The 72,089-nt window shown below is 39.5% G+C and overlaps 4 protein-coding genes and 2 non-coding genes across 6 annotated transcripts in view; 5 read left to right on the forward strand and 1 right to left on the reverse strand.

Annotated features, from left to right (window-relative positions):
• Positions 1–18,271: 18,271 nt before the first annotated feature.
• On the reverse strand, positions 18,272–37,369 carry vkorc1l1 (vitamin K epoxide reductase complex, subunit 1-like 1). Its single transcript, XM_052100995.1, has 3 exons — positions 37,131–37,369; positions 27,512–27,621; positions 18,272–19,218 (listed from the first exon to the last, which is right to left on the reverse strand). Exons 1-3 carry the CDS (start codon positions 37,319–37,321, stop codon positions 18,992–18,994), a joined length of 528 nt encoding a protein of 175 aa, XP_051956955.1. The 5' UTR covers positions 37,322–37,369; the 3' UTR covers positions 18,272–18,991.
• A 5,349-nt stretch (positions 37,370–42,718) lies between these two features.
• Positions 42,719–49,416, forward strand: LOC127625548 (60S acidic ribosomal protein P0-like). Its single transcript, XM_052100867.1, has 8 exons — positions 42,719–42,753; positions 44,469–44,580; positions 44,823–44,998; positions 46,467–46,554; positions 46,649–46,795; positions 46,884–47,069; positions 48,805–48,945; positions 49,211–49,416. Exons 2-8 carry the CDS (start codon positions 44,527–44,529, stop codon positions 49,367–49,369), a joined length of 951 nt encoding a protein of 316 aa, XP_051956827.1. The 5' UTR covers positions 42,719–42,753; positions 44,469–44,526; the 3' UTR covers positions 49,370–49,416.
• Positions 46,260–46,386, forward strand: LOC127633981 (small nucleolar RNA SNORA63). Its single transcript, XR_007969291.1, has one exon. It is a non-coding gene; the product is annotated as a small nucleolar RNA SNORA63 (small nucleolar RNA).
• Positions 48,584–48,710, forward strand: LOC127633985 (small nucleolar RNA SNORA63). The gene has a single exon (XR_007969293.1). It is a non-coding gene; the product is annotated as a small nucleolar RNA SNORA63 (small nucleolar RNA).
• A 5,603-nt stretch (positions 49,417–55,019) lies between the features above and the next one.
• Positions 55,020–58,136, forward strand: LOC127625131 (ras-related protein Rab-35-like). The gene is made up of 4 exons (XM_052100222.1): positions 55,020–55,146; positions 56,592–56,717; positions 57,257–57,381; positions 57,936–58,136. Exons 1-4 carry the CDS (start codon positions 55,020–55,022, stop codon positions 57,948–57,950), a joined length of 393 nt encoding a protein of 130 aa, XP_051956182.1. The 3' UTR covers positions 57,951–58,136.
• Positions 58,137–66,809: 8,673 nt separating this feature from the next.
• LOC127625141 (colorectal mutant cancer protein-like) overlaps positions 66,810–72,089 on the forward strand; it is a 132,386-nt gene continuing 127,106 nt past the window's right edge. The window contains exons 1-3 of the mRNA XM_052100233.1: positions 66,810–66,925; positions 67,869–68,113; positions 72,048–72,089. The exon at positions 72,048–72,089 is cut by the window's right edge and continues 176 nt beyond it. Of these exons, the coding sequence (XP_051956193.1) occupies positions 66,810–66,925; positions 67,869–68,113; positions 72,048–72,089 (403 nt within the window). The remainder of the gene's footprint in view (positions 66,926–67,868; positions 68,114–72,047) is intronic.

Consider the following 72,089-nt stretch of genomic DNA (forward strand, 5'->3'; position numbering starts at 1 on the left):
GCATTCACAATCATCCGTCGACAAAGGCGCCGTGTTTGGTGTATGCTAATTAAGCGGTGTGTTCTCCCTTGAGTGTGATGTACCTCTCGACGCAGGACTGCAGTGGAGAATGACAGACTGGAAGGAGTTAAGACACGCACCACTGCATCTGTGAACCACTAATGGAGAAGAGAGACACCTCTCAGAAGTTGTAGAATCCAGTTGACACTCTAGATGACGGAATTTTCATTTTTAGTTCCGTTCCTTTAAAAAGGTTCTCCAATGAGCCCTTTTTGGTTCCAACTGGAACCTTTATTCAAAACTGTGAGTTCTGTAAGATGTTTAAAAGGTTCCACCAGCGTTTCACCCTGTTTCACAGCACAACGTGTCTCTTGCAAAATGCTGTGAGAATTTCTTCACTGGTGATGTGAATCAACAGTTCCCAATTACTAACGCTCGTACTGGGAATACGATTATTCCACCCAATAACTTTCTGCCCACATCATGAAAACTCAGTTAATGAAACGTTTCAATCATTCAGTCTTACTAGATTCACAACATAAACATGGATCATGATGTTAGGACATGAAGTAGAGTGGAAATATCTCTTTCTCTCTTTCAGCTCATTTGTGTGTCATCATGAACGCCGTGGCGGAGCGAATACACCCAAATTGATAACAAGGGGCGTTCACAACGCCAGCGACAAAGCGAACCGATCTCATGCATTTTCAATGCAACGTGAGTGACCGTGCAGGACTAAATGTGAGTCCAGAGACAAGTTGAGAAAGGTTTAACTTTATGCAAATGAGTTGCAACGTGATGCGGAAAGCAAGATGGTAAACACTATACTGCAAAAACAGTTTATGTTTAAAATATTAAAGTCCCCATATACATAAGTCAGGCATGTGAGGAGTCATTTGAAAGCATAAAATCTGAACTATTCAGAGATAACATCACTTCGGCATTTATGTTACTTAAAATAACAAAATAAGGGCTCAAATCATTCGCGTCGCAAATTAGCGCCCCCTAGAGGTAATGGGGTAGAAATATTAATATAAAGTAAAAGTCCCATAAATGGGCAAGTTATATATCAAATGAAAGCTCTCATTCTCAGAAATGTAACTGTACAGATTATTTTATTGTCTGAATACGACAGTTCGAAAGACTTTCAAAAGAATCATAAAGTGAAATATGATATTTGTAAGACATCAGATACAAACGTTTCATTCATGCTCCGATAACTGCAGCTGTAAGCACCATATAGCTAAAAACTTTATATCTGCTTTTACCATAGGAAGTTTTCTAAAAAATAAGCCATTTTTACTTGTTTGTGAGCTTGCTTAGCTGAATAATCCAATGTTATATCTTTAGATATCAGAACAAAATAACCCATCCAGCAGGAAAAGCATGCTAAACAACTTATCATAAATATATGGTTGATGACTGATTATGAAATATTACATATCAGCGCAAACGGAAGGATCTCAGCTTTCCAATGACACCACAATTGAGCTTGTAGTCCACTCAGAGGCCGAGATATTCAATGAAATAACGAGGGTGGTGCTTGAACTGAACATTAGACTGAATGTCTATGGACGAGCACATCTGAGAGGGCTGAAATGCGTTAGAGCGCCCCTACTATGGTTCCTTGTCAAAACTGAATATTTGTAACCAGATATCCAAAAGTTATGGTCCACCAGTAAGGTTAACTTTGACCCGTACAGCAACCTTGCGATAACCTCACTGTCGGTGAGCGTGGTTTGTTTGTTGTCTGTATAAGCTGCACATTGCCTATACAGTGAGTTTTGCCTACTGCCCCCTGGAGAGCACAGGTGGTACTGCATGCTTGAATTGCTCATATAGAAGAAATATTCCTTATTAATATTGCATACATTTTGTTTACCGTGTCATTTTATATATAGTAACTTGCACTGAATTAACGTGTTAAATTCCGACAGTCCGACTTAGTTTTTCACGAATTAATAAAATATTTTCTTAAAAAACGCAGACAATGCCAATTCTCCGTTTTAGGATTTCAAACTGAACGGCTGTCATGTGTGTTTCATATGTATCACAGTTTTATCGGTTTATCAATAGGAAAGGGAACCGAAATGCGGTCAACAAGGGCAGCGGTTGGGGGGGGGGGGGGGGGTGTTTATTTTTCAAGTTAAGGGCCCCTGGGCACTAGCCCCATTGGCCCGGTCGGTCCATCCCTGTATATATTAGAGGTAGACAATATATAACTTTTACAGATTAATCGGTGCCGATAGTTGCTTTTTGTTCAGTTATTGGCAAAAATCTGCCAATAGTTTCATTCTGTGTCATTTGAGTCATCATTGAGTCAGTGTCGTGTATTTGGCGCCATCTCCTGGTGGCCATATGTAACATTGTGCTTCATGTGGATTATCTAATGATCTGATTATCTTGATTGATGCAGCTCATAAGTGGTTTTTCTGAGCCACCTTATTTACACGCAGAGATATATAATAAAATAAAAGTAAATAATTGTTCAGCAGTTTCTTAGGCTGAGAGTCTCAGAATGCATCATAATCTATATCATTAAACATGCTTTGCAATGATACAAAACACTTACTAAACACTCCTTTTCTTATTTTATTTGTATTTTTTTTGTCGAGTTATGGGCCCTTCATTTTGGGTAAGCCACACTCAGAGCTTAAAGAGTTAATTATTGATCTGTGCTGCTATACACTACACCCAAAGTGTACATTGATGACATCACAGTGGAGACATCATTCTCTGATGACAGTGGTAAGTGACCTGGTAATCTTAATGCCCTTTCACATGCATTACATTGTTGTTACACAACAGTCTGCATGAGGTCATTCCTGTGTTTGTAGGTCTGGCGGCTGTGACGAGGTCGGCTCAGGATGGCGGCTGTGTGGCCTCAGCGTACAGATCTACAGGTGTTCTCTGATGCACATATCCCAGGACACCTGTACTCACGGAGGTCAGTTACCGTTTAGTTCGTACAAGAGATGTTGCACAGTGTGTGCTGGTTTCTCATCGTGCTGGGCGATACATTGAATATTAACAATATATTTATCAAAATGTGTTTTTATTGGAACATTAAGTTCCTAAAAGCTGCACCTATAGGCTCGTTTCATAAGTATGAGACCGTTCAGACAGATGTGTTTTATTAGCGTTACTGATTTGAACTTAAGGAATGTTCCGGGTTCAATGCAAGTTAAGATCAATCAACAGCATTTAAGGCATCATGTTAATTACCATAAAAAAATGATTTAGACAATAAAACAGATCAAATTTTTTTAATTTGTCAAAATAAATCAATAATTCGACCACAATGCAAAACTCACACTCAAACACACACACACACACCACCCTCACACACACTCACCTCACACACACTCGCTCAAACACACACACACACACACACACACACACACACACACTTGCTCAAACACACACACTAACACTCACACACACTCACACTAACACACAAACATTCAAACACACTCACTCGCTTGCTCAAACACACACACTCACACACACCCAAACACACACTCACCCTCACACACATTTGCTCAAACACTAACCCTCACACACACACGTGCACGCTCAAACGCACACACTCTCTCACACTCACACTCACTCACACTAACACACACTCACACACACTAACACTCAAACACACACACTCACACAATCACCCTCACACACACTTGCTCAAACACTCACCCTCACACACACACACACACACACACACACACACACAGCTCAAACACACACACTCACACACACACACACTCGCTCAAACACACTCAAACATTCACCCTCACACACAAACACACACACACACACACACACACACACTCACCCTCACACACACTTGCTCAAACACTCACCCTAACACACACACACACACTCACACACACTTGCTCAAACACTCACCCTCACACACACACACACACACACACACACACACACACACTTGCTCAAACGCTCACCCTCACACACACACACACACACACTCAAACACACACACACGCTCGCACGCACGCTCACACTCTCTCACACACATACTCACACTAACACTCTCACACAAACACACACACACACACACTAACACTCACACACACACATTCATCTTGCTACAACAAGTAATGAATGAGTGGATCTCTGCATCCATCTACTGGTTATTTTTGTTGATGCAATTGTTGTTTATTGCACCAGATGGCAGCATCTGCCCCACATACAGTCATGTGCACATATTCTCATATTTTATTCATATTTCATCATTTTACTGTAGTGAAAGTATTTGCATACATCAAATGCCATAATGCTTCATCACTCAAAAATGTGAATTATAGTAATAGTCCATAAACATATCTCTGCCTGTCACTAATATGTTTAAGTAGACGTTATACACATAACAGACACTAGAGGGAGACAGATAGATATGAAGAGATCTTTCTTCTGCTGAACACAAGATGATCTTTAGAAGAATATTTCAGCTCTGTAGGTCCATACAATGCAAGTGAATGGTGAGAAGAACTTTGAAGCTCCAAAAAGCACATAAATATAGCATAAAAGTAATCCAGAAGACTCCAGTAGTTTAATCCATGTCTTCTGAAGTGAAAGCGAACACATCAATATTTATGTCCTTTTTTACCGTAAATCTTGACATCGGCAGTCTTCTTGGCGATCATGATTTCAAGCATGCGCATTTGACATCTAACCAGGGCTGGAGTGGGAAGAGAAATCGGCCCGGGATTTCAAAAGATCCGGCTCATAAGAGTCATTAGTTCGGGTATCAGACTACACCGTTCGCACTTTATGTTTTGCACATTAGATTCAAAAGATCCGGCTCATAAGAGTCATTAGTTCGGGAATCAGACTACACCGTTCGCACTATATGTTTTGCAAAGAAGATTTCAAAAGAACCGGTTCATAAGAGATACATATGTTGAAACATAAGGTGTGAACAGTGTAGTCTGATTCCCGAACTAATGACTCTTATGAACCGGTTCTTTTGAATCTAATGTGCAAAACATATAGATAACGTTCTTGAACAGTGCTACAGTTCTGATTCCCGAACAAATGACTCTTATGAACCGGATCTTTTGAATCTAATGTGCTAAACATATAGTGCGAACAGTGTAGTCTGATTCCCGAACAAATGACTCTTATGAACCGGTTCTTTTGAATCTAATGTGCAAAACATATAGTGCGAACAGTGTAGTCTGATTCCCGAACAAATGACTCTTATGAACTGGTTCTTTTGAATCTTCTGTGCAAAATATATAGTGTGAACAGTGTAGTCTGATTCCCGAACAAATGACTCTTATGAACCGGTTCTTTTGAATCTAATGTGCAAAACATATAGTGCGAACAGTGTAGTCTGATTCCCGAACAAATGACTCTTATGAACCGGTTCTTTTGAATCTAATGTGCAAAACATATAGTGCGAACAGTGTAGTCTGATTCCCGAACAAATGACTCTTATGAACCGGTTCTTTTGAATCTAATGTGCAAAACATATAGTGCGAACAGTGTAGTCTGATTCCCGAACAAATGACTCTTATGAACCGGTTCTTTTGAATCTAATGTGCAAAACATATAGTGCTGAACAGTGTAGTCTGATTCCCGAACAAATGACTCTTATGAACCGGTTCTTTTGAATCTAATGTGCAAAACATATAGTGCTGAACAGTGTAGTCTGATTCCCGAACAAATGACTCTTATGAACCGGTTCTTTTGAATCTTCTGTGCAAAATATATAGTGTGAACAGTGTAGTGTCACTGGAGTCATTATGGAACCTCATGAATCGCATCTCTACTAAGCAACCACCTAGTAACCATAACCAAATTTTTTTGAGTATTTGTTCACATAAGTCAATAGTTTCCTTTAAAATAAAGTCACATTGAACTTATTTTGAAACTTTGATTGTCCGAATACTTTAGTGTCTCACTTATATATACATTTAAACAAGGTTTATAAGTTCCTAGAGTCGTCTCGTTTAACTTATGCTGTATATTTGACTAAAGGCTTCGACTGGCCTCTCGTGGTGAAGGACTTTAACCTGATAAAGTGGATTGGGGTGAACTCGTTTCACACAAGTCACTATCCGTATTCTGAAGAGATACTGCCGATGGCCAATCGTCATGGCAACGTGGTTAAAGAAGAGTGTCCTGGAGTGGGTATTAAAGACATATAAGACAGTTACACACTGTCCCAACAAATACATTATTTTTGCAACTCCGTTTGGTGACGTGAGTGACGCAAAGTTGACGCACATCAGCTAAAATCATGCTTGCAAAGCTATTTGGTTTATTTTTTGCATTTCTCTGTGTGTGTTTCAGTCATTGTTTCAGGAATGTTTCTTTGGATCATCACCTGATTGTCCTGTGGTCATGTGGTCTGTGGCCAATGAACCGGCCTCCGGATTCTGTTTCAAGTGAGACAAACTAAATGTGAATAACTTGTTTTTCACCGGCGGGCCCAAAGGGGGCGCTATATTGAAACGTTAAATTCTCTGTATACATAAGTCAGGCATGTGAGGAATCATTTGAAAGCTTCAAATCTGAACTTTTCAGAGATAACATCACTTCTGCATTTATGTTACTTAAAATAACAAAATAGGGCCTCAAAACATTTGCGCCCCCTAGAGGTAATGAGGTAGAAATATATAAAAACAGAACTCTTTAAAATAGCACATAAATGGGCATGTCATATATCAAATGAAAGCTCTTATTGTCAGGAATGTGACTGTGTAGTGTATTTTGTTGCACTAATACCACAGTTCAAAAGATGTTCAAAAGAATCACAAAGTGAAATATGATTTCTGTAAGTCATCAAACACAAACATCCTGTTGAACGCTCCTATAATTGCTCCTGTAAGCTCCAAATAACTAAACACGTTATATCTGCTTTTACCTTAGCAAGCTTTCTAAAACATGAGCCATTGTTTACATATCTGTGAGCTTGCTTTTGTGAATCATCCAATGTTATATTTTAGATGTCCAGAACAAAATATGCCATCCAGAAGGAAAAGCACGCAAAACAAATCATCAGAAATAATCAAATGTTCTATACCATTACAAAGGGGAGGATCTCAGCTTTCTAATGACACCTAGATTGAGCTTGTAGTCCACTCAGAGGCCGAGATATTCAATAAAACAACGAGGGAGGTGCTTGAACTGAACATTAGACTGAATGTCTATGGACGAGCACATCTGAGAGGGGTAAAATGTGTTAGAGCGCCCCCTACAGTTCACATCTGTATATTGAGATGGAATGTAATAGAGAAAAAGTATTTTGTTCTAGTGTTTTCTGCCATCTAGTGGAATGAAATGAGACTTTTCAAAGTGAGGTAGAGTGAACAGAACCAGAATTACACGTTTGCAAAGTTACGACGAATTGCGGAAAGCAGCCCAAAAAATGCACCAGAGATTAAGGGGTTAATGGGAAGGTTCACCCAAAATGGGAAAATCTTTCATTATTTACTCACCCTCATGTTGTTCCAAACCCATATGCTTTTATTCACACACCAACAATAGATCATAGTGACCACGGCCTATCACGCACCATGGGTGTCCATTTGGCACAATTAGTCGTTATTAACTGATAATCTCCCCCTTTGTTTTAATACATGTCCTGGGTAAACTAAGGAGGACGTTTTGGGTTCGTTTAGTTACAGTACATCAAACAGACCAAGAAACTTCCTGTTATCCCTGATTTGAGCCTTTTAATGTTGTTGTTTTGGTGAGCATCTGATTTGACCTTCCTGTGTAATAATATATCAAAACCAGTGTGTGTTGAGTTGTTTATTTAGGTGTAAATAATGTGTTCAGGTAATAAGGAATTGTCTCAAAGCTTTAAACTCTTCATGCACACATGAGATGTGATATTCATTTGCAAATACATCAGTATGAATTATTTACCCTCGAATGCAGCGAATAACTGTTGCTATTTTACATACGGCAGCAACAGAAACTGTCAAGAGAACGCCTAGGTCATATTTCACCCCCAAAATACAAATAAAAAATAAAAATGCAACGATATATTTGGCTTAAATAATAGATTTTGCACAAAGAAAAGCCTATTTTTAAGACTTTTTTTTTTTTTTGCATTGTCATATTATTTGTATTAATATTAGGCACATTCAGAGCCCCTCCCCCAATGCTCATTGCTGTAAAGCAAAAAAGTAATGATCCCTTATTGATCGTAATATATATATGTATATAGGTTTTTTGTCCACTCGACGGGTTACATGCATCACAAACAGCAACTATGCCAGAGATTAAGGGGTGAGACACCTTACATATGCATCATTTTATGCATGAAATTGTACGTTACTTCTGAGTAATATATATGTTACTAAGGAACCATTTGATGACCTGGTACAATTGAACTGTGTGTGTCACCTGTTTAAGCACTGTTTATCTTATATATCTGCGGCATGCAAATACAACACAGTCACACTTTGAATTGACTTTAGATTACTTACCTAGAAAACGATCTTCATAGTGCACAGGGCTAACTGTGTTTACCATACTCCTTCTAGCACACTTCACTGTCTCTCAATAAAGTTGAAATTCTGGAAAAACTGAATATTTTGGATGTGAACTTTGGAAGTGGAATAATTTAGTCGTGAGTTTGAATCCAGGGCGTGCTGAGTGACTCCAGCCAGGCCTCCTTAGCAACCAAATTGGCCCGGTTGCTAGGGAGGGTCTGGGTATCTCAGCGAGTATTGACGCTGACTATCACACCTGGAGTCGTGAATTTGGAACCAGGGCGTGCTGAGTGACTCCAGTCAGGTCTCCTTAGCAACCAAATTGGCCCGGTTGCTAGGGAGGGTCTGAGTATCTCAGCGAGTATTGACGCTGACTATCACACCTGGAGTCGTGAATTTGGAACCAGGGCGTGCTGAGTGACTCCAGCCAGGCCTCCTTAGCAACCAAATTGGCCCGGTTGCTAGGGAGGGTCTGGGTATCTCAGCGAGTATTGACGCTGACTATCACACCTGGAGTCGTGAATTTGGAACCAGGGCGTGCTGAGTGACTCCAGTCAGGTCTCCTTAGCAACCAAATTGGCCCGGTTGCTAGGGAGGGTCTGAGTATCTCAGCGAGTATTGACGCTGACTATCACACCTGGAGTCGTGAATTTGGAACCAGGGCGTGCTGAGTGACTCCAGCCAGGACTCCTTAGTAACCAAATTGGCCCGGTTGCTAGGGAGGGTCTGGGTATCTCAGCGAGTATTGACGCTGACTATCACACCTGGAGTCGTGAATTTGGAACCAGGGCATGCTGAGTGACTCCAGTCAGGTCTCCTTAGCAACCAAATTGGCCCGGTTGCTAGGGAGGGTGGAGTCACATGGGGTAACCTCCTCGTGGTGGTGATTAGTGGTTCTCTCAATGGGGTGTGTGGTGAGTTGCGTGTGCATCGTGGAAGTCAGGAGGAGCTTGGCAGAATCCTCCGTAGAAGCTTGGCGACGAGAGAGATGTTGCAACAGCAGAAGTGTAGATCCCCGACCAGAACCACACCCAAACCACAACCAGAACAATGCGGGCAAACCAAAAGAGTGACAAGACGGGACCAGCTAGACAAGGCGAGCGAGGATAATACTCAGCATAATAATCCAGCAGAGAAACGTGAGGGCATAAGTAGGGAGTGCAATCAGGCTGGAACAGGTGTTGCTCAACAAGCAAGCAGTGGCATGATCGACGCTGCACTGAGTACAATGAAGGTTCCAATGGAAATGGCGATCATGCCAGTCGAGGACGCCTGCAAAACACGAAGGAGAGAAAATAACAAAACAAACAAAACAACCCTTTCTGTTGACGTCGTCTCTCCCTCAGGCTCCATACGTGGACGTCATCTGCGTGAACAGCTACTTCTCGTGGTATCATGACCCGGGACACGTAGAGGTCACCAGCATTCAGCTCAATAACTGATATGAGAAATATCAGAAACCCATAATACACAGTGACTATGGAGTGGACGCTGAGCCTGGACAAAGTAAGTCTGATATAGTCTGAGATGAGCAAAAGTCAATAATAACATATTGGGTAAATTAGACTCTCTTTTTTAAAAAAATTTTTTTATGTAAAGCTGGTCTAGCTTGGTTCTTTTGCTTTTTTTTAAAGGGCTAGTTCATCATTTACTCACCCTCATGTTGTTCCAAATGTGTATTTTTACACAGTTCTGTTGCAAAACAGGAAAGAAGACCTGAAATATTCCCATAATTACGTACATTTCTTAACGAAATAATTTGTATATAAATAATCACACTGAATTAATGCGTTTAAACCAACAACCCTGACAGTTAATTTGATTAAAAATACCGTGTTATAACGCAATTAATGGCAATGCCCCGGACTGTAATAAGGAAGATTCCTGAGAAATGCTTGTAGTACCACCTGTTTACTCCAGGGGGCAGTAAGTGGCACTTCAGCTGTGTGAGCAACAAACAGTTTATACAGTGAACAAACACTTCAGCAGAACAACACAAACATGCGTTACATTCTTGCGTTCAAAACACTCGAAGGAGTGCAAATCTGAACTAAGAGATCTCAAGATGTGTTTAAAGATTGAGTATTAAACTATATTTAACTCGACACAGTGACTTATAAATGTCTGTTTATGACGCAACACACCCGAGACGCTACACAAGCATGTCTGACGCAGGTGTCCTTAAACAAGCCCTCATAATAAATCTCTGATTGATAGATTCACTTGTGTAATGGATTACTGTGAACTGTGTGTCAATGATTGACTTATGATCAATAATATGGTAATAATCAATATATTGCATTCTAAAGCCGCATTTTAATTATCTGTTTTTATTTTATATATACAGTGAGGAAAATAAGTATTTGAACACCCTGCTATTTTGCAAGTTCTCCCACTTGGAAATCATGGAGGGGTCTGAAACTGTCATCGTAGGTGCATGTCCACTGTGAGAGACATAATCTAAAAAAAAAAATCCAGAAATCACAATGTATGATTTTTTAACTATTTATTTGTATGATACAGCTGCAAATAAGTATTTGAACACCTGAGAAAATCAATGTTAATATTTGGTACATTAGCCTTTGTTTGCAATTACAGAGGTCAAACGTTTCCTGTAGTTTTTCACCAGGTTTGCACACACTGCAGGAGGGATTTTGGCCCACTCCTCCACACAGATCTTCTCTAGATCAGTCAGGTTTCTGGGCTGTCGCTGAGAAACACGGAGTTTGAGCTCCCTCCAAAGATTCTCTATTGGGTTTAGGTCTGGAGACTGGCTAGGCCACGCCAGAACCTTGATATGCTTCTTACAGAGCCACTCCTTGGTTATCCTGGCTGTGTGCTTCGGTCATTGTCATGTTGGAAGGCCCAGCCTCGACCCATCTTCAATGCTCTAACTGAGGGAAGGAGGTTGTTCCCCAAAATCTCGCAATACATGGCCCCGGTCATCCTCTCCTTAATACAGTGCAGTCGCCCTGTCCCATGTGCAGAAAAACACCCCCAAAGCATGATGCTACCACCCCGATGCTTCACAGTAGGGATGGTGTTCTTGGGATGGTACTCATCATTCTTCTTCCTCCAAACACGGTTAGTGGAATTATGACCAAAAAGTTCTATTTTGGTCTCATCTGACCACATGACTTTCTCCCATGACTCCTCTGGATCATCCAAATGGTCATTGGCAAACAAGACGGGCCTTGACATGTGCTGGTTTAAGCAGGGGAACCTTCCGTGCCATGCATGATTTCAAACCATGACGTCTTAGTGTATTACCAACAGTAACCTTGGAAACGGTGGTCCCAGCTCTTTTCAGGTCATTGACCAGCTCCTCCCGTGTAGTTCTGGGCTGATTTCTCACCTTTCTTAGGATCATTGAGACCCCACGAGGTGAGATCTTGCATGGAGCCCCAGTCCGAGGGAGATTGACAGTCATGTTTAGCTTCTTCCATTTTCTAATGATTGCTTCAACAGTGGACCTTTTTTCACCAAGCTGCTTGGCAATTTCCCGTAGCCCTTTCCAGCCTTGTGGAGGTGTACAATTTTGTCTCTAGTGTCTTTGGACAGCTCTTTGGTCTTGGCCATGTTAGTAGTTGGATTCTTACTGATTGTATGGGGTGGACAGGTGTCTTTATGCACCTAATGACCTCAAATAGGTGCATCTAATTTAGGATAATAAATGGAGTGGAGGTGGACATTTTAAAGGCAGACTAACAGGTCTTTGAGGGTCAGAATTCTAGCTGATAGACAGGTGTTCAAATACTTATTTGCAGCTGTATCATACAAATAAATAGTTAAAAAATCATACATTGTGATTTCTGGATTTTTTTTTTAGATTATGTCTCTCACAGTGGACATGCACCTACGATGACAATTTCAGACCCCTCCATGATTTCCAAGTGGGAGAACTTGCAAAATAGCAGGGTGTTCAAATACTTATTTTCCTCACTGTATATATATAGCTCCTCATATAATAATAATTAAATATATAATGATACATAGTTATCTTTAAATATTTACAAATTATATATTTTTACATATATAAAATATTACATTTTTAAATATTTTACAATATATTGTAAATGTATTATATATATATATATATATATATATATATATATATATATATATATATATATATATATATATATATATATATATATATATAAATTTTTTAATATTTAAAGATAACTATGTATCATTATTTCATCATTATATATTTAATTATTGTTATATGAGGGGCTTATATTTGTATATGTGATTAATTAATCGGGACACCATGTAATTAATTCGATTAAAAACTTTTATTGATTGACAGCCCTAATATATATATATATATATATATAATACAAAAATACTATTTCAATGCTGGTAAAAAAATATTTAAAGCGTTTTGTTTTTTGGCAGGTGTGGCAGAAAGTACATTTTCTTTCTTTGTTGTTGTTGTTGTTGTTGTGTAGGATCCACTCATGATGTTCACAGAGGAATACCAAAAAAACATCCCGCAGAACTACCACAACATGTTTGATCAGATGAGGAAGCTCGTCTGGAACTTTGCTGACTTCATGACGGCTCGAAGTAAGAAATAATCACAACCCTTTCCTTTATTACGAACAGGTTTTTCTGGAACACACGCTGACTGACGGTGCACTGCTCACTTATGCAATCTTATTAAAAGAATGAAAAACAAACACTCGTTTCACTCGTCACTTAACTTTGACATATTTCTGGTCTTATTGTGAATGATGTATCAGTGCAGATCATTCTCATAATCTTGTACCACCTCTTAATTGACCTTCCTTTTTCGGCCGATGTCACCTCGGCTGATTTTGTTGACATTATTCAAAGATTATCAAGATGTATACCTTTAACTCCTCCAATGGCTTTCAAGCTACTTCCACCAAACACAACTTATTGTGAGGGAATGTGCTGGACTGTCCACGAAAGTCAAGGTTGGGGCATGTTGTCACATGTGTGGAAGGCCATTTCTGCCACATGAACAAAAAAAAAGCGCTTTGAACTCATATGAGATAAAAAGTCATAATTATTAGTTTCAAAGTCGTTGTTTTGAGAAGTCAATTACAAGAAAGTGATCATTATGAGATTAAAATGTCATAAATTTACCTTGTTACAATATTTGTTGGTTAAAACGATGTTTTGTTATTTCATGAATCGTTTTATGCCAATAATGGGCCGTTCAGTGCTGCCATTTTTGATTAAATTCTGTATAAAAATATCTTTAGGCAGTCCAATCAAATAATGAGCAAACCTAGTGTTTAAGGGGCAGTGGTGGTCAAGGCTGTGGGTTACTGACCTGACGGTCGGGGGTTCAAGCCCCAACACTGCCATGATGCCACTGTTGGGCCCTTGAGCAAGGCCCTTTACCCAGGGTGCCGTTCCATGGCTGACCCTGCGCTCTGACCCCAGATTAGTTGGGATATGCAAAAAGGGGGCAGTGGTGGTTCAGTGGTTGAGGCTCAGGGTTACTGACCAGAAGGTCGGGGGTTCAAGCCCCAGCACAACCACCATGATGCCACTGTTGGGCCCTTGAGCAAGGCCCTTGACCCTACCTGCTCCAGGGACGCCGTATCACGCTTTTTAATGTTCGCCGTGGCGTCTCGTCCGCGCTGATTCACAGATGTCAAATAATGGATTTCTTCTGTTGCTTTTCCTTCGTAACGTCTGATCCATTTCATAAAATACAGCATTTGTTTCTTCTTCACATCCAAACGCCCCCCCACACAATTACACCAGGAACGAAAAAGTGACCCAAAGCTATTTAGAAAGATTACTGTGTGCAGGAGCAATCGAACCGTTTCATGGGACAATTGGTTTTGGGTTTTTTGCTTGTTTTAATATGTGCAGACACGATGCAAATAAAAACAAGGCTGTGAGCATTAGATTAGATACAGTCCATCCAATACCATCTTAAGTCCAGTCTAATTTTCACAAACCACGTTTTTTTTTATCCATTGGGAGTTTTTCAGGCAGACATATTATTTGAATGAGCGACACCAAGAGATAAACAGTTTAGCATTGGATGGACAGTACCTTTCATTTCCATTGTCCATCCATCCATCCTCAACCGCTTATCTGAAGTCGGGTCGCAGGGTCAGCAGCTCCAGCAGGGGGCACCAAACTTCCCTATCCCGAGCCACATTAACCAGCTCTGACTGGGGGACCCAGAGGCGTTCCCAGGCCAGTGTGGAGATGTAATCTCTCCACCTAATCCTGGGTCTTCCCCGAGGCCTCCTCCCAGCTGGACGTGCCTGAAACACCTCCCTAGGGAGGCGCCCAGGGGGCAGCCTTACCAGATGCCCAAACCACATCAACTGACTCCTTTCGATGCAAAGGAGCAGCGGCTCTACTCCGAGCTCCTCACCCTCATTTCAAATAAAAAATGGCATCTACCCCCACTCCTACTTCTACGTGCCGAACAGGCACACTCACACACCGATACACATGGAGACCTTTGTAATTAGAAACAGACCTTGTACAGGTACTTGGGTTCTCATGCGTCAAATGGATAACTCTCAAACTGATGCTCTGAGCTTCCTTTCGCCCATATATGGGCTGCCCTGTGAACGAAAGAATAGGCACTTTTCCACTATCGGGCCAGTGCGAGACAGGGCTATCAACTGGCCAGCCAGGGCCAAGAGCCTCGGACCTCGACCCGCAAGACCAAACTCGATCTGCATTTCCACCATCGGGTCAATAACTCTGCAGAGTTGCTCTTAATATACCGCTGCAGTGCCAACGTCACAAGCAAGAGTATACTATATGGACAAAAGTATTGGGCGACTTAATCACTGAAATCCCCAGACCTCCTCTGGCATTCACATCAGCACAACAACTGTGCGCCGGGAGCTTCATGGCGTGGGTTTCCATTGGCGAGCACCTGTATGCAAGCCTTACATCACCAAGCACAATGCCAAGCATTGGATGGAGCGGCGTAAAGCACGGCGCCACTGGACTCTGGAGCAGCGGAAACGTGTTCTGTGGAATGACGAATCACTCTTCTGAATCTGGCAGTCTGATGGACGAGTCTGGGTTTGGCAAATGCCAGGAGAACGTTTCCTGCCTGACTGCATTGGGGTTGGCCTAGGCCCCTTAGTTCCTTCGAACTTTTTGGAAAAGTCTATGCTTCCAACTTTGTGGAAACAGTTTGGGGAAGTTCCATTTCTGTTCTAGCATGACTGTGCCCCAGTGCACAAAGCAAGGTCCATAAAGGCATGGTTGGATGAGTTTGGTGTGGAGGAACTTGACTGGCCCGCACAGAGCCCTGACCTCAACCCTATCGAACACGTTTGGGATGAACTAGAAAGGAGATTGCGAGCCAGGCCCTCTCATCCAACATCAGTGTCTGACCTCACAAATGCTCTTCTGGAAGAATGGACAAAGTCCAACAGACACTCCAAAATCTCGTAGAAAGCGTTCCCAGAAGAGTGGAAGCTGTTATAGCTGCAAATGGGGGGACCAACTTGATATTAATGCCTATGAGTTTAGAATGGGATGTCATAAGCTCTCCTGTAGGTGTAACAATACTTTAGTCCATATAGTGCATCATATATCTAGAATATCGAGTTCATACCGAATGCAAACAGCAAGATAGATTAGCATTGACAGCTCAACGACTATAACTGCAGTGGTGTCCCAAGTGGTCTCTCCACTAACAGCGGAACGATGTCCCAGCACACCATCTATGAAAGTTCACTAAACCATGGAAAGTCATTTCTTTGGGCACCACTTTGTCCATTGGGTATTTTAACGTATCTGTACTTTCCTGTATTTTTTTTCCTATCGATTAATTTCCCTGTAGCGTTGTGCGCTGGATACACAACCTGGCACGTTCTGCGAAACTCCGCCTTTGACGTTGAAGCTGCCTCAATACCCGGATGGCCTTGTTTGGCCCAAGGGTAATAGGCCATTGGCCACGAGAAAGCCCAGAGGAGGCACTATGAAGCCCTGGATGCAACAGTGGGAACGCAACTGGCCCTGGCATGCACTAGCACGGCCTCATTTGGGCCGATAGTGGAAACACGGCTGGTGATTGACAGACGAGTGCTTCAAAGTCTTCTGGTTGGCTAAACAAAGATCATTGACATCATCCTTTTCATTCAGATCGGACAGGTAATAGGGACGTTTTCTGCGTTCAATAAAAATAAATAAAAAAAAACAACGTACAGCACCTTTACCTTAACTCGTCACTTAGACGTTACAGCAGCCCTAATTATTGTTACAACTATTTCAGTGTACATGAACACACAATAGACAGCCTTTCGAAACGACAACACCAGACAATGTCCAAGTCACCGATGATGAGTAGTTAGTCTTGTGTCTTGGGGCGGCTGTGGCTCAGTTGGTAGAGCGGGTCGGCCACTAATCACAGGGTTGGTGGTTAGATCCCCAGCCCACATGACTCCACATGCCGAAGTGTCCTTGGGCAAGACACTGAACCCCAAGTTGCTCCCAATGGCAGGCTAGCACCTTACATGGCAGCTCTGTGGTCATTGGTGTGTGTGTATACAGAATTGACTTTCAATATTAAACTCAATGTCCAATAAACACCAGTTGGTGGACGATACAACAGGCCCACTTTACAAAAGACCGAACTTAAGCGGGACAAAAATGGCATACTTGGATTTTTGTTGCATCTCTTTGCGTTATTTGGTGATGTGACTGGGTATCCCAACAGCTGGAGAAGTCTATGGAGAACACTGAAAGGGAATCGTTGATAGTAACAAGTTTATATGTAGCTTATTTGATGTCACTTGTACACATCAGGGTTGCACAACACTACCACAAGACAGGGATGGGAGTGTTTTGGACTGAAAAAAACTCTAAAAAGACAAAAAGTCAGAATGACATGGGTTGAAACTTGGTAAACGGTTAATTTTCGATTTTCTCTAAATGTCTAAATTAGTAAGGAATGCTTAAAATCAGTGTACTTGATCAAAAAGTACTCGTAGCAGAGCTAATACATTTGTGAAGAGATTCATTGACCGGAGTCTACTGATGACGCACCATCTCGCCAAAAACCTTTTCGATCAAATTTTGCTGCGTTCACACCACCTAGGCATTTCCATAATTACGAGTTTACTAATCGTCATGGATAATGCATTGTCGTTTAACCTCGTGTGACCCCGCGTACACGTGTGGACATTGTATTTTGGCTTCGCTATATGCAATACATAATTCAATTTAATCGTACTGATCTCCGTTTAAGAGACTCTAGGCTGACGTTAAAGGGTTAAACTTTCGATATAATGAGTCATGTGACAAAACAACATGGCGCTGACCGCAGCGGACTTTGTCTTTGGGAGAAACGGCAACAAAACTACATGTGGTAAGAAACCTAATTACGTTTTTACACTGAAACATGTTCGAGTCAAAAGATTAGAGTCTCTAGTTTCATCCGATATGCCATTTTTTAAATTTGAGTGATTTATTGTGAAACGGCACGCTAATAAACACAATGTACACTAATGTCTACTTTCGCACATGCATTTTCACATTGAGAATCAATGGTTTTATCCAAAATACTACTAAAATTCATCATTTCTCAATCTGAACGGTTAAGAGTAGAATCGCAGATTTGTAAATCTCATAATTACAATTATTCCAACAGGACATGAATGCGGCATTATTCCGTGGTAGAGAAACCACCGTTAGACAATCAATCGCCAATAACACCCCTACAGAGAACAGTATGAATTTTCTACATTTCCAATAAAACCCACAAACGTTTTTTTAAACAATTGTTGGAAGTGACGGACATGCTGGAGATCGGGACTTTTGTTGTTTTCTGTTTTAATGTTTCAACGGTAAAACAAACAACCTAGTTTGGAATATTGCTTTTGGCAGCTATTTACAGAACTGCAAAACAAACAAATAAAAAAAGTAGTCACAGACAAATCTGATTACACACATACAAGCTCACATTCTTTTGTGTTTTATGAGTGGTCCTCTTCCAAAAACATGAATTAAAAAAAAAACAATGTAAACATAACAAATTACACATTATTTGTCGTTTTCAATGACGTGTGGAATTACCTCTGCATCCGGTACATTAACCTCATGATCATTCATGTTTACCCTTTATAAACCCTTAAATTCAGTCCCGCTGAAAGCTCAAGTTCGGCTCACAACGAGCACAGACTCTCCCAGTAGATTCAAGTAAGCAATTTCCATGTTTCCTCCATCATTTTATTCCTCAGGGAATGGACAGTCTCTTCCGTTTGTTTGTTTTTCCCCATAAGTTCACAGCCCAAACCTCGACAAAGAAAAACCAACCAGAAATAAAAACGTTTTCAAATCCTTCTTCGCAATGTAATAAACCTGTGATCTGTGGCCCCTAAAATGTTAACGTTCTTTTTTTTAACCATTTTTCTTTCATTGTTAATTTTTTTTTTTTTTTTTTTTTACACACACGACAGAATGAACATTTGTTTGGAAGCAAGGTCTCCTGGTGGCAAGTCACAAATGTCAAAGGTCACACTTTCCCCCCATTTGCCCCCCCCCATCTAGTCCCGTTTGGCCTGGAGCTGTTGCTTCCAGGCCTCGTTCAAGTAAACCAGTCGCTTGTAGTTGAGCACAAACAGGATGAAGTTCAGTGCGTATGTGGTGACACAGATGATGCAGAAGTCTTTCAGGACGAAGTACAGGATGTATGCCAGATAGAGGGAGCCCATCACAGACATGATGGACGTGGTCATCAGAATCAAGGCAGCCATTGCGCTGGCCGTCAAACCTGCGCACACGAGCAAACAGCAGTTAGCGAACTGGACACACAGCAAGACCAAAAAATAAAAGATGCATCAATTGTAAAATTGTATTTCCGTCATAAACATACATGCAATTCAAGACATAATTATGTTTTCATATTTTCAGACAATGCTAGGCTTAAAATGGCATTGTTGGTGTATTTGCATTTAAACACTTAAAATGAGATGATTTTTAGTAGTAGTTTCGGTTTGTTGTACATGAAAACACACCCAATGTCAAAAAGTGGCAGACAAGACAAAACAGTCTGAGAAAACCTCCTATTCAAACACTAACACGTTAGACGAAATGGACGCAGATAGTAAAATCTAAAAGACTCTTTTCATTTACATTTATGCATTTGGCAGACACTTTTATCCAAAGCGACTTACAGTGCACTTATTACAGGGACAATCCCCCCGGAGCAACCTGGAGTTAAGTGTCTTACTCAAGAACACAATGGTGGTGGCTGTGGGGATCGACCCAGCAACCTCCTGATTACCAGTTATGTGCTTTAGCCCACTACGCCACCACCACTCCACATTTCTGGGTTTTGGAACGCAGAAGTAAACTTCTATAAAGGTGAAACCACAGTAAATGTTATTTTCGGCATTCCTATTTGCTAAAAAAAAATTATCCACTATTATATTATGTAATTAACCATTAACTCTTTCCCCGCCAGCGTTTTAAAAAAAAAGTTGCCAGCCACCGCCAGGGTTTTTGACGATTTTCGCTAAACGTTAATGGCCCGCAGAATATTTTCTTCCATGAATATATGAAGATGCTATATATCACAATAAATATCTGAGCCTCTGCTTTTAGGCAAAAAAAACGATTTTATTTTATCTTCATTTGTTCTTTTTTATTGCCACTTGAACAGAGGTAGGTTTTGTCAAAAAACAACATTTCAGACAAAAAGCTGATAAAAAGGCATGTTTATGTCTGATATTTTGAGCTTCTCAATACTCCACTTCTTCATGTTTGAGACGATCGCAGTCTGTTTCTTTGATCAAAGAGTTGCGTACTCTTTCAAAACATGCGCAGGGGTCTTCCTTACCGTATAACACCTAAAACACGGAAACCCGGAAAATTCCGTGTTTGGCGGGGAAAGAGTTAAGGCCTTTTTCACACAGAAGATTTTGCAAGATGATAATCGATATATATCTGGATTACTTTTTCAGTATAAATTGGGCCGTTCGTTGTTTTCCAACATATTTCCCATCACACCTTTGGTAAAGCTTGAGCGGCGGTGTAAATTAAAGGGGTCGCACATCAGACTCGTCCGGTGGATGACATGTCGCATTCTAAAATTCGACTATTATTTTCAACGAAGGTACACATACACGCAGTCAAAGTTATCCAGTGCCATTGAGCGCAACTCACATAGTTTTCCATTAAATTTGACTCAAATCATTATCAAATCTTTGGTCGGGGGGGCAGCCCTGAAAAACCGACAGTTCGTTTATATTTAACGATCAACTCACTTTGACTCTTTGAATTCAAATGCACAATCCAGACATAATGATAGACACAGAATGTAGAAGGGTTGGCACCCCAAATATTTTAATTCTCTCACATTAACGAGGAAAAAACTATGCTACGTGACACTTGTGAAAGCGGCACTTACCTGAACATGAGGTAAAACCATCCAAACGCTTTGATAACCGCAAACTTTGACTTCTGAGACATTGGTATGGTATCCATTAAGACTGCACAATTGATTGAGTTAAGATTGAAATCACAATAAGGTCTTGCGCGATTACAAAAGCTTGAAAGGCTGCGTTTAAAAATAGACTTCAGTCAGCGTTGTGTAAGCAAGCGGCGCCCTCTAGTGGTCTAACCGGCATTTTCCATTATACCAGTATAGAACTTAAAAGGATGCTTTGTTCTTTGGGTAACTTTTTATTTTTAGTTGATGTGATTGACATTTCTGTGGAATTGTCCAACATAATACTGTATGTTTGCGTTATATGAATTTGTGATGTTTATTATATACACTACTAACATGTAAAATGCGAGTTCTGTAGTTTTGAACACCAAAAACAGAAGTGCAAATTTTATTTAGAAGTATAACCTTTTGCTTTACATCATGCTATAATATATTTATATATTTTTATCTTTCATTGTGGCTCTCGTTATAATTTTGGCCTGTCGTGTTCAACAGATCCGATCCATGTTCAATGGAAATTATTTATTGTTAGAACGAAAGCTTTTGTACCTATTTGTACGTTTGTAAAACATAAATCCTGAGCAAAACAGTGATCGGATGACAAAATAAGCCAAGAGTGCAAAATATCGTTATCGGCCAACAATGTAATATCCCTACTTTGAAGATAACTTCTTTTGGTAAAATGTCAAAATGTTCAATTCCAATACTCAAGAACGCAAGTACCGAGAATGCATCACATTACCCGAACGTGTTCTCGATTAGGCCGAATACCGAGGATGCATCGGATCAAGAACCGGGTACTTCGGTGGCAGATGAAGGATATTTATCAATCGGTTTTCCCTCTGTAAGCTCGCGAAAGTCTGACGGCTCGTGAGGGTCCTTAAGTTGCGCACACACTGCCAGCGACATCGCGCGTGACAGCGACTCGATCCCATTCATTTTCAATGAGAGCACAGCAACATCCGGCGACACGAGCTGTCGCGACCGTTGGCGACTAGATGTGGGCGTGTCCAGCGACGCGACAAAGTTGAGACAAGTTAAACTTTATTCAAATGAAGAGCGACTAATGGAAGCGACAGCCAATAGGAGAGAAGACGGGAGAGCTCACATGATCCTTCTCTCTCTCTCTCTCTCTCTCTCTCTCTCTCTCTCTCAGCTCCTGCAGTAACGGAAAGATGGATGAAAGGCTAATTCTTGCTGTTAGCAATTGTCTAATGCTCTATGATATGGATATGGTATATCCAGCCGCAGCTCTTGCACCAGCCGATGGTACTCGCCGTGCTGACTCCGAGATTGAATGGTTTTGTGGACCCAGACAGACCGGCGTTTGCGCCGCAGATAAACAGCCGCTATGGCAAACAGCACGCCTTGTTTCTCGCTCATCTTTGATATAAAGCATTTTATGTACTGATTCCATTTATATTCAGTCTTTTCCCTCCAAAATGTTTGTTTTTGGCGCCAAGACAAGCGATTCGCTGTCAACAGCAATGGAATGTCATTTATAAACGTTACTAGGCAACCAGTAGTGGGAACGCCCACTAGCGACTTCACCGCCAGCCACTGGCGACCTGCAGCGACAGAGTCACTGGCAGTGTGTTACGCAGATTAATACTCCAACATTTCTTGTTTTGTTGGGCTTGATTTTAATCAACAAATAAAGGAAAGTAGCATTACACCCCGTGACAAAGCCAGAGAAATATTCATTGCAAATAGGCCTGTAATAAAAATACAAAATAAAAAATACCTATAAAACACTAACAAAATGTAAATAAAAAGTCAATGTCAAAAATAATGATAAAAACAAAACGTATCATTGTAATTAACAGGGTTCGTGCATATTTTCACTACTAAATTTCCATGACTTTTCCACGAATTTCCAGAACTCTTTTGCATCGTTTCAAATGTTTTTACTAGGGCTGTCAATTTAATGTTAATTCGGTGCAATTAATGATATACAAAAATAACGCGTTAAACAAACTAACACAATTAATCATGAATAAAGACTATTTCTACCATCAGAGCAATTCAAGCTTGAATAACAATTTTCCAAAACATTCAATGCTAACTTATTTAAACTGTGTTTTCCAGTTTCAAAATTCCATGACTTTTCCAGGATTTCCATGACCGTACGAACACCGAATTAAAAATGGGACTGTTTAACTCAATGTGTGTGTGTGCGAAGTATTTCTATGATTATTAAAGCGTCACGGTGTTAGCTTAGCAACATGCTAATGTCAGACTTTGTTTAAATCAATTGTCGAGTCTAACGCACTTCCCGTGTAGAGCAGCATTTATATAGTCGTTGACAATGTGTGTTCCAAATCAGTCACTTATTTCAGTAAGAACGTTGCCTTGGTAATCAGAAGGTTGCTGATTCGATCCCCACAGCCACCACCATTGTGTCCTTGAGTAAGGCACTTAACTCCAGGTTGATCCGGGGTGATTGTCCCTGTAATAAGTGCTCTGTAAGTCGCTTTGGATAAAAGCGTCTGCCAAATGCATAAATGTAAATGCCTTAGAATACAGCTGCCTAATTAGGGAGCAGACAGCCCGACAGCTTACTAGGTTTTGGAACAGAGCCCGTATCATCAGCTGATCTTGGCAGGCTGATATCAGGAGAGTGGGCGTGGCTTGTACAGAGGTCATGGAGTATATTTGAAGCTTGACCTTTCCTCTACTCATCCCTCCGTCGACCCCTCTCTCTCCTTCAGCGTCTCTTGTACGAAAGGAACGATTCTCCAGAACAGAGGGCATTCAACACACTCTCTCTGACACAGTCTGGCTATTCATAGTCCTGAAATTTCATTAGGCCACAGCAGGACAAACGGATCACAAGGACAGAGCGAAAGAACGTCCAAACTTGCGTCTAAGACTTGAGTAATGGAGGTACGCCAAGACATCAGGAATTATAACTAGTTCAATAGAAACACAATGAGTGGTGAACCTGAGCACAGATCTGCAGGCCAAACTCACATGACGTCGAGAAATGAAGCAATGGAATGAGGAAGACATACAGTACTTGTTTATTTAGGTCTTAAGTGAACACAAACAGCGGGACAAATAAGCTTGAAGGTAAATGCAGCATAATAGACCTGCTGCTGTCTAGTATGTCCTTAATATTAATAAAACAACATTAACAAGATAACCACTAAAATTGTATTGGTTGGATTACTTTTAGTAGCTTTATTATAACAGTGAAGACCAGTAATTTAAAATGGCTTTGTTACATTTTATTACGGTTTTCAATATTTGAACATTTACTTGAATAGGGTAATACTGCCGTTAAAAACTTAAAAGCACAAGTTTGCTGTGGTTTCGTAATTGATATAGTATCATCAAAATGCTTTTATATGTAAGCAAAATGGAGAGTATATCTGAAATATACCCAAATAAATCAAATTTAAATTTAATCTGAAAATCTATATCGATACTAGGCTTGGGATCACGCGACCACGGACTCCGGACTGGTCTCCTTTCCAACGACACCCTACCTCGCCTCTCTACCCCACTGGGTTCCGGAGATATGGGCCCCGGAAAAAACGGCGCCCCAGAAGGCCTAGCGACATTTTGGCGGAATGCGGGGCTGGTCGCCGCCTTGGAAAAACGCCCGTATCTCGGGAACGCGGCCACCTAAAATTACGTGGGTGGTGTCGTTGGAAAGGTCTTCCCGAGACCGAGCGAAGGCCACCGGGAAATGCGTTCTAGCCCGCCGAAAAAAAAACGCGCCCTCCGCAGGACCTCCCTCCCGATGCGGACCGCCCACGGACTTGGGGCCAGTCTCGTTCGACGGGGCTCGCCGAGACCTTTCCAACAACACCCGCCTTGCCTCCCTAGCGCACGGCGAACCGGAGAAAGGACCCCACAAAGAAACGCCCCTTCCGCCCGACCTCCCTCCCTCCTGAACCGGACCGGTCTCATTCGATGGGGCTCGTCGAGACCTTTCCGGAGAGCCCAGAGACAAGTGCGTGAGGCTTGGGGTTCCGGAGGAATCGGCCCCGTACCGCCCAGTGGCCGGTGGACGCTGCTCCCGAACCACAGCGACCATGATGTCGGGAGCACGATGTCGAAGGAGCTCGGCCTGGCCTCCCTAGCGCACCGCCGCACAACGAGTTTCCCGATGGTTTTCGATATATATCATGATTTATTGAGCTATAAATCACATGGCGGACATGTCTGGCGGACGACATGGCGTGTTCAAAAATTCTAAATAATTATTTTCTACGAAGGTACGCACAGACCGCCAACACTCGGTGTAAAATGCTGCAGCGCCACGGAGCTCAACTTGCATATTTTTTTCCATTAAATTCGACCCAAATCGTTATCAAAAAGGACAAAGATTATTTACTCTAGTATAACTGCATGACATATTGTGTATATGTATCTTACATATAGCCTACGCAATGTATTTTCAGTAAACTGTCATTTCTTATCGTTCAGTTTGCGCAGTTACACCAACATACAAACTCATCAACGTCACTTTGTTCATGCTTGAAAGGGTACAAAAACTTTTGTAACTTTGGACTGCCATCAGCTCATCCTCCTGTGCTTAGTAACCTGCTTCAGTAAATGTTATATCACCCCCTTGTGGTCTCCCAATGCTATTACACCAGCCATTAAACAGAAGTCCAACCGAGTGAATTGGAAAGCATGCAAATTAGGCTTGTAATTTAAATATATCGATGCCTCAAATAAAGTGGCAATCAATAACCGATATATCTATTTTTTAATGACATCCCTAATCAATACGTAGCCATATTTTCATGCTAGGGATTGTTTTTATTGCGCCACGCCTGGTTGAAACACATCAGATGGATGTCTTTTGGTAGTGACCGTAACAAACCCTTAATATACCCGTCTAAAACTACCTGACAAGTACATTTTATGAAAATAAGATGTAAATTGTCTGACACACAAGAGTCATGGGGATATAGACGGTTAATGTTGTGAATGTTTGACATGCGTCTTATCTAAGAAACATGATTTTAAACATCAGCAATGATAGACAGGGACAAGTGTGGGTGATAATTCAGAGGACTGTATCAGCTTTACATAACAGACAGTAAGTCCTTACACACAAAGACACATATGTAAGTATTATGTACATATACATACAGGATGTTTTGTGCTGACCCGGTTGTTTTTGGTCACCCATTTAGTCATGCAACTTTTGCCCATCTGTAGGGTTTTGTCAAGAAGGTTCAAAGATTATTTGCCGAGTTAAAGATTTGATTATTGGCTGAGAGACTTGCTACTAAATTGGTTGTGACGTGTAATATACATTAGGGGTATATTGGGCCTAATCTGTGAATTAACAATGTGTATATAACATGAAATCAGACTAAAGAGCAACACAACCTGATGCACAAAGCGCATAAACACCTGTACGGCCCAGAAACGAGACCTGTAACTGGCGTTTCATGAGGATGATATGAAGTTGACTGTTTTGAATATTCATATTCTGTTGTTCATCTGATAATAACAGCCTAATGGTCATAGTGATCTTGCTTCATTTTATCAAACGCCATTATTACGTCTCATTCGGGCGCTTCATCTCTAAAGGCGAATTAATGAGAGAAAATGTTTGTTTTTTTACAGTGGGAATAAAATTAGCACTCTGTCCCTTTAAGAGAGCACATGCATGCATTACTGCATGTAAAAACGAATAATGTGGGGGATTTCACGCACTGTGAACACGGAATGTGCAGGGATAATTAAAATGTTGCGCAAGACGTGCAATCCCGCTACGAAATTCATTGTGTTTTTTTTTCCCTATTTCCTACACATTGGTACTAGCTGCTGCTAAGACACTTGGAAAAGAGCGAGGGGTGCGCGCTCTGTGTCTGCAAGATCTTGTGCGTGCACGCGACTGTTCAGTATATTATGCACTCGTGCATCTTTGCGAGAGATATATATATATACACACACACAAACACTCGCGCTCACTCCTCGGTTAGAAGACTTCGTTAGCTTTGTGTAATTGTTGCGCTCTCTCGCTTGTTGTTTGCATGCACTAATGTTATAAATGCCGCAACTGGCCCCGGGCCATCAGGCAGTACTTATTGTCGAGCCCTGACATGCAGAATTGAGCATTTTGTTTTTTTAAAAATAAGACTTTCAGGGGCGAGGCTAATGATGCCAAGGATCTCGCGTGATATATCGCTAACTTCTCAAAAGTGGTTCTCGTGCATTGTGAAAACGGCAGGTTCACACCATCAAACAATTCCAAACATTTGTAACCGTACAAGTTATTAACACCAAAAAAGTTTCCATCCACTTTTTGCGCTGTAATGTTATCGACAAAGTGGAAAAGAGTAAAAAAATGCTCGCGGAATTTGATGTCTCCTTCTCGTTTCCATTCAAATGGCCTTTTACCATTAAAATGGGGTGTGTGATGTCATTCTTAAAAGTTCAAAAAAAATTTGGCCTTGAGGCGCTACTATACAGAATTTAGTGTATATTGCAAATTGTTTACCATTCACGTCCCAGCATATTTGTGTAAAATGGAGAGAGGTAATGATTTAAGTTATTAAAATGGACCAGTTTACTCTCATTTTAATTTCAAATAATTGCAACAACAGAAGACGACGTTGAAATGGTTTGATGTAGTTCTTACCTAGTAATAGTTGTAAGACATAAAAGAATATTCCATAGACACTGTTTGGCTGGTTTACTGCGCTGTCATTCCCAAAAATGCTTCCCAACAGTCCGAATCCTCGACCCCATCTGGACAATAAGACAGAAAACAAAACAGAGATGAATTCAGGGAGGAAACGTAGACATCAGAAAACATGACGGATCAAAAAAATAGTCTGGGCTTTGTCCGGGAATTCAATCACATTAAAAAAAGAAGATTTGGCCTAAATCAAAATGATACAAGACAAAGATCAAAACAGTATATTAAAGAACAGTGTTTCCTATTATCAATATAAACAGCAATTTAATCCCCAAAACATTTGAAATTATATAAAAAAAATATATATATTCCTGTTCCAAAAACAAATGAGAAAGAGTGTCCATTTTTAGAGAAAAAGTTAGACAAACTGTCTATAAATGGAGATGATTTAGTACTATAGGTACTCTCACTAGAAGTGGCCGTTAGATATTCATCTGTCCACAGTTAGACAAACTGTCTATAAATGGAGATGATTTAGTACTATAGGTACTCTCTCTAGAAGTGGCCATTAGATATTCATCTGTCCACAGTTAGACAAACTGTCTATAAATGGAGATGATTTAGTACTATAGGTACTCTCTCTAGAAGTGGCCGTTAGATATTCATCTGTCCACAGTTAGACAAACTGTCTATAAATGGAGATGATTTAGTACTATAGGTACTCTCACTAGAAGTGGCCGTTAGATATTCATCTGTCCACAGTTAGACAAACTGTCTATAAATGGAGATGATTTAGTACTATAGGTACTCTCACTAGAAGTGGCCGTTAGATATTCATCTGTGCACAGTTAGACAAACTGTCTATAAATGGAGATGATTTAGTACTATAGGTACTCTCACTAGAAGTGGCCGTTAGATATTCATCTGTCCACAGTTAGACAAACTGTCTATAAATGGAGATGATTTAGTACTATAGGTACTCTCACTAGAAGTGGCCGTTAGATATTCATCTGTCCACAGTTAGACAAACTGTCTATAAATGGAGATGATTTAGTACTATAGGTACTCTCTCTAGAAGTGGCCGTTAGATATTCATCTGTCCACAGTTAGACAAACTGTCTATAAATGGAGATGATTTAGTACTATAGGTACTCTCACTAGAAGTGGCCGTTAGATATTCATCTGTCCACAGTTAGACAAACTGTCTATAAATGGAGATGATTTAGTACTATAGGTACTCTCTCTAGAAGTGGCCATTAGATATTCATCTGTCCACAGTTAGACAAACTGTCTATAAATGGAGATGATTTAGTACTATAGGTACTCTCACTAGAAGTGGCCGTTAGATATTCATCTGTCCACAGTTAGACAAACTGTCTATAAATGGAGATGATTTAGTACTATAGGTACTCTCTCTAGAAGTGGCCGTTAGATATTCATCTGTCCACAGTGAGACAAACTGTCTATAAATGGAGGTGATTTAGTACTATAGGTACTCTCTCTAGAAGTGGCCGTTAGATATTCATCTGTGCACAGTGAGACAAACTGTCTATAAATGGAGATGATTTAGTACTATAGGTACTCTCACTAGAAGTGGCCGTTAGATATTCATCTGTGCACAGTTAGACAAACTGTCTATAAATGGAGATGATTTAGTACTATAGGTACTCTCTCTAGAAGTGGCCGTTAGATATTCATCTGTGCACAGTGAGACAAACTGTCTATAAATGGAGATGATTTAGTACTATAGGTACTCTCACTAGAAGTGGCCGTTAGATATTCATCTGTCCACAGTTAGACAAACTGTCTATAAATGGAGATGATTTAGTACTATAGGTACTCTCACTAGAAGTGGCCGTTAGATATTCATCTGTGCACAGTGAGACAAACAGTCTATAAATGGAGGTGATTTAGTACTATAGGTACTCTCACTAGAAGTGGCCGTCCAGTCAAGATGACTCAAAGGACACACCGCAGAATGATCAATGAGGTAAACGAGACCTAGAGTGACAGATAAAGACTTGAAGGAATCATTGGAACTGGTTAACATCTCTGTTCATGAATCTACTATACAGAAATCAAACAGGTGTTCATGGCAGGACATCATGAAGGAAGCCGCTGCTTTCCAACAAAAACATTATTGTGTGCCTGAAGTTTGCCAAAGACCACCATGACACTCCACAACACAACTGGGAGAAGGTTTTGTGGACTGAATTGTTTGGGAAGAACAGCAGCACAACGTATGGCATAAAAAGGGCACCTCATACCAACATGAAAACATCATCCCAACGGTGAAGTACAGTGGTGGGAGCATCATGATTTTGGGCTGCTTTGCTGCTTCAGGGACCGGACTGCTTGCCATCATCGAGGGAAAAATAAATTCCAAAGTTTATGAAGATGTCCTACAGGATAATATCAGGGTGGCAGTGTGCCAGCTGAAGCTCAGTTTAAAGTGGGTGAAGTTGAGATCACATTTGATGACCAATTAATGCAGAAAACCAGCTCATTCCAAAGGGTTCACATACTTTTTCTTGCCACTGTACATAAATCACATAGACTGAAAATGTACTACATTTGAAATGCCAATTTAAAAGGGCGTTTTGCTGCTTTGGTAAACACAGAATAGTTTCTATTGTCCCGGCAGTGTTTGTAAAGCCTGAAATCTTTTTTATACCTTTTCTTCTTCTAGTCCGGAAGAAGAAAAGGCATGTGACATAATCCTGGAGTGCAGGTTCCATTTCATCATTTCCTGCCAACGGATTTGTTAAAGAAGGACTCTAGTGCCATAACTCCTAAGGTCACACCTAAATCTCTACCATATGTCCCATCAGCCCCAGTGAAAGCATGTTCACGCTCAGACTGATACTGTTATTATTAATGAAGCTTACAAAGGCAAGCATTACTATCACTTCCATTAAAAGAGGGATTCGAGCCATATCAAGAGACCAGAATGTCACACCAAGTCATCTACAATAGTTTCGTTTTTTACTTACTTGTAAAGTTTATATTGAAACAAACGACATGCTATTTTTGGTCGGTGTTACTGCTCTGGCAGTCTTTGCATTCCATCAAGTTTCATGCACTCCAAATTAGGGCTGGGTACAGACAGATTTCCCAATTTGATTCGGATTCACAAGCTCTCGTCTCGATTAGCTGAGAGAATCGAATCCTTATGTTGTGATGTAGCGCGATGTATCAAATCATGATGTGTATCGCAACACGTTTCATATCGTGAGGTGGCTGCTGATTAGAACCGCAACTAATGATTATTTTTATAATCGACTAATCTAACGATTATTAGAACGAATATTCAACAACACGTTTCATATCGTGAGGTGGCTGCCGATTACAGCTGCAACTAACGATTATATTTATAATCGACTAATCTAACGATTTTTAGAACGAATATTTGACATCATTTCGTATTGTGAGGTGGCTGCCGATTACAACCGCAACTAAAGATTATTTTTATAATCGACTAATCTAACGATTGTTAGAACGAATATTCGACAACACGTTTCATATACACACGTGACACTCATAATATAATTCACTATGTCGCAAGCAATCCCGTTATAATCTAGCTGTAGACGCTCGCCAGTGATGAGCGTCTCCGCGCGGAACAGTGTAACAGCCAGGAGAAGTTTGAAACTCTCTCGCGCTGTTTTCACGCGACTCATATAAGCGGCTCTGACCGCACAGACGAATGCCAGTTTCGGAGTTTGTGCTTATTTATACAGCACGCTTATTATTTTAACTTTAATAAAGAATACATTAAACTCGACTAATCGTTTCAGCCCTACTGCTGAAACCCACCTCCATCATGTTGGTTACATGTTAGCTTTTTAAGAATTTACAAATCTGTGTATTCCATCAATAAATGTGGCATATATTTATATTACATATAAACATTTTGTTCCATGTTTATAAGTTACATGCATAATGTGCATTTTGCATGTATTTCTATTAATATGTAGAAAAAGTTCTAAAATGGTACTGTCTCTTTAAGAAAAGCATCAGTTCTACGAGTATCTCACAAAAGTAATTTGGTTAATGAGAGTTTTTTACGGCATCCGTGCGAAGAGTGACTTGGGGCTGAAACGATTAGCCGACAACGTAGTCAAATAGTCGTTTGATCACATTTAACGTTAACATGAGATCATATGAAACTCTAATGATGGCGCGCGAGAGCAGCGCTGCATAATTGAGGAGAGGAAGAAAGCACAATTCGCAGTCCAGATGCATCCAAACTTTCAAAACAGCCTAAAAAAAATACAAAATAAGTAAATACTGAAGTAGTTCTGTCCTGAAATAAAGTGGATCTGGCATTCCGCTTTTAGCAAAACTTGCATGACAGAGCGACCAAAAATAAGTGATTGTGACAATAATTTAAAATCTGGTCGCCATTGGCGACAGTCGGGTTGTGTGCGTTCATACGCAGTTTCATCAGCTATCATCTTGTGAGTTATTGAAAACATCTATAGAGCGTGCACCACCCGTTCTGTTTCTGACAAGCTCGCTGTGCCGCACGCAACAACAAACCCCAGCGCAAGAGAGTCGTGAACAAATGACTCTTTTGAACCGGATCTTTTTCATGAATCACTTGAAAAGAACTCAGGGAGTGACAACTCAGGATAGCAGTTTGAATCAGAGTCACTTTCTCAGCGAATCAGACGTCAGTGAGTTCACAACTAGGGGCGCAGACATTTCAAAATAAGAGTCCCATGAGTATTTCGGGCTTCTTTAGAATGAAAAGTCCCGTATTGTGTGCTGTTTTCCAAGTCATCTGAAGCTATATACATTTACATTTATGCATTTGGCAGACGCTTTTAACCAAAGAGACTTACAGTGCACTTATTACAGGGACAATCCCCCCGGAGCAACCTGGAGTTAAGTGCCTTGCTCAAGGACACAATGGTGGTGACTGTGGGGATCGAACCAGCAACCTTCTGAGTACCAATGTATTATACAGAGCACTTATTACAGGGACAATCCCCCCGGAGCAACCTGGAGTTAAGTGCCTTACTCAAGGACACAATGGTGGTGGCTGTGGGGATCAAACCAGCAACCTTCTGAGTACCAATGTATCATACAGTGCACTTATTACAGGGACAATCCCCCCCGGAGCAACCTGGAGTTAAGTGTCTTACTCAAGGACACAATGGTGGTGGCTGTGGGGCTTGAACCAGCAACCTTCTGAGTACCAATGTATTATACAGAGCACTTATTACAGGGACAATCCCCCCCGGAGCAACCTGGAGTCAAGTGTCTTACTCAAGGACACAATGGTGGTGGCTGTGGGGCTTGAACCAGCAACCTTCTGATTACCAGATTACCAGTTATGTGCTTAGACCACTACATGATTTAAGTTGCACTGATAATCTCGCCCTCCACCGTAGCGGTAGTATAGTACTGTTTTTTGTCATGTCTGGAGCTTGAGAGACGCGGTCACGATGAATGTTATATGCAAACATTGTTGTATGGAAAAGATCTGTGGGAAGATTATTCAAACATTCTCCTCAAAGAAAGTTATAATGGTTTGTAAAGGATATGAGGGCGAGTAAAGAATTGTCATTTCTGGGTAAACTATCGCTTTAAGAGATGGACCTAAAGGACTGATTATGTAACATTCCTGAAAACCTTCACCCGGCTGGAGTTTTGTTTGTTTGTTTGTTTGTTTGTTTGTTTGCCTGTTTTATCAGAACTCCCTGATAAGCACCATAGAGAGGTCCCTCTGCAAGCAAACACAACGCATTCACCAAAAATCAAGGTTTCTGAAGCTATTCTGTACACTTAGAAACTGAAATAGTGCGAGAAAAACAACTGTACAACAATTCACATGACTGTACTTGCTATCTACATATTGTGTCCCTTCTTAGCATGTTAACTAAAAACAACTGGCACGCTACAAACAGGAATGCCACTGTGGGGAGTATTTGGCACCATGAGATAACCTTCTGAGAAACAAATTGCATTTAAAGGAATATTTCGGGTTCTATATAAGTTAAGCTCAGTTGCATAATATTGATTACCACAAAAAATGTATTTCTACTCGTCCCTCCTTTTCTGTATAAAAGCACAAATGTGTGTTCCAGTGAGACACTTACAATGCAAGTCAATGGGGTTTAATCTGTAAACATTAAAATACTGTTTAAATAGTAGAGACAAGATAAACAATATTTGTGTTAACGTGATTTTAAAGTCATTAAATCACTTTAATTTATGCATTTGGCAGATGCTTTTATCCAAAGTGACTTACAGTGCCCTTATTACAGGGACAATCCCCCCGGAGCAACCTGGAGTTAAGTGCCTTACTCAAGAACACAATGGTGGTGACTGTGGGGATCAAACCAGCAACCTTCTGATTACCAGTTTACCAGTTATGTGCATTAGACCACTACACCACCACCACTCCACTTACTGACCACATCTGTGGAAAGTTACGGACAATGTTACAACTTCGTTGCCATGACGATGTAATGTCAACAATCCCTAAAATGACCATTTCAAAACGTTACAGCTCATATAATACACGAGCTTTAACAGAAGAATTCATGCAAGTGCTTTTAGACAATTATAAGATTCACATTTCTGCCTTTAAACCCTCCAAAAATCATCCCCATTGACTTCCATTGTAAGTGTCTCACTGTTTTGCTTTATTTGAAAGGAAAGTAGGGACGAGTCTAAATAATTTCTGTGGTAATCAATATTACGCCACAAATGCTGTCGATTGACATCATCTTTTATTGAACCCGGAATATTCCTTTAAAGACACACACAATTGCAAAACACTAATTCCCCACAATGTTTCCACAACATTTTCTAAACTCACCCAAAGAACAGAAGTTGTTGACCATGCATTGACAAAGCTCTCTGAAAATTTAGAAACTGATTATAACATTGAAATTGACCAATTTATGTTACAATGAGAATGAACACTGGACTACAAAATAAAATAAAAATATCACAGGCTGATTAAAAAGGTTACTTAACAGACCAAGCCCAATCAAATGCACTTTAACTCACCACTAAATCTATATATCAATAAAACAAACATTCAACACTTCAGGGCAGATGGATACTAGAGGTAGACCGATATATCGGTTGCACCAATTAATCGGTGCCAATAGTTGCATTTTGAAACTATCAGTTATCAGCAATATTTCGGTTTTACAGATTAATACTGTCGATAGTTTCTTTTTGGAACTATCGGTTATCAGCTATATATCGGTTGTACCAATTAATCTGTGCTGACAGTTGCTTTTTGGAACTATCGGTTACTGGCAATATATCGGTTGTACTGATTAATCGTGCCGATAGTTGCTCTTTGGAACTATCTGTTATCAGCAATATATCGGTTGTACTGATTAATCGTGCCGATAGTTGCTCTTTGGAACTATCTGTTATCAGCTATATATATCGGTTGTACTGATTAATCGTGCCGATAGTTGCTCTTTGGAACTATCTGTTATCAGCTATATATCGGTTGTACTGATTAATCGTGTCAATAGTTGCTTTGTGGAACTATCGGTTATCAGCAATATATCGGTTGTACCAATTAATCTGTGCTGACAGTTGCTTTTTGGAACTATCGGTTACTGGCAATATATCGGTTGTACTGATTAATCGTGCCGATAGTTGCTCTTTGGAACTATCTGTTATCAGCAATATATCGGTTGTACTGATTAATCGTGCCGATAGTTGCTCTTTGGAACTATCTGTTATCAGCTATATATATCGGTTGTACTGATTAATCGTGCCGATAGTTGCTCTTTGGAACTATCTGTTATCAGCTATATATCGGTTGTACTGATTAATCGTGCCGATAAGTTGCTCTTTGGAACTATCTGTTATCAGCTATATATCGGTTGTACTGATTAATCGTGCCGATAGTTGCTCTTTGGAACTATCTGTTATCAGCTATATATATCGGTTGTACTGATTAATCGTGCCGATAGTTGCTCTTTGGAACTATCTGTTATCAGCTATATATCGGTTGTACTGATTAATCGTGCCGATAAGTTGCTCTTTGGAACTATCTGTTATCAGCTATATATCGGTTGTACTGATTAATCGTGCCGATAGTTGCTCTTTGGAACTATCTTTTATCAGCTATATATCGGTTGTACTGATTAATCGTGCCGATAGTTGCTCTTTGGAACTATCTGTTATCAGCAATATATCGGTCGTACTGATTAATCATGCCGATAGTTGCTCTTTGGAACTATCTGTTATCAGCTATATATCAGTTGTACCGATTAATCGTGTCAATAGTTGCTTTGTGGAACTATCGGTTATCAGCAATATATCGGTTGTACCGATTAATCTGTGCTGACAGTTGCTCTTTGGAACTATCGGTTACTGGCAATATATCGGTTGTACCGATTAATCGTGCCGATAGTTGCTCTTTGGAACTATCTGTTATCAGCAATGTATCGGTTGTACAGATTAATTGTGCTGATGGGGGGTGTTATTATTATTCCTCAACAATTAACCTCATCTGGTTAAACATATATACAAAACTCTTCATCTGGTTTTTATATAGGCTATAAAAAGCTTAATTTTGAAAATACTTAGACATTGTAACAGGGCCAAGTCTGTCATTTCAAAATAAGAGTCCCCTGTGTATTTTGGGCTCGTTTATACTTAAAAGTTCAATGTTATGCAACAAATCTTAATTTCTTGGTTTATTATTGGGATTTTGGTTGCACAAACTGCCTTTGGGATTTTATTCTTTGAATAATATTGTAGCCTCAATGTCTGTGCACATAACAAAAAAACAAAAAAAAAAAAAGCCTAAGAATTGAATTGGCTTTGCTCTTCCAAAGAGCATTTTCTAAATTGCAAAATCTACTATTGGTCGACCTCTAATGAATACTGCATTTACAATGGGGGCTTATAAAGTACATATTCATGACATTTAGAGAAATACACTATATTATGGTAAATGTCAGATTATCTTAATATTAAGCAGCCTGTTGTACTCATTAAGGTACTTTAGTGTCAGCTGGATAAATGCTAATAAAGGAGTGGTTTAGATTTATAATCAAGCCAAAAATATGACTCACTGGATTACAAAATATACACATATTCATTAAATAATCAGGTGCATAAATATCACTATAAAAACCAGTTATTCAGTGGACTGATATTCAGTTCATTCACTCATTAGCACTGTTAGCATTAGCTGCTATCGCACTGTGTTGCAAAAGCCACATACAAACACAGCTATAAAATAACGTTTTAATTTATGCATATTTATATTTGTGTTTACCCCAGCCAAACACTTTTGCTTTATAAGAAACGACCATAAAAATTAGCCTGATATTATAAATTGTTATATTTCCAGTCAGGCAGCGGCCCGGAGCGACTCTCAGCTTGTGTCTCAAATCCTAGTGAGCTCCAGACCTAGTGAGCACACTCCCTAACTAGAGAGCACTTTTAAGGGATTACAGGCGCGTTGGGAACGTTTAAACGCCCCTGTTATGCCCAGAAACGTTTGATTCGAACTTTCGACCGCACCTAAAACAATCGAAAGCGTCAAGGGAGCACACATATGCTGTCTAGTTAGGGAACTCGCCATGTTTTGAGCCACAGCCCCTCTCTCTCACTCTCTCACCTGGACATAAAGACTTTGGAACAGCTGACCAAGCTGCTAAGGTCGCACATGGCGCGGTAACTGGCGTCGCGGCTCTTCTCCCTCTCCACATGAAAGGCGTACAGTGACAGTAGAATCCCTGCGATACACACGAGCAGCCGGACGATCCGCTCCCATCGAGGGGTGGACACTCGTAAGACGGGCGCCGCCATTTTTCCCCGGCCTTTGCACGAACGCGCGCAGCGGGAGCGGGGCTGGGCGGGCGGACGACATGGAAAAGCGTCGGGACGTGTCACACCATGAGGGCGTGGCTTATAAACGGAGGCTTGATTTTATCGTAATGGGCGTGGTCTATTCTGAAACGGGTGTGTCTTCCATACGTCTCAGTGGAGGCCATTCATGAGTCCAGAGACAGTACGTTTTGGGGGCACTTTGAACTCTGATTATACCCAGAGGTTAAATTGGCAGCTCCGCCTCCTCAGGTAAACAACACACCCTGACGGCGGCGGCAGCCGATTTTGAATGTTTTGAGTGTAGCCCCGAATGAATTTTGAAAAGTTGACTGACAAATATGAAACCGGACAAAAGCCTATGTAAACCCCCGAAATCATAAGTTGCCTTATTTCATTGTGTTTTGGCTTTATTTTTACAGCCTGTAAAAATAGACATAGGCATAATCTAGCCTATAGAATAAGTTCCTTTGCTGTCGGTAGCCTATGGGCGACTCCGTTTCTTCCTCTCTGTTGAATATGCAGCAGGTAGGGGAGGAGCTGACATCAACTAACGTTACTTAGTGGCGAGTTAACAGCAGTTAGCAGGAAAGACAGCAAAAATGAAGCAAATGAGGCTTCTAAAATTTCCGAAAGAAGTTAGTGGGTAAGAATTCTCATTTGTTTTTGTCCTTAAAGTCAAAAAATCATCATCTAGCTGGCTTTCACCCACAGTAGGCTAAACCTTAGGACATCCATTACCGTCTACTATCACGTGTTATAGCCTCTGGCCTCGTGGTTAGTTCAATCTCCTCTTACGCCGGAACACCGCGGTTCGAATCCCATTCGTAGCATAATTTTCTTGTTTATCAGGTGTTGTTTTCGCTAAGGATAACCAATAAGCATTAACATAAAATGTATGTGTGACTTGTTTTGTGATATTAGTTTGTAGTAAATATACACTTTGAGGGTAGCAAAGATGTGCCAGAATCAGGCATGGAAACTGGCAATTAATCAGTCACTTTACTTTAGAGAAAGTTAAAAGTGAAACATTGTTTATCCCAATAATCCTAATGAAAGGATTTTGACAGATGAACATGGAGAATTATATACAGTTCGATGCCATGGTGTGTCAATGAACTTAGACTAAAGTCATTCATGTATTGCTTTAACTTAGGATCTTATACATGATTTTGACTATTTATGTCAAAAAATATAAATTATTTATATAACAAAAAATTTTTTGCTTCACTTTACTCACTATAATATAACTCTTTTGTGATGACTTTATGGTAATGTACATGAAAATTCAAGAATCATGATAGATCTAAGGGCAATCCCACTGATCTGCTCTTCTTCAATGGTATTGGTCTACACTTTACATCTGTAGCACTTGATGAATGAGTTGTTTGAAGCTGATTTGCAATAAGTTATGTGCTGTATCTGTTCTTTTGCATCACAGATGATTCAGGGAGGAGAGAGGATGTTGAGGATAGTACTAGAGTGGAAGATTTAGGAACTGTAGAAACAGGCCCAGCCAGAGCAAAACTCAAAGAATACCCTCTCACCAGCTTTGGACTACAGGGAAGTGGTTGCTAGTGTGAAAATAAAATGGTGTGGGCTAAGCCCCGGATGTCCTTCAATGCTGGAAACGCCTCTGTGTCGTCCTGCCATAGATTAAACATAACCTGTATTTAATGTATCCTGGGTTGCATTTCCTTTTATGTTGCATAGATTTGTTCATGGTTTTCCGGTACAAGGACATGCATCATGTGACATTATTTTTGTTGTTGATGTCAAAATCTACAGAAACTGTACTTAATATGGGCCCATTATTATCTCATTTATTACATAATATTACATATTTATACACATATTACACAGAAGGAAAGGCTCCTCATTACCATGGTTAGGTCAGTGTGCTAGTCTTAAATAATAATAATAAATTAATGTATTTATGAAAAATAAATACTAGCTGAAACACATCTTGAAACTTTAAACGGCCACTGTTGATGTCTAATAATAATTCTAATAATTCTACCTTTAGATTATTTCATATGAAACTGAAACATTTTACTTTTACTCGTGTAAAATCCTGAAACAAATTTGTAAAGGTGATGTGTGTAATTATTAATATTTGTAACTATTTTGGTAAAGGGGCACATCGGGCTTTAAGTAGTGCATAGGGGGCCACATTGTAATGCTTTTGAGATACAATGTTCTGCATTGATTTGGTTTGTTGTAACTTTTAAGGCCAGAAATAGTTGTGTACTCAATTTTCTGAAGTGTCTGTGACTAATGGGACTATTCTGCAATTAACAAAAGTATCATATTGCTCTCAAAGATAGATACTTTTCTATCAGGCATTACAAAACTCAATAAAGGCGGAGATTATGCATTTATTTTGCCAACTCTACTTCCCTGTTAATTTATTATTCAGTTTTAATAATAATAATAAAAAAAAATGTATAGAACGAATAATGTTTGTCGCAAAGCGGACGAGTTTACTCTTTTTTTTTTCTTTCTAAAACTTGTCCTGATGCGTTTCTCCTCGATGGTTTTTCAACACTCAACAGAATAACACAGGCAGCATGAATATGATAAATAATGACTGCAAGAGTTACATTAACATACAGGTGCGAAGGGACTTCAACGTTTCTAAATTGCACAAATAAAAAAATAATAATAAAATAAGTGAATTGTAAAGTATTTGTCTTTGTTTGAATAACTACTCAACCCTAACTTACACGTTAATACTGGAAAAAGAGCCCCTTTGGTGTAAAAACACATTAAGTCATTTTACGGCGGGATTTTAAATGATGACCATTCACTGTAAATAAGGGCTCCCCCTCCCTACAAAAGCCAATTTAACCACTGATTATACCTATACAGTACACTCACATCTTATAAATTGCTTTAACGATTTTATCCTGCTAACTTACAACATAACTGTCTATCACTAGCTATATTTATAGTTTTATTGGCTGTCATAAAGTTAATAAAATAGAAGGAATTATGAACCTATTTATTGTCTTAGCAAAGTGGATTATATAATATGCATGCCAAGCCCAATGTTTTTTTTATTAACTTAACCCTTGTGTGACATTTGGGACATTTTTGCCTGTTTCATTTTTGTTTTTTCTGTCATTTTAGCTGTTAATGCCAACAGTATACATTTTGCCAAAGGTGTGTATTTTTGGGAGAATTTTAATATTTCATCCTCAGTTCCTATAATGCATCTGTAATACACTGTATACACAAAATAGTTACACTTCGGACCTTCAGGACAAAAATGTCCCCATTGAAACCCATTAAAACATGCAATATTTGATCCCAGTCCCATTAAAGCATAAAATCATGAATTATATGATATTATACTTTAATTCCTGAGTCATGGCTTCAGAATGTGCATATTTAATATTTTCCACCAGATGGCGCCATTATTCTCATATTAAGCCTATGGAGCAAATACAAGCTTTTCCCCTATTCTCTGTTTTCTGTATTATAGAGACCTGCAGGACAATTGAATAAACAGTGTGTTTGTGTGTGTGTGTGTGTGTGTGTGTGTGTGTGTGTGTGTGTGTGTGTGTGTGTGTGTGTGTGTGTGTGTGTGTGTGTGTTTGCTATGGATATCAGAGTGTTTTGTATGTGTGTATTGAGAAATTTCTGCGTGTGTGTAAAAAACAACAATAGCATAATGTAAACAAACTGGCATTTAAAGGGTTAAAATCCTGAAAAGTAATGAATATTTGATAGTTATGATCAGGACTGATGCTAGTTAAAAATGTAAACAAATTGAAAGTAGAAAATAATATTTATATGTAATATTATTATGGCAGTTTTTTTGACACACAAATTTTGAGTAACTTTTTGAAATTGATGCACAAGGGTTAAACTATGTCTTTCTAACATCATGTATATATATATATATATATATATATATATATATATATATATATATATATATATATATATATATACACACACACTGCATATACCAGTGGTTCTCAACCAGAGGGGGCCTCAGCACACTTCCAGGGGGGCTTCAAGATTTCTCAAAATTATTTAAAGTTGAAGTATCTGAGGAAATATCTAATAATATATATATATCTTATAATATCAATATCTAATAGTCTACATTGGGGGCCTTGGAGTCAAAAAGGTTAAAGACTACAGGTATACATTATACATGTGTTTATATATCTATATACATGCACTATATGGTGTACTATATTGCATTTTATAGTGTGTTTTTTTACTTAATTGCATTTGAGATCTCTAAATCATGTTTAACATAAGTCCTGTTTCCTCTCAGTATTAAATAATGATAGTGTTTAATTAACAAGTATGATACTGAATTATGACCTGGATTAGCCCTCATCTAATAAAACCATCCATTAAAGACATTAATGTCTGCTTGAAATATGTGTTGGACGATATTACATGAATCAAGGAAGGTTGTAGTGAACCCACAGTGCCACATTGTGGTGTAATACTGTTGCAGCACATGCATTGATTTCACTGATGTGCTGCTTTAGTTTTGTGAGTTCCTGTATTGTCATCCACTAGCAAAGAATTCAAATGTCTTTAACCAAAAGTGCCAAATATGTGATATAGGTCGAGTCAAAAATATTTGAAGAGTTTGACCAGGGGTACTCAACTTTGGAGAAATATTAAAATTAAAATAGCTTTAAAAAATCCACATACATGTATACAGTACCGGAAATATACAGTACGGAGGCCCATAGAGGACATAGCAGGAATATTTTTTCTGAAATGGTTATATGTGATAGACTGTAGTTGTTTCTATAGTAATATTGTAGTGACCCAGGATAGTTTTAGGCTGACCTTTTTTTTTTTTTTTATATATATATATAATTTTAATTGATGTATTTTTATTTTATTTTATTTTTTTTGTCTGTTACCATGGTTTTACTATAGTAATAGTGTAGTTATAATGAAAAGGTAAGTAACATTGGGTAATTATTAATATTAAAAAATGTTTGTCTGTCACTATATGTTATAAAGAATATTCCCTGTGCCATGACTTATACATGTGTTGTTCCTCTTTTCTCCTTTTTCATTTATTTATTTTTCTATTAGAATTTTTTTGTATTTTATTTATTCATTTTCTTTGCCTTTGTGACTTTTGATGTTCAATTTGTGTGCTTACGTACTTTATTAAATTTTTTATGACAAGTTATAACTCAAAGACAAACCCATCAAGTCACTTATTGTGCTCTCTTTGTTTATTATGGGTGTTGCCTCTACTGAAATACCCCTTTGTTCTACTGGGATTGGCCTCTTTAATGAGCGACAGGACTATTGGCCAATCAGCGCGCAATCTTCAGCGCTATTCTGATTGGATGTTGATCTGCTATAACAGTTGCCGCTTCTCACAGTTCCTTCCTTCTTTCACGCGTCCGTTGAGTGAGGTAAGACTAGCAGGTCCTCAATGCTGTTTTTTTTTTACTCTTTTAAGCGAATATTGTGACTATTAAGCCCCAATTGTATCATAAATGAATGAAGAATCATTATTAGAAAGTGCTCAAATGTGTATGCGTTTAAAGCCTTTGCGTTTGACTATTTTGTTCGTCACAGTTAGCATTTAGCTTGCTAGTATAGGCCTCTTGCCATGTGTTGAGCTTTGAATGAGATCTTGTGTTGAGCTTTGAAATCTTATTGGTTTGTTGATGCGTTAAGTTAATTTCGTGTCATCACATCTTTCTTGCCACACGAATCCATTCCAACCTGTGCACGCCTTAGCCAAAACACTGTATTTGTTACGTAATTTTCTTCGGTAAAATAATAATTTATGATTTAGTAATTGTTATTATAATAATTAACTTTCCCTCAGACAGTGTAAACACCTCAATGTTTCATTTTCTTGTTTATTATAACCAAAGTGTTTAACACTAAAGTCATCACAGTAGCACCGTATTAACCGGAATAACATGTCATATTACATCAGTATGAGATGTATGTGTGTGTATATATATATAATACATTATACGCATTTTATTCAAACATTAAAACAAATATATATATCAATATCACAAATGTCAAAAAATAATAAAAAGCACATTATTATCTATAGAATAATTATACAAAAAATTCTGGAGTTTTTGCAATTCCTTCAAATATGCAATAAATAAATTAGTAAATCTGAATGTAAACAAAATGCTAGAAAATTTCGTTTAAATCAAGAATTTGATTTACATGACATTTCTGCATAATTTATATACGGTGTATACTTGCAATACAGCTTTACAACTGAATATTTATAGTGCACGTGTGTGTATATTTATAGCGCATATTTTATTAACACTAAATTAAGTAATTCAACTCTAAGTAAGGTGTTTATATTTTTACATGGATTTTGACATTCAAATACCCATAGACCACAATGGCATGGTGTAAAAAACAATTTACGTCCTTTAAAACTCCTTGATTATATTATGAGTAAATTTAAAGCAGAATGAAGTCAAAATGCAAAAACAATAGGAACCCTAATTCACTGTTCATCGTTAAATCACGCTCCAGTTGTTCCCGGTCAAAAGTGACCGGAAGCAATAAACGTACAATTCTAAATTGTGATGAGAAATGTAAGCTCTTAAATTAATGTACAAGTATTACAATTATGTCCTTTTTATTTTAATTATATTTTCAAATTCTACCAAACATCAAGAGCACAAAACCGAAGCTCTCTGCTGCCATCTAGTGTTTATACTTGTAATCTTTTATTTTAAAGCTGAAATTACAAGTATAAACACTAGATGGCAGCAGAGAGCTTCGGTTTTGTGCTCTTGATGTTTGGTAGACGTGCCCCTTTTGTTTTCGTAGCACGTCTTTTTTTTTTTTGTGTGTTTCGCTTATTTCCTATGGCGGGTGCTTTTGACCGGGAAACGTACAAATGTACTTTATTTTTTCTACCACTTAGACTGATTGAATCATTATTGTTCAGATATCAAATGGACTAAGTCTCAAAGTCAGGTAAAGTAAACCAGTTTTATTGAAGAAACCGAACAGTTCAAAAATGAGGGTTAAGGGACCTTAATATTAGCTTTTTGTTTTGTAGAGTACTTTTAATAGTTTTATGCTAATTGTCTGCGTTTTAAATGTCTAATTAGTTGTATTCTCAAATCCTCAGATTTCTAAACCTCGTCTTTAAACCGGCTGTTAAACCGATCCTTGGAAGCACTGCCAAGATGCCCAGGGAAGACAGGGCCACGTGGAAGTCCAACTATTTTATGAAAATCATTGTAAGTGCTCTCCGTTACTGTCAATTTACAAGTGAACTCCCAGCAGGTTTAGTTACAGGTCAGCTGTGACCGTGCTGATTAGTCGTTCCCCCTGCTAAAATCAAACTGTTTCATACTATCCCTGTTCGTCTGCACCCCTCAGCCTGCAGGGACGCTTGTTTCAGACATGGCAATGCTTTTAAATTAGTCCTCATGAGCGCCCCCTAGTGAGGTCAGTTTAACGACGTGTCTCTTCTCCATAGCAACTGCTGGATGACTACCCCAAGTGTTTCATTGTGGGCGCGGACAATGTCGGTTCCAAGCAGATGCAGACGATCCGTCTGTCGCTGCGGAGCAAGGCCATCGTGCTCATGGGCAAAAACACCATGATGCGCAAAGCCATCCGTGGCCACCTGGAGAACAATCCCGCTCTGGAGAGGTGTGTATCTGACTTCGAAATGTATAAACATTAGCCATAGACTGTAATGTTTTCTCTAGGTGATGTCTTTGCATGCCTCCTCTGTGATCAAACTCATGTGTTAGGATGGCCATTCATCTTTGGGAACAAGCAAGACTATTCGCGGATCACGTGACCTCTGTATGTGTTCAAATATGTTTGGAATTGGCTAAAATGAAAATTAGACTTTCAAAGCCATGTATGAGGGAATCGCGCTGCAGGCGTTTACATCTGTCAGTAGGGGCACACGTTTGGTTTCTCACCCGCATCACCTCAGTTGCACTCTTTCTGTCCCAAGCGCACACAGTACGGTGAGTGAGAAGCCACACATCACACATGGTTAAAGCGATGTTTGAGGAGCTAATAAGCCCTATGGTCAAATGACTGGCGTTATTTGGAATTGTCCGTCAAGAGCAGGGGTGTCCAAACTTTTTCGGTCAGGGGCCAGATGTTGAATAAATGTGTCACAGGCCGCATCGATGTTGTAGTTGGGCTAGAAGGGGCCTGAGTAGCTCCGTGGTAAAGACACTGGCTACCACACCTGGAGTCGTGCTGGGTGACTCCAGTCAGGTCTCCTAAACAACCAAATTGGCCCGGTTGCAAGGGAGGGTAGAGTCACATGGGGTAACCTCCTCGCGGTCGATATAATGTGGTTCTCTCACTCGGTGGGGCCTGTGGCGAGTTGTGCATGGATGCCGTGGAGAATAGCGTGAAGCCTCCACGTGCGCCAAGTCTCCGTGGAAATTTGCTCAAGCCACGTGATAAGATGTGTGGATTGACAGTCTCAGACGCGGTGGCAACTGTGATTCGTCCTCCGCCACCCGGATTGAGGCGAGTCACTATGCCACCACGAGGACTTGGAGCACATTGGGTATTCCTAATTGGAGAAAATAAAAAAAAATATTAAAGTTTAGAGATTTTTTTTAATTTTTTTTCCTCCAATATGGAACGCCCAATTCCCAAAGCGCTCCAAGTCCTCATGGTGGCGTAGTGACTTACCCCAATCCGGGTGGTGAGGATGAATCTTCGTTGCCCCCACATCTGAGACTCGTCAATCAGCGCATCTTATCACGTGGCTTGAGCAAATTTCCACGGAGACGTGGCGCATGTGGAGGCTTCACTCTATTCTCCTGCATCCACTCGCACCTCCCACACGCCCCACCAAGAGCAAGAACCACATTATAGCGACCACAAGTATTTTGATCTTGGTGTTCTCCAATTTGAAATACAGAGATGCATTTATATGCAGGATAAGTTACAGTCCAGCTGTCAGTGCTGGTTTGTCGTTCCCCCTGCACAAATAAATCTGGTTCCTACTATCCCTGTGTGTTTGAATCCCACAGCTCACAGGGACGCTTGGTTTCAGACATTACTATTGCATTTTGTCATATCACCAATTACTGTACTGTAGTGGCTGGATGAATGGTTAAGTTTTCCCATGTCTCCGTAGGCTGCTCCCCCACATCCGTGGGAATGTTGGCTTTGTCTTCACCAAGGAAGATCTGACTGAGGTCCGGGATCTGCTGTTGTCAAACAAAGTGAGGATTGCTGTTTATAGTCTTTCATCGGTCCTTAAGGGCTTGAAAGCCGTCTCGGTGTAAACAGATGTGACCAATTGTGGTCTTGTCGTAGGTGCCAGCTTCTGCCCGTGCTGGTGCCATCGCCCCCTGTGGGGTTACTGTGCCTGCTCAGAACACTGGGCTGGGTCCTGAGAAGACCTCTTTCTTCCAGGCTTTGGGAATCACCACCAAGATCTCCAGAGGAACCATTGAAATTATGGTGAGGAGCAGAATAAATACTCCTCTCATTCGATGATGTGGTCTGTTAAACTGGTTCCATTCAACCGTATGTTCTCTCCTGCTTGCAGAGTGACGTTCAGCTGATCAAACATGGAGATAAGGTGGGCGCCAGCGAGGCCACGCTGCTCAACATGTTGAACATCTCGCCCTTCTCTTATGGGCTGATCATCCAGCAGGTGTATGATAACGGCAGCGTTTACAGCCCAGAGGTGCTGGACATCACCGAAGATGCTCTTCAAAAGAGGTTCCTAGAGGTGCGTCATTTTATACGGTCATTGATTTGTGACCACTGATTGCAGGTTTACGATTATGCTTAAGCCAGCTATGCGTGTCATGCAAGCGCTATAAACGCGTTAATTTATCGATGTATGGCAGTGTTCCTTGAGCCCCCAAACGCTCCCTTTTCTGACATGCCCAATTCTGGTCTTGGAGTCTCCATTAACGAGCTGATGAGTCGAATCCGATGTGTTTGATTAGGGATAATTTGTCAAACTGTGTAACCAAAAAAACGGTCGACACTGGTAGCTTTTTGGCCATTACTGCAATGACTTGTAAACCCTTTTAATGACGTTCTTGCTGGCTTATCCAGTGTGCGCATATCTCCACGGTTTGACGTCAAGCAGAGAATGATGCGATTTATTTTAAATCTAATGTTAACATTGTTTTCTTTTTATCAGGTTTTTTGTAAATGCTGATTTTTGAGAATAATTTGTAGTGTTGTGCATGTAAACGCATTAATTTCGTTTGACCTGTTTTTATATTTTAAGCTCACTTTCATCACGATAATTGCCTCAGAAGCTATCATGGCTTTAATAAAATAACAACTTATTATTGGGGTAGCTCCGAGTATTGATGCTGGCTATCACACCTGGAGTCACGAATTTGAATCCAGGGCGTGCTGAGTGACTATCCAGGTCTCCTTAGCAACCAAATTGGCCCGGTTGCTAGGGAGGGTAGAGACACATCGGGTAACCTCCTCGTGGTCGCTATAATGTGGTTCTCCTTCTCAGTGTGGCGAGTTGTGCAGGAATATTCAGAGAATAGTGTGAAGCCACATTTCGCTCTATATCTCCGTGGTAATGCGCTCAACGAGTCACGTGATGCCACCCAGATTGAGGAGGGTCACTACGCCACCACAAGGACTGAAGCACATTGGCAATTGGGCATTCCAAATTGGGGAGAAAATAAAAAAAACTATTTATTGGATATTCTCCCAATTTAGGATGCCCAATGTGCTTCAGTCCTTGTGGAGGCGTAGGGACCCTCCTCAATCTGGGTGGCATAGGACGAATCTCCGTTGTCTCATCTTATCACATGACTTGTTGCGCACGTTACCACGGCGACATGGCTTCATGCCATCCGCGCACAGCTCTCCACGTGCCCTACGAAGAGTGAGCCACATTGTAGTGACCACGAGGAGATTACCCCATGTGACTCTTCCCTCCCTAGCAACCGGGACAATTTGGTTGCTTGGGAGACCTGGTTGGAGTTTCTCAGCAACTCCAGGGGTGATGGTAAGTGTCTTTACCTGCTGAGCTACCCGTACTGTTGGGATGAGCTTCAGAGTTTCTCGTACCGCTTCATATTTCCTTTTCGCTGTAAAAATGCATATCCTTGTCTGTTGGTATGCATAACTCCCAAGAACCAAAAAAGAGTTAATTCAATCTAATTATTACAAGTACTTCCACACTTCAGCTTTGCTTGAAGGTACACAAAGATGCCATTGTGACTCCGCTCTAACATTTCGCTGATAATTGTATTTGTGAAGATGCAGGATAAGTTACAGTCCAGCTGTCAGTGCTGGTTTGTCGTTCCCCCTGCACAAAGCAACCTGGTTCCTACTATCCCTGTGTGTTTGAATCCCACAGCTCACAGGGACGCTTGGTTTCAGACAGTTAAAAATGGTCTGCAATGCTTGACCTCGCCATTTGTTAATGTGATCTTGAGTGAGTTTCCAAACATCCCTGTTTGACTTTCTGTATCTCTCAGGGTGTGAGGAACATCGCCAGTGTGTGTCTGCAGATCGGCTACCCCACCATCGCCTCCATCCCTCACTCCATCATCAACGGATACAAGAGGGTCCTGGCTGTTGCAGTGGAAACGGACTACTCTTTCCCCTTGGCTGAGAAGGTAAAGCTCAGTTCCTCTTTGGTCTCATACGCTCGGACCTTGTTCCGTTTGCAGGTCAGGTTTCAAAGCAGCTGCTCGGTGCTGCTCTGTCGTTCACCCTGCACACATTAATGTGTTTCCACCATCCCTGTCTATCTACGACCCCTGACAGGCAGGGATACTTGGTCTCAGACATAATGGATCTTTAGCTTTTAACTTTGCTATCTAGTTTACAAGCGTGAGATCTGCTGTTTCCGCCGTGTAACGTCCTCTCTTTCCTCCACAGGTGAAGGCGTTCCTGGCCGACCCCACCGCCTTCGCTGTGGCAGCTCCTGCAGCTTCCGCTGCGGATGTGAAATCTGCCGCTCCGGCTGCTAAAGAGGAGGCGCCCAAAGAGGAGTCTGAGGAGTCGGATGGAGACATGGGCTTTGGCCTGTTTGATTAAACTGCAGAATGTTGATTTAACATCAATAAAACATCTGGAAACCAGAACTGTGACTCTGAAATTATTTTGAGTGTGTGAGGGCATTTGTCGTTCTGTAGAAATTAATGCATTTGCCAGACGCTTTTATCCAAAGTGACTTGCAGTGCAGTTATTACAGGGACAATCCCCCCGGAGCACACAGTGGTGGCGGGATTGAACCAGCAACCTTCTGATTACCAGTTATGTGCTTTAGCCCACTATGCCTCTACCACTCGTTGTGTTGTAAATGTATGTTCAAATGTATCTGAGTTTTGATTAATGCTAGTTAACCCCAAAAATAATTGCAACCGACTCTTCCGACCCTTTTCTTCTAAAACCGTTTGACTTTTGCGCAAGACAAAAATTTGGCAAACTGTTAGCATCAGTTACCTTTCACTGAATCTTTTTCTCTCCATACAATGAAAGTGGTTTGTTACCCTTTGTGAGGATATACACTCTGAACAAGCAGGAGTTCCAAGTGAAGTGTTCGGTGAGTGCATGTCCTCGCAAAGGGTAAGTTCAGCGAACTTACCCTTTTGAGAGGATATACTCACATTACTAAGTACACCTAATTATCTCTTCACCAATACATAAAATCATGCAGATATGGGTCAGGAGCCATAAGTTAATGTTCATATCAACCATCAGAATGGGGGAAATGTGTCATTTGAATTGTGGCATGATTGTTGGTGTCGGACGGTCTCTAGAATTTACTCAGAATGGTGCCAAAAACATTGAGTGGAAAGGTTACACCCGCAGATGGCCATAGTGTTCCTAATAAAGTGCTCTGTTAGTGTATTTGTGTTTGGTGGGGATTGCCGAAGTCTGATTTGCCAGATATAAAGATTACTCCCATTAATACTCTCGGCAGGCACTTTCATCCATATCCATTCACTTAATAACATTAATCGAACCTTGACGTTTGGAATTAGCTTTTGGTTTGTCGCAGCTTTGCATTCAGTCCCAGCTATTTGTCATGTTTGCGTTGATTTCACCTTTAAGTATAACACTGGTGCTATCAAGCACCAACATCATCCATCACTGAGCTTGTCTGCGGTCAGTTATCAAAGGAGATCCACACAACCAATAAAGCCAGTTAGATTTAAAATCACGTGATTAATTACGTAGTTTAAGGCAGTTGTGTTAATAACCCTATAATGCTGTGTGTATGTGTATAAAATATGATACACAGTGTTTAATGGCTCCTGTTTCACTCCGTTCAAACTGACGAGCCAAACAACCTATGGCATGTATGCAGGGCTGGACTGGGAATTTGGCATACCGGGCATTTTCCCGGTTGGTTGGTGTACTTTGGGGCCATTCATGGGCAGACTGGCCATTGGGAGAACCAAGCGGGCCGGTGGGTTGGCCGCGAAACGGGCCGAATGGGCCACGATAAGCTAAAATGAGCCGCCACGTTATGCAGAACAGACAACAAAACGATGCTGCGTACAGCGAACGTATATGAAAGAGTTTGTAGTCAAAAGAATTGATGCATTTCTATGCCCAGCCTTATTTTTTGGACTGTTCTTTAAAGCAAACAGAAGCGTAGAGGAGGCAACAGGAACGCCACAGTCACACCGTGTCCTAACGTGATGGCAAACAACACACGATAAAAGGTATCTTTGCTATGCTAATCAGAGTTTTTGTCCTAACCGGCCGTGGATGATACATTCTATAGATCACTTGTTTTCTATTTTCGGCATTGCACGGTTTACTCCGTCCACTGTGAACTGACAACGGTCCAAAAACATAAAAAATAGTAAGGCTGGGCATAGAAATGCATCAATTCTTTTTTTTAACTATAAAAGTTTTAAATATCGATTTTTTTTTTTACAGAAACTCTCTGTAATCCTTGAGTCATATGGATTACTTTAATGCTGCCTAAATATGCCTTGTAGCACCCCTTCACTTGCATTGTATGGACATACGGAGCTGAATTGTGCTTATACAAATCATAATTTTTATTATTTATTTAAAAGACAATCTTTAACATCAACATTACTTTAGTGGGGGTTACCTCCCCATACCCCATAATGTACGCCCCTGTTTCTATAAAACAAACTTTGACTGCCATACTTGTATTTGAAGTATGCTTAAATGAAGCTTCTGCGCCCTCTTGTGGTGGTTAGATGTAACAATCGCGCGTTACGTCATTTGGTCCTCTCTTGCTCCCATAGTTCATCAGTGTCGAGTCTCCAGTAGAAACACACGTGTGCTGTTCAACACATCATGGAGTTTGAGGGCTGTTGATTCTTCAGACAGAGACTCCTGTTGTCCACACTGAGCTGAAAACGAGTGGAAATACCAAACATTCGCTCTGAAGATGACGATCCCGGACCGCGAGGTGCGTGAAATTATGCACATTTATATCAGTATGCATGATACGGGATCTGTGACGTAGTATGTAATGATCGCATCTATCATCAATACATCACATAATCAAAACATAAGAGGAAAAATGTTCTCACGTTTGCTGCAAAATATAAATTATAACTAATCTGTGCTGTCAGAAGTTTTTACATTTAAATTATTTAAATTCTCAATTTTATTTTGATTCAAGTTGCTTAATTTAATCATACGATTTATTTTATAATGTTTTTTATTAATTATAAAAATTTTATTTAAATTGTTTTTTTTTATGATTTTTTTTAATTAATTTAATTAATTAAAATATTTTTTTTTTGTTTTATATGTTTCTTTATGCCTTAATTTAAAATCGTTTTTGTATTATTGCAGATTTTATTGACTTTAAATGTATTTGTATTTTTTATTTATTGTCTCAAATATTTTTTTTAGTTTAATATATTTCTTAAATAATTTGTGATATATTATTTATATATATAATAATTTTTTTCTATTGTGTTAAATAGAAAATATAGAAATTATGATTATTATTTTTTTTTTTAATTATGTAGATTTTGACTTTTTGATTAATTTCACTTGTTTTTATGTATATTAAGATTTCTTTTTAAATTGTCAAAATTTACATTGTTTTTAATACACATATTATTATTAAAGGCACAGCTCAGTCAGTGTATTTTTATCATAGAGAATAAACGTTTTGCCGATAGCTAAGCTGGTGGAAAAGGCTGATAACCGAGGTGGTAAAGCACATAACTGGTAATCAGAAGGTTGCTGGACACACATACACATACATAATTATATATATGTACATATACACACTTCTTGGTGTGCCACTCTAAAATGTTCACTGTTCCCCTCTGGCCACCCCATAAAAACTATCTTGGAGACACCGCAGCATTTAACATAGTTAATATGCCAAAAAAAAATACTTCCACCCCTGAAGTCGTGAGTTTGAATCCAGGGCGTGCTGAGTGACTCCAGCCAGGTCTCCTTAGCAACCAAATTGGCCCGGTTGCTAGGGAGGGTAGAGTCACATGGGGTAACCAAATTGGCCCGGTTGCTAGGGAGAGTAGAGTCACATGGGGTAACCAAATTGGCCCGGTTGCTAGGGAGGGTAGAGTCACATGGGGTAACCAAATTGGCCCGGTTGCTATGGAGGGTAGAGTCACATGGGGTAACCAAATTGGCCCGGTTGCTAGGGAGGGTAGAGTCACATGACGTAACCAAATTGGCCTGGTTGCTAGGGAGGGTAGAGTCACATGGGGTAACCAAATTGTCCCGGTTGCTAGGGAGGGTAGAGTCACATGGGGTAACCAAATTGTCCCGGTTGCTAGGGAGAGTAGAGTCACATGGGGTAACCAAATTGGCCTGGTTGCTAGGGAGGGTAGAGTCACATGGGGTAACCAAATTGGCCCGGTTGCTAGGGAGGGTAGAGTCACATGGGGTAACCAAATTGGCCCGGTTGCTAGGGAGGGTAGGGTCACATGGGGTAACCAAATTGGCCCGGTTGCTAGGGAGAGTAGAGTCACATGGGGTAACCAAATTGTCCTGGTTGCTAGGGAGGGTAGAGTCACATGGGGTAACCAAATTGTCCCGGTTGCTAGGGAGGGTAGAGTCACATGGGGTAACCAAATTGTCCCGGTTGCTAGGGAGGGTAGAGTCACATGGGGTAACCAAATTGGCCCGGTTGCTAGGGAGGGTAGAGTCACATGGGGTAACCAAATTGGCCTGGTTGCTAGGGAGGGTAGAGTCACATGGGGTAACCAAATTGGCCCGGTTGCTAGGGAGGGTAGAGTCACATGGGGTAACCAAATTGGCCCCGGTTGCTAGGGAGGGTAGAGTCACATGGCGTAACCAAATTGGCCCGGTTGCTAGGGAGGGTAGAGTCACATGGGGTAACCTCCTCGTGGTCGCTTGTTTCTATAATGGAGTGTTTTATATAGTGAAATGATGTATGATGGGATTGTCTGTCTGCTCGGGGCATGTGAGTTGAGTTATACTGAGTGATTCTGTGTCTTGTTTTGTGTTCTGGTGAATACTGCGTGATTATTGATCTCTGGGGCATCTGATCGGGGCAGTTCATGTGCGTGTTTGTGTTGTGGTTAATCAGTAGCTGATGGTCAGTCTCTAGTAAACGGCTCATGAATGCAGTTCTGATGGATAAACTGCGAAACGTGATGTAAGTTCATTTCCTTGTTTCTTTAATGAGCTACTTTAATATTGAAGAAATGAACATTGTTTCCACATATGGTTAGCCGATGTGTTACTTTTAAAGTTAAAATGAACGTATAAGTGTAATCAATTTCTTGAAAGTACATTTAATATGAGCATGAGAGAATATATTATTATTATTATTATTATTATCATTATTATAATATTGCATGGTGATATTTGAGGGGAGGGGCTAGTTATAAGTAGCATTGCAACAAAAATATCTTTAAAGGAATATTTCGGGTTCTATACAATTTGAGCTTAATCGACAACATTTTAGGTTCACTTCCATTAATTCTTCTGTTAAAACGTGCATTATTTGAGCTGTAAAGTTGTTTTTAGTGTTTATGGCAAATCATCGTCATGCCAACCAAGTTTTGTATATACATTATAATTCATAACTTTAAACAGATGTTGTTAGTAAGTGATTTAATGACAGTAAAATCATGTAAACACACATATTGTTTATGTTTATGTGTCTATATACTGTTGAAACAGTATTTTAATGTTTACAGATTAAACCCCATTGACTTGCATTGTAAGTGTCTCACTGGAACACACATTTGTGCTTTTATTAAAGAAAAGTTGGAATGAGTCAGAATTAATATTTCTGGTAGCATTAGCCTAATTTACATCCACTTTTCGCGCTATTTTGTTATCGACAAAGTGAAAATGCGTAAATAAAAATTTTCGAAATTTGCCGCCTTCTGCCCGTTTCCGTTCAAATGAACTTTTATGGATAAAAATGGTGTGCGTGATGACGTCATGCCTAAAAAAACTGTTTGTCGCACACGTTTTGGACACGTTTAGCGCAATATAAATCTGCCCTTCAGCCATTTCCATTCAGAAATGTGTTTCTCGATAATTCGCCTCCCAAATGTCCCTAATTTTATTCCTCTGATGTTTTGGTAAAATGGGGAGATTATTGAGACGATTCATTGAAATTAGACCGCTTACTGACATTTTAATGAACAAATAAAAGCAATCAGAAGAGGAGGAATTGCAATCAAAAGGGAGCAGTTGCTCTTCTGATGGGACTGTAATATCGGTCCTGATGTTGCGTCTATCGCTGGTTGCCATCGGTTACGACCCGAAAGCGGATCATCATGACCCTGTTCAAGCTGTGACCTGCAGCAAGTATTGGAGACACATCCAGTCTCAGTATCAGGATCATCATGGATGTGTGACCGATATTAAAGAAACATTGATGCGTGTAATATCAGTGTTACATATATGATACATTCCTTTTGAACAATCATCTAATCAAAAGTATCGCCATGACAACTGCATCATGTCCTGCATATTTGTCCAGCAACTTTTAACAACCGACTGAACTTGATTGTCGTCTAAAATACATTTTAGCATCATAATGCATTTGACATTTTCTGAAGAAGCTCAGCAAATGCGATCTGAGTTAAAGAGGGTTAGATACAAATATTTAAACGTTTTAAAATGTTCAAATATTTCTGATAGTTTATAGTCTTGAGAAAAGTCTAGAACATTCTGGGAACGTCATTCAGACAACTTTATTCGTCTACAGAACACGGTACGGCTAATTTAAGTTTGCGTAAAGAGAAGGCATTTAATTGTTTAGTTGGTCTCACGTCCCGTTGAATAACATGGGGAGGCGGGGCTTATGACCTATACTAGGACCAGCCACCGGGGGGCGATCGAGACATTTTGGCTTCACTTTTGAGGGCTTGTGCGGCACACTTGGGATCCCCTAAGATCGACCTTTTTGCGGAAATGCTAAAAAATTGCAAGCTACCGCTAATAATACGAGATTGGTTGAATTTGCTAGAACCAACCTGTGAACAACATGTACACGTCATATTCATAAATTATATTATTCATTGTTGTAGCAACATAAAGGTTTTTGAAATTGTGGCATTGTTTTTATGACCGTTAGGAACGTGTTCTTATTACCATAATGTAAATAAAGTCTATTTGTTTATGCGTTTTTGATGCATTATTCAACTATTTTAATTATATGCAGGATTATTTACATGATGGTTGGATTTCTTTGTGCTGATTTCCATTAAAAGCTTGATTAAAATATTTTAATGGTCTCAAAATATGCATTTTTTTTCTTCTTATTTTGTGGTAAAATGTGTCCCTGGTATTTGTTTGTGAGATTCGTCCGTACAGATGAAGACAGTGAATGATAATAACCACAAACCTGAAAACACGAGGCTGCTAGTTATGCATGTTTGACAAAGACTCTCAGTGTTTGATTGGATAATTCAATTGGACAATTTCTCCAACAGATGGGGAAACAACCGCAGTATCACATGGAGAGTGTTTCGTTCTTGTCCGGTCATATTGCCCCCTTTTTTTTTTCATGATGATATTTTCATGACAAAAATAAATCTAATTTGCATAATTCACCTGTGCATTTAAAAAAAAATTATTATTATTGTTTTTTTTTGAGTAATTGAATCATCATTGTTCTCGATGATTACAATTAGATTCTCATTGTTGCCATTTTTGTTGTTAACCCTTTAAGCCTGCGGGCCAGTGATAAAACAATCATCAAAATAATAATAACTACAGTATTGATCAACACATAATAGGTCTCGTTTGAAAGTTTAGAAGCTCTACTTTACAATGCATGTGGACATTACAGGTACTATTAGAGGCACGCATGGCGTTATAGTGGTGTATGACGTCACCAGCGCGGAGTCGTTTGTAAACGTCAAACGGTGGCTTCATGAAATCAATCAAAACTGTGATGACGTTTGTCGAATATTAGGTAATTATAGCAAACTTTGGCTTCTGATACACTGGTTTGGTATTCAATAAGGCTGTACCATTGATTGAGTTAAGATTTAAATCGTAATATGGTCTTAAAATAGATCGCAATCAGGTCTTCAGTCAGCACTGCGTGAGCTAGCGGCGCCCTCTAGTGCACCACAATTAACCTTAAAAGGGCATTTTTGTTGCTTTGGTTACTTTTTATTTTTCTCATATTATGGCCTTTATAGCACCTGAAGTCTTGTATGAAGATTTTATAAGAATTATACTTAAAAAAAAATTTATGTAACACCTTTTTATGTCCACAATGTATAGCATACAATCATTTGTTTGATATTAAATACATTATAATGAATAAAAAACAGGGAATAAGATTCTACATTTTATATTAAAATGTGGCTTTTAATCCAATTAATGGAAGAAATAATAGAAGAGTAATCGACTGTCAAAATAATGTTTAGTTGTAGCCCTAGTAAAGATGCTAGTGTGATTGTGTTTGGTTTTGTGTAATTGTCGTTTGTTCTGTTCTGGGGTCAGTGGGTAATAAGAACGATGACCCCGGCTCTAAAGTGGTGGAGACCAACGATGCACAGAAGTTTGCGGAGCAAATGGGAATCCGGCTGTTTGAGACGAGTGCCAAGGAGAACGTCAATGTTGAGGATGTAAGTGAAGGATCTAAATCGGAATAAAACTTTAAGCTCGGGTGGGACTGCAAGAAAAATACATGGTCAAAATATGAACAACTGCAGTCTTGACCAACACAATATATGTGTCGTTTGAAAGCTTATAAGCTCTTCTTTCCAATGCATGTAGACGTTATGACCAAAACTGCTTTGAAATTTGCAGATAAATCAGAAGTGTTACATTTTGATAATTTATTAATAGTTTTGCATTGTACGTATTATTGCAATCAGTCAAAACATCAAACTGATGAAATATTCATGTGTCATATATTGTTGGAAAGATCTCAAAGAGTAAAATACAACCAGACTATTAGTTTTACTCACAGATGAAAATATAGCGAGTAACAGCTAAATATATGTCTTTGACAATTATGTTATTGTTGCTTATAAGCTGCGTTTTCACTTATAACTTCATGAAAAATAAATGGAACATCACCTATAATAATAACAATAATAATAATAATATCAGCTATTATTTAAGGTAGACAACTTACAGAAAGAAAACTTCAGTATCTTTTTCTGATGGGTCCCAGGTAGGGCTGGACTAGTAATCTGGCATACTGGGCATTTTCCCGGTGGGCCGACGCACTTTGGGGTCGATCAGGGGCGGACTGGCCATTGATAGACCCAAGGGATCCGGTGGGTCGGTCACGAAATGGGCTGAATGGCCGCGATAAGCATAAATGAGCCGCCGCGTTATGCAGAACGGACCACAAAACGGCGAACAGCGAACACCAAACCCCAACAGACAGCGAACCTCCGTCAGGTCTTTCCTGTCAGACTTTACTGACTATTATGCACATTTTATTGGATTGCGCTGCTTTTAATACTATTAGTCAAAGGTTTTACTCAGAAACAAGCTTATCAGGCATTTTTTTAAATATCTTCTAATTTAAAACTAAACTTGTTGCATTTGAATGTTTTTGGTATGTAATCTGTTCTCGCCGTGTGGATAGCCTTGTTGCTGACATGGTGCTAAAAATGAACAAATAATTAGAAATATCACACATCATTATTTAGAGTCTGTGATTATCTGTCAATCGAGTCCACACACAAGATAATCAGATGTATAGATCATTAGATAATCCACATGAAGCACAATGTTACATATGACCACCAGGAGATGGCGCCAAATACACGACACAGACTCAATGATGACTCAAATGACACAGAATGAAACTCATTCTGTGAAATCTCATGACTAAAATCATGTCTGCATGCTATGCAAACCTTTAGTCATTGTTGTGTTTGCATGTGTAATTAGTTCTTATGTACAATTATTATCTTTTATTTGTTTGGAGATGTTTTTGGACATTATGATACATTATATTTGTAATTGCTTTGTCGTATCAACACAAAAATGTTCTTAAATAAAGTTGACATGAATGGGAACAAAATAAAAGTTTTTCAAAGCCACCTTATTTACACCCAGATATGTTTCATAATAAGGTATTCTTAAAAAATAAGAAAAAACTACTTTTTTGTGATTTTTCAGCAGTTTCAGAGGCTGAGAGTCTCCGAATGTATCATAATATATCATTATATTTTTAAGGAAATCGTTAAAAAGACCTTTATTATTTAGATATTTGCAATACAGTGTACAACTGAGAATTGTGGTTTAAATGTGATTAATTGTCATGATAATGATGTCACAATGCCAAGAGCAAAAATGACCCAGAAAACCCCTCAGACGTGTTCATGATAAACACCCAAATTCTCATGGAGTAAAATGTTTGGGACTTTTCCATAATTCGTTAGTCATTCTGTGAAACTTTCCGAGTGATCCGCCTCCATGATACTCTGTTTTCCAGCAGATCAAGTATTAAAGACAGAACTGATGTCTGTTCACATCGAGGCGGGGATTGTTTGGATATTAACTGGGTTGTTGATGTGTCTTTTGTCGGTGAGCATTGACTTATTTTGTTTTTCTTCTATTTTATTCCACTTGTTTTAAACTTTAATGTTAATTCACTTTGCATGTTACTGTCTCTTTAAATGTCAGAATGTAAAAAGGTCCCAAATTTAGATTTCAGTGTAGATCTGCATTGGTTCTCCTGTACATGACGTTAGGACAACAAGATGTTTCCAAATATCCGTTAGGACCCCTCTCGTCCTACACGTAAGCATTTGAGCTCCTCTGTCTCTCTCTCTCTGTCTCTATGTCTCTCTCTCTCTCTCTCTCTGTCTCTATGTCTCTCTCTCTGTCTCTCTCTCTCTCTCTCTGTCTCTATGTCTCTCTCTCTTCTCCACATGCAAACACACTATTGGCTAATTGTGAAGATTGCCGTGTTGTGCATTATCATCATGTCCTCTTCCAACTGTTCTTGCAGGGTCAAGGACGTCCCGTGAGTCCAGCGTTCATGAATTGTCCGTTTTCGGTTATCATGGTACCGGTGCTGTGTGCCAGTCAAGTACAGTACTATGATAACTGAACATTGACGGTGCCAACACATATTTCCCCTACTGTGAGCCGACTTCCTGTGGAATCCAGATTTATGCAAGAAAGATGATTTTTTGTGTTCAAAACCATTTATTTGGCCATGTTTTATAACATTTACCGCGGTAAAACCATTTATTTGGCCATGTTTTATAACATTTACCGCGGTAAAACCATTTATTTGGCCATGTTTTATAACATTTACCGCGGTAAAACCATTTATTTGGCCATGTTTTATAACATTTACCGCGGTAAAACCATTTATTTGGCCATGTTTTATAACATTTACCGCGGTAAAACCATTTATTTGGCCATGTTTTGTAACATTTACCGCGGTAAAACCATTTATTTGGCCTTGTTTTGTAACATTTACCGCGGTAAAACCATTTATTTGGCCATGTTTTGTAACATTTACGGCGGTAAAACCATTTATTTGGCCATGTTTTGTAACATTTACCGCGGTAAAACCATTTATTTGGCCATGTTTTATAACATTTACCTCGGTAAAACCATTTATTTGGCCATGTTTTGTAACATTTACCGCGGTAAAACCATTTATTTGGCCTTGTTTTGTAACATTTACCGCGGTAAAACCATTTATTTGGCCATGTTTTGTAACATTTACGGCGGTAAAACCATTTATTTGGCCATGTTTTATAACATTTACCGCGGTAAAACCATTTATTTGGCCATGTTTTATAACATTTACCGCGGTAAAACCATTTATTTGGCCATGTTTTATTACATTTACCTCGGTAAAACCATTTATTTGGCCATGTTTTATAACATTTACCGCGGTAAAACCATTTATTTGGCCATGTTTTGTAACATTTACCGCGGTAAAACCATTTATTTGGCCATTTTTTGTAACATTTACCGTGGTAAAACCATTTATTTGGCCATGTTTTATAACATTTACCGTGGTAAAACCATTTATTTGGCCATGTTTTATAACATTTACCGTGGTAAAACCATTTATTTGGCCATGTTTTATAACATTTACCGTGGTAAAACCATTTATTTGGCCATGTTTTATAACATTTACCGTGGTAAAACCATTTATTTGGCCATGTTTTATAACATTTACCGTGGTAAAACCATTTATTTTGCCATATACCATAGCAGTACCATGTTTTTGAAAATGCACCATCGCAATACCATGTTTTATTACATTTTGATTACACGTGTACCATAGTAGTCCCATGTTTTTGCTCCTATATTATTTAATAGGAAAAACAAAGTTTTGACCCCTTGGGTCTTTGTCAGGCAGTAACAGACTCAAGAGGTCAAATCGTTCTTTCTATTGAATGACATGGGCGCAACTATAGCAGTGTGCCGTTCTCTCCCGTCTTTTTACATTTTTTTTATTGATTTTGATGTGATGTTATTGGATAGGATCTCCTAGACTGTGTCCATGTTCCAACCTGTAGGATCGAGTTCCTCAGACACATCCGAGACTTCCTTCAGATAACGTTCAAGATGGAACCACAGAAACCAGGAGAAGATGAGCGGAAAGGAGGAGAGAAAGTTTTGATGATGCGTGTCGGAGCCGGATACATCAGCATCAGCAAAACTATCAAATAGACTCAAAAATTCAATTTAAAGTTTAAATAATAAAACCACTCTGGCATTTCTCAAGTGTTTGGTCATTCTGAGGCAAACAACAGGCCGTTCACCATTTCTGCCGGTCTCATATATATATATATATACATATACAGTGCTGTGAAAAAGTATTTGCCCCATCCTGATTTCTGTTTTTGTATACTAAATTTGTTTCCAAAAACTCAAACAAAATCTGACATAAACCAAAGGCAATCTGAGTAAACACAAAATACAGTTTTTAAATGATAATGTTATTTATTGACGCAAAAAAGTTGCCCAATACCAACTGGTCATGTGTGGAAAAAGTATTTGCCCCCTTCGTTGCAAAATCCCCAAATCTATGAAACTGCATTCATAATGGTGTTCAACAGGACGAGACACACCCAGACCTGATTACTGCCAGTTCGCTTCAATCAAATCAACATAATAGAACTTTTACAGCTGCGTGAAGTTGGCTAAAAGGTCTCACCCAGCAGCACACTATGCCAAGGGTGAAAGAAATTCCAGAAGTGATTGAAGTACATCAGTCTGGGAAGGGTTACAAAGCTATTTCAAAGGCTCTGGGACTCCAAAACCAGAGTGAGAGCCATTATCTCCAAATGGAGAAGACGTGGCACAGTAGTGAACCATACCAGAAGTGGCCGTCCTGCCAAAATTCCTCCAAGAGCAGCGACGACTCATCCAGGAAGTCACGAAAAAGCCAAGGATAACATCCAAGGAACTGCAGGTCTCTCTCACATCAATAAAGTCACTGTTCATGACTCCACTGTGAAAGACTGATCTCCAGTTATCGGACGCGTTTGATGCAGTTGTTGCTGCTAAAGATGGCACAACCAGCTATTAAGTTTAAGGGGGCAGTTCGTTTTTCACATGGGTGATTTAGATGTTGGATAACGTTTTTGCTTCAATAAAAACAATTTGAATACTGTATTTTTGTAATTAAACACTGCGAGCAGCAGTTATTTGGGTGCAGTTTGGAAATGTACGCTGTAAATCTAAATTGTTCACTTAATCTAGTTGTCTTTGTTTTGTGAGTTTACTGACAAATATAAAATTCTCTCTCAACAAACCCCCAAACAATAAATTATAAGCTAGAATCAAAACTGAACAAGTTAAGTTGACGAAATTTTTGTTGCTCATTGATTCAACTAAACCTTACAATTAGTTTTTACAGGGCGGAGAAAATGATCAACATTGGAACATTTTGAAAGAGCAGATCTGTCAGGGACAAAGAACCATAAGTAACTAACTAAAGTAAATTAAGGGCATAAGTATTCTGGTTACTTTGTACACTTTTAGAATAAAAGGTTCCATATAGAACCCAAAGGGGTTGCAATGACTTGCTTCATGTTTGGAACCCCTAAAAGGTTCCATATAGAACCATAAAGGGGTTGCAATGACTTGCTTCATGTTTGGAACCCCTAAAAGGTTCCATATAGAACCCTAAAGGGGTTGCAATGACTTGCTTCATGTCTGGAACCCCTAAAATGTTCCATAAAGAACCCAAAAGGGTTGCAATGACTTGCTTCATGTTTGGAACCCCTAAAAGGTTCCATATAGAACCCAAAGGGGTTGCAATGACTTGCTTCACATTTGGAACCCCTAAAAGGTTCCATATAGAATCCAAAGGGGTTGCAATGACTTGCTTCACATTTGGAACCCCTAAAAGGTTCCATATAGAATCCAAAGGGGTTGCAATGACTTGCTTCACATTTGGAACCCCTAAAAGGTTCCATATAGAACCCTAAAGGGGTTGCAATGACTTGCTTCATGTTTGGAACCCCTAAAAGGTTCCATATAGAACCCTAAAGGGGTTGCAATGACTTGCTTCATGTCTGGAACCCCTAAAATGTTCCATAAAGAACCCAAAAGGGTTGCAATGACTTGCTTCATGTTTGGAACCCCTAAAAGGTTCCATATAGAACCCAAAGGGGTTGCAATGACTTGCTTCACATTTGGAACCCCTAAAAGGTTCCATATAGAATCCAAAGGGGTTGCAATGACTTGCTTCACATTTGGAACCCCTAAAAGGTTCCATATAGAATCCAAAGGGGTTGCAATGACTTGCTTCACATTTGGAACCCCTAAAAGGTTCCATATAGAATCCAAAGGGGTTGCAATGACTTGCTTCACATTTGGAACACCTAAAAGGTTCCATATAGAACCCTTTTAAAGGGTTATTTAAGCCAGGTGAAAAGGTTCTAGAAACTTTTAGGGGTTCCCAACATGGAATCGTAACATTTAGGTTTTTAGTTGTATTACCAACATAACATTTATATGTGAATTAAATAGTTCATATAAATGTTATATCACTAAGAAAGTGAAATAATCATATAAAACACATTTAAGTACTATTTAGTTATTTAGTTATTTAGCTGTTTATGATAAAACTGTTTTATACATACTCAAATTAATGAATTATTAGACTAAAGAACCCTTCTGCACAAAATATGTTTTGTAAATCTTTGTAAATACAACCTTTTTGGCATAAAGGGTTCTTTGGAGCTGAGTAAAGAAACATAAGGTTCTATATAGAACCCTAAAGAACCTTTCTAAGAGTGTAGGTGTGGTGTTTGCAGACTTAGGATTTCTTATCTTGTTTCTTATATTTCATTCACAGGTTTTACTTGCTGATCATTTTGATTTTCCCTTAACAGAAATTGGTGGAATTTGGCATGTGCGCTCAGAGTATGCTATTGTCCATGTGTGCCAAGTTTTGTGAAATTTGGACATTGCATCAGCATGATACAGTCCAATTAGTCATTGGACTACACCCAAGAAATGTGCAGGCGCAGATTTGCAGAATGATGAAATCTAAATTCTTTTGATAGCTTCAATGTCTTAGGATGAGTTTTAAAAAAATAGGGTTTTCAAATAATTCACAGTGTCAATACATTTAAAACATTATGACCAATTAATTCAGAAGCACTTACGAATTCAGAATAAAAAAATATTTTTATGCAATTGCAGTTCTGGACTTCATACCAAAAATGTATACTCTATATTAGCTTATTATAGCCTTACCCTGTGGACGATTCTCACCAAATTTGGTATACAGCCTAATTTTGATAAGCTGTAAGAGGATGCCAAATTTCATAATGATCAGCCAATCACAACGCAAGTTATATTTTGAAATTAAATTGACTGCTGGCAGCCATTGGACCCCAAGAGGATGCTTGCCAAATTCCAACTTCCTTAATCAAACTGTTGGGAAGTTTGGTGCTTGGAATAGTCTCCTGAATAGTCTGGGTCTGCTCAGCAATGCCTCTACACAACTCACAACACTCTAACATCATGGGGGCGAGTTTTGGAGAAAATAACTCAAGGCGCAACAAAAACAAGGTGTTTTATTAAAGTAAACGGCAGATAATTTTTTGCTCCGTTTTGACAGAAATATCTTATGAGAAAAAAAAAAAACACTTTTATTATTACGGATTATTTCAAACGGGACAATTGTTTAAGTTTGCATTACATAAAAAACTACATTTACTGATAGAGTGTGTTGAACGTGATCCTGGCACCCGGGTCCGACACCAGCACAGCACGCGAGTCAACACGTGAACTATAAGTTACATAGAAGCGCCACAAAATGACGTGGTTTCTACAGATATTGCAAGGTTTTTTTTATGTCACATTTGCTTTTATTACACTATTGGTTCGGTTTAGGTGTGGGGTTTAGAGTAGGGACTTCAGTTTTGTTCAGGGCTGGACTGGTAATCTGGCATACCGGGCATTTTCCCGGTGAGCTGACGCACTTTGGGCTGATCGGGAGAACCTAATGGGGCCCAAAGTCGGTAGCGAAATGGGCCGAATGGGCTGCGATAAGCTAAAATGTGCTGCCGCGATGTGCAGAATGGAACACAAAACGGTGCCGCGGTATGCAGAAAAGGACAGCGAATACCCCCTTTGGGCCAGTTGCTATGTAAAATCCCAGCCCAATTTCTCTTCCCTGTCCGGTCCTGGTTTTGTTTATATAAAACTAGAATAAGATTCGGTTCTTAAGGTTATACTCTCACCTCGCGTACTATCGGGTAGGTTTAGGTGAGGGAGGAAGGTTGTGTTCATTTCAATCTATATAGAGCATCGTATATTTTTGGGAGGGCATTTAACTTGCTTTTAGCACCCCTCAGTGGACATTTCACCTCGAAACTGCAGCAATATGTGTAATAATAAACCACTCATTTCATTTCGCGAAAATGTTGCCACAGTCCCGTTATAAATCCATCAACTTCCTCTGTTCTCTCATTTCTCAGCTCATGTCAAAGAAGTTCTTGTTTTTTTGTTTTTGTTCTGATTATTGTCGAGGAATGTTTTGAAAGGAATTGCTGCTTTTAAAAAAACTTCCTATGATTGTCTTTCGGAGGCCCCACACCCCACAAACTGTCCAATAAGTGAAAGGATAGTATTTGGGGTATAAAGCCCCCGTGCTGCAGGTGCTATAGGCCATTATTCAAAAATATATAGTTTTTAGAAGGGGAAATAGATTTGTTATGAAGAATGTTTAAAGATCACCTGAGATGTTCTGAAATGCCAAATGTGATTAAAATGAACAACATCAAAGAGTCAACATCAAAAAAGCATCTTGCTGTCCCAAAAGTATGAGTCTATGTAGTATTGCCCCTGTATGTGCAGGATATTACTACCCCCCCCCAGAGGCCAAGTGTGGGGTAAAAGCCCGCCTCGCTACTTTATTTTCCAATGATGTTTAATCAAATCCACGTCCACACATGTTATGATGCTCCATCAGTATTCAATGGAAATATAGATTTCTCCAATCTTGTCTTTGTGAACAAAAGAAAAAGACATTTTTTTCCCTCAAAAAAAACCTTTTACAATGCACATATATTTCAAGACAAATGCAAAAGTATGAAATAAAACCCTTTTGGGTTCTATATAGAACCTTTTTATGGGTTTCAAATATGAAGTGAGTGATAGAACGATTTTGGGCTCTATGTTGAACCTTTTAGAGGTTTCAAATATGAAGCGAGCTGTAGAACCCTTTTGGGTTCTATATGGAACCTTTTCTCCTAAGAGTGTAAGGAAAAACAGATGCAATGAAAATGAATGGTGACTGAGGCTGACATTAAAAAATATCTCCTATAAGTGTTCCACAGAAGTGAGTCATTCAAGTTTGGAATAACATGAGGTTGAGTTAATGATGGCAGAATTTGAACTATCCCTTTAAGGGTCCTCTTTAAACCATGTAACTTGTCAGAAAGGCTAAATTTGTTCGTTAACTGTTGCAACAAGACGCATCACAGACTGCACACTCGCAGGTTTGGTGAAGCGTGTGTGTGTGTGTGTGTGTGTGTGTGTGTGTGTGTGTGTGTGTAGAGAGAGAGAGAGAGAGTGTGTGTGTGTGTTCATGATGGCGGAGGTGAGCGCGAGCAGCGGCAGCAGTGACTCTTCCAGCACGGCGGAGGAGGAGCGCGTTAGGCGGCTATTTCAGACGTGTGACGGGGACGGCGACGGGTTCATTAACCGGTCAGAATCGTTACACATTAAACACTCATTACTCTCAGGAATTTACACACAGCTGCGTGCAGAAAAACTTTAGTGATTTCATACAACTGCGAACAGCGGAACGAGCGCAGTGACGTCACAAGCGCCCGCTGCAACAAAGTTACAGTTTGTGTGAATGATCAGAACGCAACAATGTTACAGTTTAATTCTCGACGGGAACGCGAAGTAAACACAAATACTAACGCGTAAAGCTTGTTTGCCTGTTGCTAGAGATGTAAAATGGTCTGAATTTGTCTCGATATGGCCTCGGAAGTGACTGCAGCTAAAGTCTCGTAGAAGTATGTAAACTCTGATGTTAATAGTTTGTTTCTGTCTCGGGTGGAAGATTCGAGAGGAAAACTACTGCAAACATTGCTGTCATTGTGATACATTAAAGTGATTTTGAAGTGATGAACATAGGCAGAAATGTTATTTGCGATGATTAGATTAGTGCAGTAAACGGATTCACTCATGAACGCAAAAACCTTTTCAATAACAACAAAAAGTACATCTGCTCTCCTAAACAGAACACTATTATATAAAGGTTCATATTTGTGCACATAACTCCAAAAGTATTTAAACACTTAAAGGGATAGTTCACTAAAAATATGACATTTCTGTAATTATTTACTCACCCTAATGTTGTTCCAAACCTGTACGACTTTACTTCTGTGGAACACTAAAGGGAAAGTAATCACATGAGGGTGAGTAAATAATGACAGAATTGACTAATATTACAAATCACTGCTCAAGCGTTTTACATTCAGACATTTTAAAGCGTGACGCTCGGTTTTAAGGTGCGTCATTGGTATGACAAACTGTCGTATTGCCAGCTGAGATGCATCCAATTCAAACTAAATGTACATAATATGCATATATAATGTATGAGAGTTAATGTAATTGATTATTTCTGTCTCTCTGTCAGGAATGATCTGTTGATGGTGTGTCGTCAGTTAAATATGGAAGACTCTGTCGCTGAGATTATGGGTCAGCTTGGCGCAGATGAGCGAGGAAAGATTTCCTTTGAAGACTTCACACGCTGTCGTATGCAGCTGGTCAACGAGATCCTCAAGGAAGAAATACAACTATCGCTCGTCTCGAGCGACTCGGACAAGAAGAAACTTCAGGAACGCATCGCCTCCCTGCCAACCAGCAGTGAGAATAGTTTAGGTGCGTTGACAACAACATTTTCCTGTCCAGATCTGAACTTGAAAGTATCTTTAACATAAATCTTAATTCTTTATGCTCAAACCGTTAAGAGTTATAGCTGTAATTATTCTGAGGGTTCTTTATAGAACCTTTTAGGTGTTCCAAATATGAAGCGAGTGATAGAACCATTTTGGGCTCTATGTAGAACATTTTAGGGGTTCCAAATATGAAGCGAGCTATATAACCCTTTTGAGTTTTTTATAGAACCTTTTAGGGGTTCCAAATATGAAATGAGCGATAGAACCCTTTTGGGTTCTTTATAGAACCTTTTAGGGGTTCCAAATATGAAGTGAGCGATAGAACCCTTTTGGTTTTTTTATAGAACCTTTTAGGGGTTTCAAATATGAAATGAGCGATATAACCCTTTTGGGTTCTTAACTCTTTCCCCGCCAGCGTTTTTAAAAAAAAGTTGCCAGCCACCGCCAGGGTTTTTGACGATTTTCGCTAAACTTTAATGGCCCGCAGAATATTTTCTTCCATGAATATATGAAGATGCTGTATATCACAATAAAGATCTGAGCCTCTGCTTTTAGGCAAAAAAAAACGATTTTATTTTATCTTCATTTGTTCTTTTTTTATTGTGACTAGAACAGAGGTCGGTTTTGTCAAAAAACAACATTTCAGACAAAAAGCTGATAAAAAGGCATGTTTATGTCTGATATTTTGAGCTTCTCAATACTCCACTTCTTCATGTTTGAGACGATCGCAGTCTGTTTCTTTGATCAAAGAGTTCCGTACTCTTTCAAAACATGCGGAGGGGTCTTCCTTACCGTATAACACCTAAAACACGGAAACCCGGAAAATTCCGTGTTTGGCGGGGAAGCGTTTTTTCATAAAACACGGAAAATTCCGTGTTTGGCGGGGAAAGAGTTAATAGAACCTTTTAGGGGTTCCAAATATGAAATGAGCGATAAAACCCTTTTTGGTTCTTTATAGAACCTTTAAGTGGTTCCAAATATGAAGCGAGCGATAAAAACCTTTTGGGTTCTTTATAGAAAATTTTAGGGGTTCCAAATATGAAGCGAGTTATAGAAACCTTTTGGGTTCATTATAGAACCTTTTAGGGGTTCCAAATTTGAAGCGAGTGATGGAACCATTTTGACAACAAAGAAATTTTAAGTGAGTTATAACTTTTATAGCAGACACTTTTGTCCAAAACAACTTTTGTACAGTACACAGAACAAGGACAATCCTCCTGGAGTTACCAAAGTTTAAGGGATAGTTCACTCAAAACAGAGAATGCTGTCATTATTTACTCACACTCATGTAGTTCCAAACTTGTATGACTTTCTTTCTCCTGTGGAACACAAAAAAGGTTTTTAGCAAAATATTCATTCTGCTCTTTTACATACATTGAAAGCATACAGTGCCCTGTACTGTATTGAAAGCATACAGTGGCCTGTACTGTATTGAAAGCATACAGTGGCCTGTACTGTATTGAAAGCATACAGTGGCCTGTACTGTATTGAAAGCATACAGTGGCCTGTACTGTATTGAAAGCATACAGTGGCCTGTACTGTATTGAAAGCACTGTATGCACTTTTGACCCTTTCTGATGAAATGAGCTCGCTGCACATACAACAAACACAGCAGGAGTCACGATGTCCGATTCGCAAACAAATAATTATTTTGAACCTGGAATTTTTCTTTTGATTTTGTCCAATTCCAATATGTCCAATATGCCCAATACCCAATGCTCTCCAAGTCCTCGTGGTGGCGTTGTGACTGGCCTCACTCTGGGTGGCAGAGGACGAATCTCAGTTTCCTCTGCGTCTGAAACCGTCAATCCGTGCATCTTATCACGTGACTTGTTGAGCGCGTTACCGTGGAGACATAGCATGTGTGGAGGCTTCATGCTATTTTCCGTGGCATCCACACACAACTCACCACGCACCTCAACGAGATCGAGAACCACATTATAGTGACCACGAGGAGGTTACCCCATGTGACTCTACCCTCCCTAGCAACCGGGCCAATTTGGTTGCTAAGGAGACCTGGCTGGAATCACTCAGCACACCCTGGATTCAAACTCACGACTCAGGTGGTACCCAAAACTGAATTTACAAAAATGATCTTGTTCAAATGTTTACCTAAGGGATGCAAACTACTCACCTTTTGGCTAAAGTCAGATATTTTAAGCTGAATTTGGTGTTGCTTAAATGCCACGTTTTCACACCACTAAATATCAACAGAACATAATTATCACATATCATTATTTAGAAGAGGTGATTATCTGTCAGTCGAGTCCACACACAAGATAATCAGATGTATTGATCATTAGATAATCCACATGAAGCACAATGTTACATATGACCACCAGGAGATGGCGCCAAATACACGACACAGACTCAATGATGACTCAAATGACACAGAATGAAACTCATTCTTTGAAATCTCATTACTAAAATCATATATGTGTGTGTGTGTGTATATGGCTGGAATCACTCAGCACACCCTGGATTAAAACTCACGACTCAGGTGGTACCCAAAACTGAATTTACACAAATGATCTTGTTCAAATGTTTACCTAAGGGATGCAAACTACTCACCTTTTGGCTAAAGTCAGATATTTTAAGCTATGTTGTCCAAATTGTTTGTTAAAATGTAAAATTTTTATCTGTTCTACTTTCATGAGACTGAGGCGTTGAATTAGCCACGCACCTCTTTCCAAAACCCGCACTTTATGGATATTAAATTAGCTTTATTGAGACATCGTTCCAAAATGGTTGTTAAAAACAACAGTAGTAAAACAGCACCCTCTACTGACAACTGATATGAACAACATGGCATAACAATGGCATTAAGCCTCAATAATTCACCGCAACTACAATACTATGGGAATGTGCAAAATTGTCCACAGACACATTTTTGTTTGCTATCTAGAGTTGTCAGAGACCGGTGAGAGATCTCAACACATTTATTTCATTAATATTTCACGGAGTAGGACTTTTTTTGCATACCTTTCCATGAAAAATGCTTTAAATATATCAAACAAATCACTGAAAATCCCCCTGGATCACCTGCTATGACAACTACTTCCCCTTGGTTCTTAATGTGGTGTGTTGCTTTCTCGATGATCAATGACTGTTTGTATCTTCTGTGATTAAATGACATGTTCTAATTCACGGTATTGCAGGAATTATTCATAATTTCAATTAAAACCCCATAAATTCTATGGACCGGCCCAAAGGGGGCGCTATATCGTAGGAAAAGTTTACACTTAAAACGTTAAAGTCTCCCGTATACATAAGTCAGGCAAATTAGGTATTATTTGAAAGCTTATAACCTGAAGTTCTGCATTTATGTTGCATACAATAAAAAATAAGGCCTCAAAACATTCGCAGTCGCAAATTAGCGCCCCCTTGAGGTCATGGGGTAGAACTATATATATAAAAATTAAAATGGCTTTCACATAGCACCTGGGCAAGTCATATATCAAATAAAAGCTCTTATTCTCAGGAATGTGACTGTACTGTTTATTTCGTTGCACTAATACCACAGTTCGAAAGATTTTCAAAAGAATCACAAAGTGTAATATGATATCTGTAAGTCATCAAATAAAAACGTCTCTTATATGCTCTGATAACTGCTGCTGTTAGCCCAATATAACTGAAAACGTTATATCTGCTTTTACCAAAAGAACGTTTTATAAAAAATTTGCCATTGCTTATTTGTCCGTTAGAAAAACCACCTGTAAGTGTCTCGATCAAGGGCACAATAATAATGGTAACTGTACGCCACTGCACTCATTATCCAAAGCTTTTTTTATCTTGTTGTATTCATTCTTGACTGACGTGACCATACGGTCAGTTAGAATATCACTTTTATTTACATTATGTGTTCAGTGTGTGTAATATTGTGTGAAAAGTTCTGACAGGTGTTTGTGTGTGCTCAGGCGCTCGAGAGAGTTGGGAATACGACTCTGGAGCGCGAGACT

The sequence above is a fragment of the Xyrauchen texanus genome, chromosome 3 (genome assembly GCF_025860055.1).
Source record: "Xyrauchen texanus isolate HMW12.3.18 chromosome 3, RBS_HiC_50CHRs, whole genome shotgun sequence".
Taxonomy (NCBI): Eukaryota; Metazoa; Chordata; class Actinopteri; order Cypriniformes; family Catostomidae; genus Xyrauchen; species Xyrauchen texanus.

Bases quoted from the DNA above. Each gene is read 5' to 3' on its own strand.
- vkorc1l1 (XM_052100995.1), bottom strand. From the start codon at position 37,321: ATGGCGGCGCCCGTCTTACGAGTGTCCACCCCTCGATGGGAGCGGATC. The intron at 27,622-37,130 runs GTGAGAGAGTGA...CTTATTGTCCAG, and splicing joins TCCAAAGTCTTTATGTCCAG to ATGGGGTCGAGGATTCGGAC. The intron at 19,219-27,511 runs GTAAGAACTACA...TCGTGTGCGCAG, and splicing joins TGTCTTACAACTATTACTAG to GTTTGACGGCCAGCGCAATG.
- LOC127625548 (XM_052100867.1), top strand. From the start codon at position 44,527: ATGCCCAGGGAAGACAGGGCCACGTGGAAGTCCAACTATTTTATGAAA. The intron at 44,999-46,466 runs GTGTGTATCTGA...ATGTCTCCGTAG, and splicing joins AACAATCCCGCTCTGGAGAG to GCTGCTCCCCCACATCCGTG. The intron at 46,796-46,883 runs GTGAGGAGCAGA...TCCTGCTTGCAG, and splicing joins GAGGAACCATTGAAATTATG to AGTGACGTTCAGCTGATCAA.
- LOC127625131 (XM_052100222.1), top strand. From the start codon at position 55,020: ATGTTGCGTCTATCGCTGGTTGCCATCGGTTACGACCCGAAAGCGGAT. The intron at 55,147-56,591 runs GTGTGACCGATA...TGGACATTACAG, and splicing joins GTATCAGGATCATCATGGAT to GTACTATTAGAGGCACGCAT. The intron at 56,718-57,256 runs GTAATTATAGCA...TTCTGGGGTCAG, and splicing joins TGACGTTTGTCGAATATTAG to TGGGTAATAAGAACGATGAC.